The 71,589-nt window shown below is 37.1% G+C and overlaps 8 protein-coding genes and 1 long non-coding RNA gene across 9 annotated transcripts; 2 read left to right on the top strand and 7 right to left on the bottom strand.

The window, feature by feature from the left end:
• Window positions 1-4,511: 4,511 nt before the first annotated feature.
• Window positions 4,512-5,741, bottom strand: LOC122418360 (sentrin-specific protease 1-like). Its single transcript, XM_043432520.1, has one exon. The coding sequence runs from the start codon at window positions 5,739-5,741 to the stop codon at window positions 4,512-4,514; it is 1,230 nt and encodes a 409-aa protein (XP_043288455.1).
• Window positions 5,742-9,712: 3,971 nt separating this feature from the next.
• On the bottom strand, window positions 9,713-10,927 carry LOC122418359 (uncharacterized). Its single transcript, XM_043432519.1, has one exon. The coding sequence runs from the start codon at window positions 10,925-10,927 to the stop codon at window positions 9,713-9,715; it is 1,215 nt and encodes a 404-aa protein (XP_043288454.1).
• Window positions 10,928-17,486: 6,559 nt separating this feature from the next.
• Window positions 17,487-19,053, bottom strand: LOC122418358 (uncharacterized). Its single transcript, XM_043432518.1, has 2 exons — window positions 17,607-19,053; window positions 17,487-17,494 (listed from the first exon to the last, which is right to left on the bottom strand). Exons 1-2 carry the CDS (start codon window positions 19,051-19,053, stop codon window positions 17,487-17,489), a joined length of 1,455 nt encoding a protein of 484 aa, XP_043288453.1.
• A 7,017-nt stretch (window positions 19,054-26,070) lies between these two features.
• On the bottom strand, window positions 26,071-27,798 carry LOC122418357 (probable cyclin-dependent serine/threonine-protein kinase DDB_G0292550). Its single transcript, XM_043432517.1, has one exon. The coding sequence runs from the start codon at window positions 27,796-27,798 to the stop codon at window positions 26,071-26,073; it is 1,728 nt and encodes a 575-aa protein (XP_043288452.1).
• A 7,602-nt stretch (window positions 27,799-35,400) lies between these two features.
• On the bottom strand, window positions 35,401-38,712 carry LOC122418356 (uncharacterized). Its single transcript, XM_043432516.1, has 9 exons — window positions 38,590-38,712; window positions 38,091-38,384; window positions 37,363-37,503; window positions 37,194-37,283; window positions 36,829-37,086; window positions 36,604-36,723; window positions 36,326-36,496; window positions 35,791-36,115; window positions 35,401-35,710 (listed from the first exon to the last, which is right to left on the bottom strand). Exons 1-9 carry the CDS (start codon window positions 38,710-38,712, stop codon window positions 35,496-35,498), a joined length of 1,737 nt encoding a protein of 578 aa, XP_043288451.1. The 3' UTR covers window positions 35,401-35,495.
• Window positions 38,713-38,893: 181 nt separating this feature from the next.
• LOC122418278 (uncharacterized) lies at window positions 38,894-39,316 on the bottom strand. Its single transcript, XR_006262483.1, has 3 exons — window positions 39,233-39,316; window positions 39,049-39,141; window positions 38,894-38,954 (listed from the first exon to the last, which is right to left on the bottom strand). It is a non-coding gene; the product is annotated as an uncharacterized lncRNA (long non-coding RNA).
• A 10,394-nt stretch (window positions 39,317-49,710) lies between these two features.
• On the bottom strand, window positions 49,711-53,755 carry LOC122418355 (uncharacterized). The gene is made up of 6 exons (XM_043432515.1): window positions 53,696-53,755; window positions 51,116-51,345; window positions 50,669-50,798; window positions 50,387-50,503; window positions 50,084-50,270; window positions 49,711-49,999 (listed from the first exon to the last, which is right to left on the bottom strand). Exons 1-6 carry the CDS (start codon window positions 53,753-53,755, stop codon window positions 49,830-49,832), a joined length of 894 nt encoding a protein of 297 aa, XP_043288450.1. The 3' UTR covers window positions 49,711-49,829.
• LOC122418354 (uncharacterized) lies at window positions 53,497-54,878 on the top strand. The gene is made up of 3 exons (XM_043432514.1): window positions 53,497-54,057; window positions 54,215-54,734; window positions 54,874-54,878. The coding sequence occupies exons 1-3, from the start codon at window positions 53,914-53,916 to the stop codon at window positions 54,876-54,878; spliced, it is 669 nt and encodes a 222-aa protein (XP_043288449.1). The 5' UTR covers window positions 53,497-53,913.
• LOC122417904 (uncharacterized) lies at window positions 54,702-58,055 on the top strand. Its single transcript, XM_043431800.1, has one exon. The coding sequence runs from the start codon at window positions 54,902-54,904 to the stop codon at window positions 56,930-56,932; it is 2,031 nt and encodes a 676-aa protein (XP_043287735.1). The 5' UTR covers window positions 54,702-54,901; the 3' UTR covers window positions 56,933-58,055.
• The last annotated feature ends 13,534 nt before the right edge of the window (window positions 58,056-71,589 follow it).

Here is a 71,589-nt window from a genome sequence, read left to right as displayed (position 1 = left end):
TACACTAGACAATATTCCGCGAACTCTGGTTTAATTGAAAGATTATCTCAGTTGACACTTATTTCCAGTCGAACGAAATAATGAAATCTTGAAAAGTTTCGTTGAAATATGCATCGCGCATTTTTTAATATTTTTTAGCACACACAGATCATAGTCTACATTTACGCGGCCGCTTTTACACCGGTTTAGTATACCACAAGTTTTAACAAAATAAATATTAACCACTTTTCACTAACCATTTTCATTTATTAATTAGAGTCTGCACACAACAGCACTTTGGGGATTATAACCTCACCTGTCAAAATGACGTTCAGTATGAAAACAAGTTTCAGGTGGTTTCGGATGTGCGTATCGATGTATTGATATCATATAACCTATTTACAAATGATATGAATGATAAACTTATATTCAGTCAAACGAATTAATGAAATCTTAAAAAGTTTCGTCGACATGCATTTCATTTTTATTGTATTCTTTTTCACACACAGATCACAGACTACATTTACGCGACTGCTTTTATACCGGTTTAGTTTAGCATTCCACAAGTTTTAGTACTATGCACTTCGTTAGATGACGAAAGTTTTTTTTATTTATCCCACACGCATTCCATAATGTCAAAACTCTGTTTGTTTATACGATCATCGAAAACTGACACATGGTTTATATATATATATATATATATATTGTAACGAAACGCTCTTGCCGACCTGGCCTGAACGCCGCCACGCGTCGGTTCGAGCAACCTTAATAATAAGGAGCAGGTATGAAGGAAACGCGGACACCGTTAATTTTGTGAAAATAATAAAATAATCGATTTTATTCAATTTTGATCGATATTTAACAAAAATAAAGAAGATTTAGCACTTTGGCTCGCGGAAAATAAAATTTGTATTTTGATTTTAATATTGTCTTGCTTTGTTTAATCGGATCTGGCGAGAAAAAGACCCGAGAGACCCGAAAACGTTGCAAATTCTCTGTCTGAGATAATTTTTAATTTCTCAATTTTCGGAATTTAATTGTACAAAATTAACAAAGAGAAAAAAAAAAAATTGTTTTTATTCTAATTAACGCTTTTGTCTTGTATTTTCGACACGCCTTAACCCTAAAAATTCGCTATAAATGCAAAGTTTAATTTTCCCGATGTCCTGTTACGTTAGCTCTAAGAATAAGTGAATCCAAGAATATTGCTCGCTTTTACAATTTTGAATTTCTTTTTACTCGATATAAAATTAATTTTCAACTATCGTTTCTTGGATTATTATGGGTCTAGATCTCCCTACCAGGATCACCTCGGACAATGTTTTTCAAACGTGAATTTAATTTTTGATAATAAGATGAATTTTTAATTCTCCTCAACAATACGAAAGAAATATAACGTTAAAAGGTAGGATGCAAACCACGGGCTATGGGATAGAAACGTCACCGAATCCCTCCGAGAGTCCGTGCATTTACAGGGTAGAGGTAACCCTCTGTCCACGTGTTATGGGATCGAGACGTCACCGAGTCGATCCGAGAACTCCGTGCAACGGAAAGCCGGAAATTTTTTAGAGGTTAGGTGTGGACCCTGGATTATGGGATCGAGACGTCGCCGAGTCGCTCCGAGAATCCAGGCATCCAAGGAAATAGGCAATTCACCGTCCACGGGCTGTGGGATCGAGACGTCGCCGAGTCGATCCGAGAGTCCGCGCTACGGGAACCCCAAAAATTTTGAGGATAGGTGTAGTATTGCTGAGGCTGATGTATTGAGAGAGGTCCGAGTTGGTTCTTTAGCCAGGGAGAACTATCTGCCGAATGAGTCGCGCAGCGCTTCTTATACCCGTGTCCCTACCATAAGATTCTCGAGCGCCGAGAATCTCCGTTTTCGCTCGGTTCTGCGCACCTTTCTGTAACGCCTACTCTGATTGGCCCGTTGCCATGATTCACGCTCGCCCGTTGGTCGAGCGGGCTAACATACGATGCGCGGACTACCGCTTTTTATGATTTACAGCTTATTGCGATTTTCAACAATAGAAACTTCAATCTGATCAAATATTATTTAATTTCCTTCATTTTTTAACATTATTAGTTGTTCTAATATGATTAGTAAAATTATAATCGCTAAAAGTCACGTACGCGTCCTATAGCCCATCGACGCTCTGCTCGCGCATGCGTCGGAGTCGATTTTTACATTTTTCACATGTGATTGTTTTTTATACTATTAATTTGACTTGTGATCATTTTCCTTAGACTCCTGTTATTTTTCTGTAAATTTTGATCGTATTTACATGCTCGGGCGACTTGAAATAACAAAAATGTAAAAAGAATTAATCTCGATAAAATATAGCGCGGCGAAGTTCAGAGCGGCGCCGGTAGCCCCGCTCGGGCTCATGCCTACCGGCCCAAGATGGCCGCCACCTGTCAATAACGACGAGCGTGGTCGCCGCGATGTTTTGTCCGCGATCTTACAATCGCGAAGTTTCGTTAATTTCGACGGGCTCGGGCCGTCGCGCGAGTGTTTCGTCACAAATGCCCCCCAGAACAAAAAAATCTAAGAATTAGAGATTTTTTGTTCTCCAATCTTAGTTTAATAAGATAACAATTTAAAATGCTTAAAAATTTGAATATTCGGAAATCGGAAATGGAGTTTTTGAAAGGGAAAGATGACGCGTTGATCCTGGGGATGAATGGATTTGATGATCTTGATATTCTCGATGTTCTCGATGTTCTCGACGTTTTTCGATGTTCTCGACGTTTTTCACTAATTTGGAGGATCGCCGAGGACACGTTCTCGTCGATAGGCATACCAGTTACCAGCTGCTTTTTCTTCCTCTATCAGGTCCTGCATCTCCTCTGGAGAGATCATCCCGATGTCATCGTTTAAACAACACTCGTATGTCCCTTCTCTTGCAAACTCTTCAAGAACGAGTCGATCTCCCAAGTTATCGTTGTGCGGCAGTGTGAATAACCGAACCTCATGTGCCTCCTTGGTAGGGTGTTCAGAAACAATCTTGATCTTGACTCTTTTTTCTTCCAAGGCCCGTTGGTAGTAGAGGCACACAGTTTCCTCCCATCGTTCTCCCAAAAATGGTTTAATTCCCGATAGGTAACCTCTCGATGAAAAGGGTGGAGCCACAAGGAACGCATGCGGAAGGGCACTCAAATCAAAAACTGGATGCATAAGCGTTGTTCCTCGATCGATGAATCTCAATGTGGCTTCACTGTCCTCGTATCCCATCAATTCCACGCGATGGGCTACACTGCCGATTTCCAAAGCGTAGTGATTACCAATCTGATAACCTGGCCTTTGCATATGCCCCATTCGGTTGACGTGCGCCCCAAGCTCGTATTCGAAGTCGCACAGCTCCCAATATTTCGTTTTGGTTGTAAATGTGAAGTTCGTTGGATTTTTGAAATCCAAGATGATGCACTCCATGGTCCCTTCCCACGTACCAGGCCACGGAGAAGGCGTTGGTACTCCAGGAATGTTGTGGATCCTCATTTTGAAAGATATTTCGATGTTGCTCAGGATGAACTAGCTGATTTCTCTATGTTGAAACTTTCTTGTTGCCGATGTCGTTGACGATCAGGTAGACTTGCCGATGTTGCTAGCAGCTGGACCGGAGCTGGAATGACGCTCCGGAGTCCGCTGCTCCGACTCTTATACCCAACTTCAATCCCCACTCTTTTCACACTCCCCACTCTTTACTTTTACAGTCTCTTATTCGTCCATATTACCCCCACTTCACTTTTACAGTCTCTTATTCGTCCATATTACCCCCACTTCACTGCTTAGTCCTTATTCACTCTTCTGTCCATCATTTTTCATCCCCACTTCCATTTCTCTTCCCTTATTTCCCTTTCCGATTCGTTTTTCCTTATTTTTCAGTGTTACAGGTAAGTACTTAATTTCTAACATTTCTAATTTTTACAATTATTTCTAATCTTTTTCTTTTCTTTTCAGGACATCGGATCTAGACGAGTAAGTATTCGCATTTATTGCCAAATTCAAAAATTTTTCTCTTTTTTCTTTTCAGGCCAGCGCGTTCCAGGACATTGATTTCTCATCAGGTAAGTAAGGTGATTTATTCTATTTTCTAATTAAACTTTCCTTAATTATATTTTCTATTTTTCAGGTTCAAGATTTCCAGGACATCGATCTTCTACGGTAAGTATTTGGCGTTTTCTAATTTTGTATTCAATATTATTTTAATTTTATTTTTCTTTTCAGGTGCAGAGATTCCCGGTCATCGCAGGAGTAAGGTAAGTATTTTTTATGTTTTTCAGGTGCGGAGTTTCCCAAGGACAACGATAGGATGTTTGTTTTCAGGTTTTCAAAGAAAAAACAAGACACTTGGTTAGAATGCTGCAAAAATGACGTCTTTTTATTGCATTTTGATTGATTTAAGACGTTTTTAACAAAACAAAATAATAAAACATAACAAAATGAGGATATTTGAGATCCGTCGTAAAGAAGTTTTGAGGTTATAAATAAATAAATAAAATGTACGCAGATGGCGTTCAGACCGCTAGTTTTATGACTCGATTATCCCCGTCTCCAACTCCCTCCTTATTTGTCGGCGTTTCTGGGGCATCTCCTGTTGTGAGAAGTTCATTTCTTTCCTCTCTATGACATGCTTAGCGTAGAGGCAAACAAACACTCCACAATCGTATCCGTTCGTTTGTCGAGGGATATTCATCTTCGTCACCAAACTCCACTCCTCAATTTGGATTGGACCCGCTCCCTTGTTCTTTGCCTCTTCAACCAAATAGTTCCGGAGAGTGATCAAATATTTCGGGTTTTCTCGCCCGAAACTATCGTAATAAACGATATTGCTCGCTACGAAATCGATGACCGCCAGACACCAATGATTGCCCAAATTGATCGGGACAATCATCTTTTTATATTTAAAGATGTTGACTTTTTTAGTCCATCTTTTGACGGCTTCGTAGCCATTTACGTGGAGTCTAGGGAAGAAATACGAACTCATGACATATGTTTTTTCGTCGCTGATCAATTCGAGGTAATTGTTTATTACCTCGTCGTTCAACCAATTTGTCCCATTTAGGGTTTCAAGGTCCTGTTGTTTTATCTCTCTTTTTATTTTCTTTGTTTTTGTTTGTCCGTCATCGTTGTCGTTACTTTTTCTCTTATTTTCGTTTTTAACATCGTTGTTAGTGTTGTTTTCTTTGTCTTCTTTTGTTGTTTCTCTCTTTGTCTTCTTAATTTGTTTTTCCTCATTGTCGTCAGTCTTCTTTCTTTTATTCTTGTTATTATCAATGTTATTATTGTTGTTGTTTTGTGTGTTTTCTTTGTCTTCGCTCCACACGAATTCCCCCGCTTTCCATGTTTTCCACACCTCCCCCTCTTCTTCAAACTCCCTTATTGGGGAAAGGATCTCTGGCACCTTAAATGCCTCCCTTACTTCGATCAGGTTCCATTGCCGTCTAATGAAACGAAGGAGTAAGTCACGATTTGATCTCCGTGACTCCTCGATCTCGATCACCTGGAGCATCCACTCTGTCTGCATCCCCTTCTCCTTTGTTGAAGATGCGGTTTGCGTCTTCACATCTCTCGTCCTCTTTTTATTTGACGCGATCGGGCAAAAGACTGCAATGATGGCGACGTCCTCCTCATCCTTCCTTCCCTTTATCTCCCTCACTATCTCCACCTCCTTATCCTCATTCACCCACTCTCCTTCTCCTCCGTCCGTTTGTTGTGCGAAGTTCTTTCGCCCAACTTCAGTCTGTGTGCTTGCGTCCATCTTGTTCCTATATCCGTCCAGAAAATTCTCCCGCTCATTTTTCCTATCTTTGATTCTCCTATTATCTACTTACTTTTTCGTCATTCCTCATGCTTAGTACGCCTAAATCTGTAATTTTTACCTTTTTCTCGCCTAAAAATTCCAAAGTCCCTCTGAATTCTCGTACTTTTTGATTTTCGCTCGAGAAACCACGTCCGTCTCGTTCGAGTGTCCGTTGTCGAATGACGACTTGACATGGCGGCCGGACCTCGCTAACGCTCGTGAGTTCGGCTGCTAACAGCGCCACTCGCCGATCGTGGATACTTCGGGAACTAATGCCTAAAACTTCGTTCTCATGAACTTCCGGTCGTGCCGAAAGCATGACGCAATCGCAAATTTCTCAAATTGTTTTTCGGTTGTTTAAATGAATCTTATTGTTAATTAACTTGAACAGTCGAGTAATTATGGCTCTCTAATGCAATATTTACCCTTTTTTGTAATGTCTTTGAAATTTCTAATAAAAATGAGTTTTGTCATTGTTTATTGCTCTTATTGCTAACAAAATGCCTCAGTATTGTGATTCTTTCTTTTCCTTCCATTATTATTAAATTTTCTCGAGTTTTTATGCGTTTGTCTGATTTTTAAATAGTCCCGTAGAAGAAATACGGATGGAGGGTGCGTAACGGTTTTGTACGACGCTTGACGTGAAATTTTGAAATTTTTATTGTAATTTGGCAATTTTTTGCATTGGAATCGTTTGGAAATGATATGAAAAGATTTGTTACATAGTTAATTTAAATACATCCCGGTAATTTCACTCGGAATCAGCAAATTTCATCAATTTTTGTATTTCTTGAGATTCGCGGCATGGTACATCCCTCTTTCTACTTCTGTTTCCGGATTTTCAAGAATAAATGTTGCAGTAGCTATTTGCTTTTTAATCCTATATGGTCCCTCGTAAATTGAAAAGAATTTTGCCATTTTTTTGTTAACTGGATCGCTTACATTGCACGCTTTTGCCAGAACTAGGTCGCCCTCATTGAAATTAATTAATTTATGCTTCTGATCAAATTTTCGAGCTCTTTCCCTGCCTTTTCTCACTATCCTATCTCTGGCAAGCATTAATTTAGCTTCAATCCCTTCTTCCTCATCTAATCGTTCGTCTTTTTCTATCTGTATCCAGTTTCTCCAAATTCTCTGTGGTTTTAAATTTCTCTGGATTTCAATGGGTGTCAACTCGGTTGTTTCGTGATGCGTTTCATTCATACAATCTTCTATTACTCGAACCCATTTTAGCCAATCTGTGTGCTTATCAGTCAAAAATGTTCTGAAAAATCTCCCTATCTCTCTATTAACTCTTTCTACTATATTTCCCTGAGGATGACGAATAGAAGAAAAAACTGGCTGAATCCCCTCACTGGCTAATTTCCCTAACCATAATCGTGAAGTGAATTGTGTGCCATGGTCAAATTGCAATTTCCTTGGTTTGCCGAATTCCGGAATGTAGTGGTTAAAAATTTTATTGATTGTTGCCGGCGCTGTCGCCGCTTTGAGAGGGTACAAAACTACAAATTTGGAAAAAGCATCTATTGTTACGAGAATGTGTTTCATTCCACCTTTTGTAACTGGCAAGGGACCGAAAAAATCGATCGACACAATATCTCCCGGTCCCTCCGGAATGATATTTTGCTGTGCCGCATAAGAATGCTGGTTAGGAACTTTATTTCTTTGACAAGAATCGCATGAACCAAGAATTTGTCTAATTACGCGGTATAATCTCGGGTAAGTGAAATCTTCTTTTATTATTTTCCAAACTTTTTTCGCGCCTACATGACCGTACATTTTGTGTGTTTCAGATACGAGAAGATGGAGGATCTCTCGTGGCAAAACAATTCTCCAGGAATCGGGATTTATTTTTTTCAATAAAATGTTATTTTGAATTCGATATTTATCGTCTTGTTCATTTTGTATCCTCTCCCTAATTTCCCTGATCTTATCTTCTCTTTCTTGCCAAAGTCCTACCTGCCGAATCATCTGTTCTAGTTCCTGCGACGGTTTGATTGCTAACATTGTGCTAATCACCAATTCTTTTCCTTTCCGCCCCCCAGCATCTGGTGGATTTAATCGACTCAAAACATCCGCGACAACATTTCTATTTCCCGGACAAAACTCGAATTCAATATCGTAATCTTGGATAGCGAGAATCCATCTTGTTAATCTCTCATTTAATAATTGACAATTTTTTAAGAAAGTAATGGCTCGATGATCAGTAATTACTTTAATTTTTGCTCCGAGCAAATAAGTTCTAAATTTTTTTAAAGACCAGATAATCGCGAGCAATTCCTTTTCTGTTGTTGTATAAGCTAATTCGAGACCCTTAAGCGTACGGCTCGCAAACATTATTACCCTTAAATCGTTATTTCCGTCTTTTTGAGCCAGGGTGCCCCCCAAAGCATAGCTACTTGCATCGGTTTGCAAAATAAATTCTTTTTTTGGATCTGGATGCGTTAAAAGAACGTTATCAACAAATAAATCTTTAATTCTCTGGAAAGCGATCTTTTCATCTTCCCCCCATCGCCATTTTGTTTCTTTTTTAAGTAATTTTAAGAGTGGAATTGTTTCCTCGGCGTGTTTTTTCGTGAATTTAGTATAGTAATTGATTAACCCCAAGAAACCCCTTAACTGCTTTAAATTTCTGGGTGGCGGAAAATCATGAATTGCTTGTATTTTCTCTGGTTGTGGCTTTATGCCCTTAGTCGTTAAGATGTGTCCTAAGAATTCTACTTCTTGCCTGAAAAATTTTGCTTTATTCAATTTTATTGAGTAGATATACAACACGGGTTCTGGATACTTTTTTGCTGAGTCATTGTCACGATGACGTCATCATTTCGAACGTTCTAGAACTATGACGTCATCATTTCGAACGTTCTAGAACGATGACGTCATCATTTCGAATGTTCTGGAACGATGACGTCATCATTTCGAACGTTCTAGAACGATGACGTCATCATTTCGAATGTTCTGGAACGATGACGTCATCATTTCGAAAATTCTGGATACTTTTTTGCTGAGTCATTGTCACGATGACGTCATCATTTCGAATGTTCTGGATCTTGCGGGGTAATGCGAGTCACCTAACGAAGCGAGTCAGAACCTTCGAGAACGTTCTAGAACGATGACGTCATCATTTCGAACGTTCTAGAACGATGACGTCATCCTGTGGAACGATGACTTTCGAACCTTCTAGAACGATGACGTCATTTCGAAAGTTCTAGAACGTCATTTCAAAATATTCTATGAGACACCATTTCCTGTTTTACCGACTGAAAATTTAGGAAAAAGGTTGGATCTGTAGATGGCGCAATTTGAATCCAACCGAAATGACCAATCAGATGACGTCATTTCGAATGTTCCAGAATGTTTTTGAGAGTAGGGGTAATGGTATAAAGAGGTTGCAAGTTCTAAGCGCAGTTAATAGAGTCATCATGATGAACGCTTCAACACCAGACGAGATAAAGCTTCTGTGTCGTCTTCCACCATACTTCTGTAGCTATGATGATGTTATATCAAAGCATTTCGGAAGTGATTCGCCTGACGGAATATATGATTTTATCCACGACATACTGGAGTTTCAACGAAATTTGGAAAAAGTGAAACAAGAAAAAGTACTTTGTGCACGATGTGATGACATACGTGGATCAATTGAGATTATATACAAACATGTTCGCAGCTTACGCCGTGATATGGAGAATTTGAAAGAATTTGTAGAGATAATTGCTAATGAAGTAGTAATGTAACAAGAATAAAAAAAACACATGAAAACTCATTGTTTTTTATTTATCCTTAAACATTTTCGAACGTTTCTAATTAAATTTTATAATTTGATCATGTAAATGCGGGTGTTTGGGACGGAAAATAATCAATTCCAAGAATTCCTTGATTTTTTTTCATAAAAAAATTTTACATTTTATTAGATTCGATAATACACAAAATTATACCAGTTTCTTAACATTGCCACTTATTGGATTATATTCAATAATTCGATCATGTAGAATCAAGCAATATGCTGCGGTTTGAGCTGGAAAAGCACCTGCTGATTCAAATTCCAAACGTATATCCACTGGTCCTGATTTCAGAAACTCGTTTTGTTTCGAACAATCAATCACAATGAGTGGAGCGTATTTAATAAAATCAGCTTTGTTCAACATCGGTTCAGGCTCTTTACCATAATAGGAGACCTGAAAGCTCGTATACATATCGTACAATAGAGCGAATTGATTATGAGCAATGTCAAGATTCAAATTTCCGTAAGGATAACATTGAGAATTTAGAAATAGTTTAACGTCTCGAAGGTTACAATGATCAAAATGACTCGCGTTTGCATTAGCAGTGCTTTTTCTCGCTGTTTGAAATCCCACTATGACATATCGAGGTTTTTCAAGCTGGGTCGATGTTTTAACGACCCACACGTTTTTTGACGTCATGGGTAGTAGTGGATACTCATACAATTCCCATGTTCGAAAACTCAGTGCTATTGGTGGATCCTTTGCAATGAAGTTGAGTAATGAAATTTTTCGTTGGTCTGAAATTTTTATGTACGGTACCACCCATTCGATTTTCAGCAATGAGATTTTGAATTGCTCAGCTGGAGGAGTCTGCACAACGGCATTGGTATCGTTATTTGATCTCGTGAGAATCAGTTCATGTTTAGCATTAATGATGATTTGATTATAATCCTCAGCAAATCCCAGTATCAATGACAATGGAATACATAGGTCAAAGTAACCATCATTATCGATTAATGTACTCTCATCGTTACTCAACCAGCCAGCATTTTCCATCACAGACATTTGTTCAGGACTCTGAGACACGTAATTCTTCATAAGTGTTGTGAGACCGACATTTTTGTTACGATCAATTTCAATAGCATTGAGTTCATAACGTATTTCTTCGAACATATGGCAGATGGCGTTGTTAACTAATTTTGTATTTTGAACAGCATTTCCATCAACTTTCGTTAGTCTACCATAAACATGTAGAAAGCTTCTACTTGGTAGGAGACACAAGTCCTGATGTTGAACGGCGATTCGAATTTCATCGTTGTTATTAAAAGTTGCCGATGCGAATGGTTGATGTGAGTGAAGTTCATAGTGCGCGATAGATTCATCAAAGATAATAGGTTTCTGTATTTCTAGAATTTTCTCCATGGTACAAAGCAAACTACAATAACACCGCAGATATGAATTTTTACTTTTCTCTTCTTCCAACTGCTCGAATTGTCAGACCCAATTTTTTCAGAAACTGAATGTTTGGACGTGTTAGATTTTTGAGAGATCTTGGGATTGGTTCTCTCGGATGTGTAACCGTCTTGAGAGATGTTCGATGACTGATTGGTTCTCGACATCTTGATTCACTCTTATAGTTTCGTACAACTCTTGTATCAAAAACTATTCCCATTATGCTGATTTTACATGTAATCGTATTGTTATAATTTCTCCTCGAAAATTTACCAATTGACCGTCTTGATCCACAAGTTTAAGTTGTAGATGATCTATTGACTGTACGGCTATTGGAAGATAAATGACGTGTGACGGTACTTCAACGATCTTATATCCCGGTGGAACGACTGGGAAAAATTCATGGATCGTATGTACTCGTTGTGCATTGATATATGCACCCGTGCTAATGTTGCACTCGACTCGTAGCGAATTAATTTTGAGAATCGTTACCGGTAACTCTGATTTGTGTATTTTATTGGCTTCTAGTCTGCGTGGGGTGAAGCCTAGCAGACGCCCAATCGAATCATTGGGTATAAAATTGATTTGTTGATTGCACTTGATCTCGCTGCACAGAGTATTGTTGTTCGGTCTTAGACTAATGGAGATATTCTTATCTGAAAGTGTACTTTGTAAGTAACGCTCGATGTCCTCAATTTCATAGCTCCCAGTGGGTATTGTGATGACTTCCTGCCCTACATAAAATTTGTTATTCCCCACATCGATATTGGGAATTGAGTTAAATGTGAGCAGTTCTACGAGCCCGAGAGTGTAGTTCTTGAATGGTGATAGTTCAATAGGTGGGAAATAGTGAGCCTCTAGAATAGAGCTCGTTCCCGAGAGAGTCAATGTGAAAGAATCACTCATGATAGTTGACGTTTAACTGGTACTTCACGTATTGTGAGATACTTTTTATAGTTCATTATTAAGAAATTTAAGACACAGGTGACCACACACCACTGTATCATAATCTTGATAATTTTTATAATTGTATTTGACAATGCTACCAACACCGAGATATTTCATGAGATCTTGCGGTGGTTGAAGATTTCCAAAGCTATCAAAGTAAACGACGTTATGATTGATTTTTTTGTATGCAACCCAGTGTGTGCCAGGACCATACTTATCATCCAAATTGACAACGGCAGATTCGTACTTTCGTGGTCCATTCCGTGGTAACGCGTTTCTCATATAAACTCCACGGAAATGTGGAATTTTCATAGCTTTGGCATATTTTGTGATATCTGTATCGGTGAGTGCTCGGTGTGGTAGCCTTATAGGTTTTTTGTTGGGTAGGGTTTCAGATGCAATCCCAGACCTTTTTTGTAGGGTTTCAGGTAGAGTCCTTTACCCAAAGCAATAGATTCCATAGTCTCATTGTGTCGTCTACTTTCTTCCAATTGACGTTTCGCAGCTCGCGCATCATTTATGGCTTTTGTTATACCCGCTGCACCCCCCGCAAGAGCCCCTGTTGCACTTAGCCCAGCAAACAGTGGTATGAGAAATGGTAGCAAACCCCCAATTTTCTCGGGTACTCGTAGGATCCGAGGTGATTGAAATTTGTTCTTTCCACCCGCTTTTTTCACAACATCACGAGCACTTTTTAGTGCCGTTCTGATAGGATCAACCGTTCCAGGACGTATTGACATTTTAGCTGCATCAACGATCCGTTTGAACGCTATCTTTTTCTTATTAGGTTTCACTTGCATCCTCTTTGCACCTGGACTGAATGTCCGCCCCTTCACACCCAGACCGAGTTTGGTTTTAGCCTTCATGATATTCGCAACGCCCAAAGCTGCAGCTTTTTCACCGAAATTTGCGTCTTTTGCAAAAACACGCTGCCAAGCTTTGTCGTGGAGTACTCTGTCCGCTGCGTGTCGAGCGCCGATGTTTTCTCGATTTTTCGAATACGCAATGTCGTGCTCTTTGCAAGCCGCGTCGAGCGCATTAATTCCCGGATCACCTCGTTCGAGTCTCTGTTTCAGTTTAGTACCAGGACCACAATATTGATAGCCAGGTAAATGTAGTTCAACCGGAAGTTTATTGATGAGATCGTTGATAAGTCCTTTTCCACGTTTCTTCCGACGCTCGATCATTACTGAGGAGATACCGTTTTTAGACATCCTATTTATACTTTTTTTTCTCATCACCTACTGCACCATATTTTCCAGGCTGAACGCTTCCTGAAAATGGCTCACTGCCTGTTATTGTTTTAGCTTCCCAGTCAGATTTCTTAGTTCCACGATAAAATTGATCTTTCAAGTATTCCTTCATGCTCTGAGTTATGGGATTTTTATCTCGATTATCCATTTTCGTGTGTATGTATCGAAAGTTCGATGACAACTGAGAAATGTCTTTATAAGCGACGTACTTATACCTATTTCTCTCAGTCATGATCATGATGAGGTTTAATAATCAACCAATCAAGTTATCTATAAAGAATTTTGATGAGTTCGTGCAACATGATGCTAAGAATAAACGTCATGGGGAGCTGTTACCAAGTAGTATACGTGCAGTATTTTGTGGTCCATCGAATTGTGGCAAGACCAACGCGCTTCTCACCCTCATTACACATCCCAACGGTTTGAGATTTGAGAATGTGTATGTGTATTCAAAGTCTTTGAATCAGCCAAAGTACATATTTCTCAAACGCTTACTCGAATCTGTGCAAGGAGTGAAATATTTTCCCTTCACCGATCATGAGCTAGTAATCAAACCGGAAGAAGCTCAACCAAATTCCCTCATGATTTTCGATGATATCGCTTGTGAAAAACAGGACAATGTGAGAGCATTTTTCTGCATGGGACGACACAAAGACGTAGACTGCTTTTACCTCTGCCAAACGTATGCACGTATCCCAAAACATCTCGTTCGTGATAATATCAATTTACTGGTTATTTTTAAGCAAGATGAAATGAATTTGAAACATATATACGATGATCACGTAAATACCGACATGTCTTACAAACAATTTAAAAATTTATGTTCAAAGTGCTGGAATGATAATAAATATGGGTTCGTGGTAATAGACAAGGATAGTGAATTGAACAAGGGTCGTTACAGGAGAGGATTCGATTGCTTTATATATTTATAATTTCAAACTTTATCGCACAGTTGAAATGCAACCTTAAAAGTGTGAATATGCACAGAGCCGAGCTGAATAAGGAAAAAAACATTTTACGCCGAATTGCCAGCGCGAGCGATGCGATTCGACGAAAACACAAAATGTTGAAATTGGGGAAAATGACGGCTGAGAAAGCCATGAGTGAAATTTTCAAACCCGTAATGAATCCTTTGGAGAAGTTGGTTGATCAGTCAGTAAAACAGGAATCAGCTATCAAGAAAGAACCGAATGAGGAGTCTTCCGTGAAAAAAGAAGATGAATTTATCGATAACGAAGATGATGAATTCGAACGTTCGTTTCAAACGGCTCACGGGGATATCTCGGAAGAGGATATTAGTTTTGAGGATGATGATGATAGTATTAAACGTGATGATTTGTCTCAAAATTACTTAAATATGTTTGACACGGTGGAAAAGAAAGAGCTGGATACATCGTATGGAGTACGAAAATTACAGGGAAATCGTTTAATGATCGGAAATTCACCAATTACGTTTGAGCGAAATATTATTCGTATCGGTGATAAGACTTTTGATCAAAGTGAGGGTTTATTGGAATTGCTGTTTAAAAAATCCCCCGATGAATCTCGAATAACGACAAACGATAGAGAAAATTATCGCAAAATTCTCAATTCGACAAACGCTTATAGAAAACATTATATTCATGATCACGCAATTCGCAATGATAATAGTAAAAAATTCAAAAATATAATTGCTCAAATGATTGATTCACCGATGAGAAAATCCTCACCAACGCGACACTCGGAACGATTGGGTAAAAGCTTACCGCGGTATAAAATTTTCAAAAGAAATAGTACCCTGGATTACGTTTATTGGGATGACCCTAATGAGCTAGTTGATAGACTGCGTCTTCTTTATGCTTCACAAGTTGCAGGCAATGCAAGTCACGTCAATGAAATAATTTCCATCATCGAGGAATTGCGTGAAGCTCAAATTATTTATTAGGTAGTACACACACTACTCGAGTTCAGTTAAATCATGAGTGTCGACGTGTTTGGACGACAATTGTCGAATAAGAGTGTTTCTCCGGGGAGCCGTGGTCCTCCTGGTAATGGATTTAAAATTACGCTCGATGGTCAATATGATATAGATAATAAGAGATTGTGTAATCTTGCTGAGCCTAAACTCGAGAATGATGCTGTTACTGTACGATTAATGCAAAATTTTGTTAAACAAGAAGTACGTCTCGTGTATACAATTACATCTTCCATGCGAAACCAGCTGGATGATCATGAAACCATGATTCGAGCTCTCGAAAACAATTTTAATGACAACTTAAACACCCAACGTATTAATCAGGATACACTAGCAGAATTGACGATGCGTAATTCTGAAATCATTGCACAATTGGAAGACAGACTGATAGCATTGGAAAAAATCCATAATATAAGCCAAAAACATCGAGTTGATGATAGCGAACTTTCAGACAAAAATAAACGAGAAACGAATCGTGAATCCGAGCATTTCGCAATTTTCAAGTAATTTTGGATCAACGCACTAGAATGAGTGAGAAGAAAAGAGTGGTGGTGGAAGAGCTTCACAGACCTGCCAGAAAAAACTATCCTCGTTGTCGTGTGGATATTCGAGGATTAGATGAAACTTGGCAGGCAGATCTCGTGGATATGACTGCGTATGCGCGATACAACAACGGTTACAAATATTTACTTACGATCATTGATATATTTTCAAAGTATGCTTGGGCGATGCCGATCAAGAGTAAGAATGGCAGAGATGTATCGAATGCTCTAGCAACTATACTTGCCGAGGGTCGCGTACCAAAAAAATTACATGTCGATCGTGGTAAAGAATTTTATAATAATGAATTCAAAGCCCTCCTACAACGTTATAATATTAAATTATACTCTACATTTAGCAATATGAAAGCATCAATATGCGAACGTTTCAATCGCACCGTGAAAAGTAAAATGTGGAAACAATTTAGTTTGCGAGGTACGTACAAATGGATAGACATTTTGGATGATCTGATTTCAAGTTACAATGACAGCAAACATCGAACAATAAAGATGAAACCTAAAGATGTAAACGTTCAAAATGAGAAAAAAATTCTACGCAATATTTATGGAGTTTATCGCGTGAGTGGTACGCAAAAAGTAAAGTTTAAAGTTGGTGATAGAGTCCGAATCAGCAAGTACAAGCATGTTTTCGAAAAAGGTTATACACCCAACTGGACAACCGAAATATTTACCATAAGTATGATACAAAATACCGATCCTGTTACATATAAACTTGTGGACTACCAGAATCAACCAATTGAAGGTGGTTTCTATCAAGAAGAGCTCACAAAAGTCAAATATCCGGATATTTACCTTGTGGAAAAAATAGTGCGAAAACGTGGAAATAAACTGCTCGTCAAATGGCTAGGTTTCGACAATTCACACAATACATGGATAAATGAATCAGATTTGTAAAGGTTTTTTGAATAAATACACACACACATACAAAAATGAGTTTTTTTATTTTTTCTTATAACCATATGGTACAGTATCCGTTGTGTGAGGTAACAGAATTCTTTTATCATCTTGCCAGCTCAAAGCTAATTTTTTCTGTTTTATCGTATAAACCTCATGTTTCTGACTCTGAATTAAATATTGATGTTTTATCGAATCGTGGTGATCAAATAAACATTTTTTATAATCTTCAAATGTTATTGTTTTCAATGTTGATCCTTTAATTCCTTTAGCCTTCTTTCTATCCCCATTCTCACTGAAAACCTTAAATGCGTATAATTTCGCTCGTAATCCAATAAATTCCTCGATTATTTTGCCATTCATTTCATCTTTCATCAAACCAAGAACTTTTTTATTCACTAGAGGAATTCCATAAACGTTATTGCTGGGGTAATCGGAAGTGTCAAATTTTTGCAAATCTCGTTTGATATAATCATAAATGTTAGGAACAGTGAAATGATATAGAAGACTATCTGTATCGGTATACATGAGCTTTGCTTGATTTCCGAATGTTTTCTTGATATAATTGTAGTGGAAATCGTAAATGTATGTTTTCGATAGATCGAGAACCGAAAATCCAACGTAAATGGGTTTATTGAAAAGTACTTTGGTGCGATCCATCTCAATTATAACCATATCATTGTCAAATACTGTACAACTATGGAAATTTGGTTTTGCAATGAGAGCTTTTGCTCCATACCTTCCCTCCCACTTTGTCACGATTCTTACATCTTTATGTTTTCTCACATTTTCCATTGTTTTTCCAAAAACTGCGTTGTTCATTAATTTATAAAAGTTTTTTTCAAATTCATTATTGGATTTTTTTCGCAATTCTGTATTTAAATCTATGTATTTTTTCAGCCATGGGGCTTGGTTAAATTTTAGAATTCTGTGAATTTTGGTTAGTTTCATTCCCAGGTTTAAATATTGTTTTAAATTTCGATAATGTAGTATATATCTATGTTTGGAATGAAGTGTCGTTATCAATTTTGATTGTTTACTATTGGGTGGTGTGTAATGTTCCGGACAAAGTGGGAGATCTTTATGTAGCTCGAAAAGTTCTTCAGGGTATTCCAAGTCTACTTCGAGTATGTAACCAATAGGCGAATCATCTGGAACGTTGAATATATCTATATGTGATATCCATTCGAAACCATCATAGGGTAAAAACAGACTCATAGCTCCACCGTACAGATTATTCACGTCAAAGTACATGAGATATGTTTCCTCTTTGCTTGGATCGAATTTTTCATTCATGTATCTATTGTTTGCTTGAGCATATCGGTTCGAGCACTGTGCTACTCCACCGCGAAGACCACTCTCGATAAACAAAATTTTCTCAACATCAGTGAGAAGCTCAAGCTCCACCCCGGTACACTTGAGCATCGCATCAAAAGCAAGTCCCGGAGCCGTGAAATAATGCAGAGGGTCCAATTTGTAAGTAGAAAAGCAGTTGCGTCGAAAATTTTCAAATATGTCAGCCAAAAGCAGTACATCAGTTTTCAAATATAAATCCGAATATTCAGCTAATGAGGTGATTTTGAACGCATTCCAAACTTTCATTGCATGATCGTAGTCTTGGTCGGAGATTTCCTCGTTGTTGAGTTTTGAATAAAAATGCTCTTTTGATGGCAACTGCTTTTCATCGAGTTTTTCCCAAGAATCAATGTATTCATAAGGAAATACTCCCTTTCTTGAGAGCATTTTGAACTCCTCCACACTATTACAGTGTTTTCGGGTAATCGATTTATCATGGTCATTCAGGTAAGATGACAATTTGTCAAGACTGCTTGGCATGAACCTGAATGAATCGATGAAGCGTAAATTTACATTTGTGCCTGAGACGTATTTTGTGAAAGAAATATATCTATCTTTATTAATTGGAAGAAGTTTAACCGTACCATCGAATCGTGTAGCCAGAGATTTAATGAGAAAATGTGAGTCGTAGCCGGAGAGATTGTGAAAAACTATTGGAATGGTGTGGGACTTGGTATAGTTCAAATTACACCCTTGATGCGCAGCACCGCGATACTTACCAGTAAAATGACAATGATCACGGTGCTTCACATCAGTGTGAGTGAATGGCTGCTCACAGATATGACACATTTCAGCATTTTTATACGCTATTTTTTCGTCGGTTGTGAGCGGTTTCATAGGCAAGATATTATTCACACGAGAATCAACCATTTGCGCTATTAACAATAATTGATCGATGAACCACTCGATACAATCAGATCCACGTTTTATTGCAAAATTTGAGAGCGTCTCGTCAAAGGCACATTGTAAATAATACGCTACACTGTGTGGGACATGCTTTTGACACTGTATATCATTTCCAGTTGGTTCGAGAATACTCTCGAGATCGGCATACACAACGAATGGTACTGATTCTTTGTACCGATAATTTTTGAATTTCAATATTTTGTTTTCTTCGTCCGGTAACACCATTTTCGCCTTATTTAGACTCAAGCAATCGCGTTTATGATTTTCAAAAGACTGTTGAAGATAAAAATGGTTTAAACAGTTATCACAGAACCATGTGTGTTGATTATAATTTGTTACCTGTGAACTCAGTAGACGCGACAAATTACGAATCCAAGCAAAGTGATAAATTGGTTGGAAATTGTTCTCATCATCCACTTCCATACCAATATTACTCGCCACCATGAGAAGGTGAATCGTTGGTTTTTCCGATTTATTTTTGCTCAAGTATAACGGTACAATTTCACTTTTTTGTTTGCATTTTTCAATACCATATACGTTGATTGTCAAATTATTCATTTTTTCAAATTTAGGAATACTGTTTAAAGTAATTGGAAAGTTTATACCGTCATGCTTGAGCTCTGATAAATATTGGGAGTATGAACTAAGTTTATCTACATTCTTATGCATTGGATGAAGGGCTGCTGTCACAGCCCACAGAAAACAAAATTCATCATCGTTTTTTATATTTACGACAGCCTTCTTCTTCTGTATGTCGTGAGGCAACGTAACAAATGTTGACAAAGCTCCACGCAACGGTGAGTACTGATTGATATTGACTACGAGGTTTATGATTTCACGCAACGACCAACCGGAATCACGTTCTTGAAAATCCTCGATTTTCGTCAACAGCTGATCCGTTACATTTTCATCGAACCATCTTTTAATGTCTGTAGCGGCGAGGATTGCTTCATTTCTCGTATTGAAAAATTTCTTCTCTTCGATTATTTCACCATTTTTCATTGTAGAAAATTCACACGCCAATACAACGTTCACTTTCAGATTTCCCACTTTTTGTATTAAATTTGCTAATCTTTTAACTGTGGATACTTTTGCATCATACAGGAATGATCTCAGATCCTTGTGAAGGAGATTCACCACTGCACCGGTTCGGATACGACTGTTAAAAGCTGTTTCGAGATCTACCCAGCGAATACGATCAGTCGTTTTTTCACGCGCGCCAATATTTCCACCACGTCTCTGATCATTCTTGAATTTTTCACGCAATGATATGAGCAATGATATAGTTGTTTGAATTTTCGTTTTTTCACCACTCGATAGATCACAATTTTTCAATATTTTATTTAATAATTTGATATTACGAGTTCCATATTTCATCCATTTATCTACTTGATCACCGGATGCATTTTTTAATAATTTATAGGCTTTTTTCATCAAGCTTATTAGTTGCAAACACTTTTTTGATTCCATTGTGTATAGATCGTAATTGTGCACAGGTTAGGAAATCAATGAAAAATCACACGAGTACCGCTCTATTTATACTCGAGCATGAGCAGAGATTTCAATGGAAAAATGATTCACCGAAAAAAAATTCAAGCAATAATCCTTATCTGATTAGTATATTCCAGAATGTGCGAGTAGATGGCAGCATTCACGATGGAAAATATAACTCATGATAAATAATATCAATAGAGTATTCTGGATCATTCGGGATAGATGATGTCATTCAGGGAGAAGGGGTAGATGAGTATAAAAGGCTGAATTTTTCGTGATGTCCATCAGTCAAATGCGAGATCGAAATAAGGATCGTCGAGAATTAAAAACGAGAATCGAATTATTTTTGAAAAATATTCAAGAACTTCGAAAGCTCATTCAATTGAAAAGTGATACAAATAATCTCACAAGAAAGTTGTCACAATTATATTTATATCAAGAACAGTGATCTCAGCATAATGGATTTGTCGGTAATCAACAAAGTCAGTCGCATGGATAATTTCCTACCAACGAAGAAGTTCGTAGATTTGGAGCCTGGAAAAATTTACAAAATCACCGGGTTAAAGCAAATCAATACAACATTCGGAGGACAAATCACAATGGAACTTGAGAGCGAATTTCAAGTATTTCTACCAACCAGAATCACCAAAGCATTCCAAGAACATCCTGAGGAATTTCAAAAAATGACTCAAGCATCTGTGGAAAATCATCTTCACGTGCGCCCTTTGGGTGGAAAATATAACCAGTGTGAATTTATTTATATGTAAAAACATTTATTTTCATGTGAACATTTTTATTTCCATGCAAAAATTGTTAAAAAATGTATAACAGCGATCAACGAATAAAAATGTAAAAAACATATTTTCGTATTAACTTTTTTTTAAACTTTATGTGTAAAAATATTTACGATTTGAGTTAATTGGTTGGCATACTGTGAGAAAAATATATTTATTGAATTGTTTTGAACTCTCGATCGACGTGCCGAATATCCCATGCTGGTGTGCGTGGCGAGCACACGAGTACAACTTGATTTCTTCTTCTCACACGGACACGAAATTAGATATATTTTAGTTATGATTATTTTCTGAGTCAGAATGTGAAACGTATCGTCAATCGAACATGCAGAAAGAGAGTGAGGCAGGTCAGTGCGAAATAAAGTACACATAAGAAATTATAGATCGTCCGTTTATTCGAGAAATAAAGCGTTGTTACAGAGAATGCAGAAGAGAAGCTTCTGTCCGCTGAAACGCGCAATTCCCTACAATAAACGAGAGAAAATACTTCGTAAAATTCATAGACGAATTTATCCAAAGATCGGGTTACAGGGCTCCACTACGGAAACATATGTGTTATAAACGTTCGCAGGTAATAATTTCAAATTTTTTCTTGGATCATAGAGCAAACTTATTTCGCGTCACTCGGTGACCCAGAAAAAAAATAAATAATTATTACGTGGCTGGCTCCGCAGAGCATCATGTTACAAGCATGCTCGAACTATCACGGATTTGTTGTTCTGTAGTGCGGCTCATAACTGATGTCATATTTGAAATATGAGTTATTTTCTTTCTTAATCAGTAATTGATATTTCTCTCTTTTTATCAGCACTATTGTTAGATTTCAAAAACTTGAAAACATTTATGTATATTCATCATACAGATTTTCAGAAAAAAATTGACATTTGAGACAATTTATGATTAACGGTATAGGTCCATCGAATTCGTCGGTATCCGTTTTTTGATAGTGTTTTCGACATCGGCGATAACTCATGAAATGCTCATCGATGCGCCATTCTTTAGGAAGTCTGTCCCATACGTCGTCAATGTCCTTCCATGCATAAGTTAGAATAAATTCTTGAGGAAGACAAGCGATATCCTCCGTCTTCATTGCTCTCAGACTTCCCAATGTAGCGAAGATTCTTAAGGATCGTGGAAATGATGAATTTTCAACACCATGCTTCAAATACCATTCCTTCAAACGTTGAACATTTTCAAAGGCACAATTGTATTCGCGTACCCCATTGTGATACTTGTAATGCTGATATATTGGCGTGGGTAATTTTCGCAATGCGGGGCAACCCAAATCCTCCATATTAATGATCAACTTTGAATCTCCTATAATATCTGTGATCCATTGCTGTTTTTCCAACCCTTTCACATAAACTAAATTCACATTTTTTAAAATAATGTCAAATACGTTCTTTAATTCATCATAAGGAATATCACCAGCATTCCATGGGATACCGTGATGGTTACGTTCACACCACTTATTCTGACTCTTATATTTGGCTGGCAAACTATCCCATTCACATGGAGGCTTAACTAGAAAGCATCCAAACTCCTCGTAAGCTTCCGCACTGGGATAAATTTTAATGACGGCTAGCTCTTTTAATACGAAATTATTGATAGGCATCTTGAAACCTTGCAAATCTAAAATGGCTTCCATTGCTCAGCTTATTTTTTACAGTAATGCTCAAGGGTTCAGCATAAAGTGACGATGAGGGGTAAAATCTCCTTTTATAGGATACACCCCCACTATGACACACATTTTTCCAGAATTTTAAAATCGGGATGACGTCATCAATCAGATTTAAAAATTCTTGGAATGTATCAGGAGCGACTATTAGCTGTGACATCTATGATTCCAACATTTTTCCGAAATTTTCAGTCGGTAAAACAGGAAATGGTGTCTCATAGAATATTTTGAAATGACGTTCTATAACTTTCGAAATGACGTCATCGTTCTAGAAGGTTCGAAAGTCATCGTTCCACAGGATGACGTCATCGTTCTAGAACGTTCTCGAAGGTTCTGACTCGCTTCGTTAGGTGACTCGCATTACCCCGCAAGCTCCAGAACATTCGAAATGATGACGTCATCGTGACAATGACTCAGCAAAAAAGTATCCAGAATTTTCGAAATGATGACGTCATCGTTCCAGAACATTCGAAATGATGACGTCATCGTTCTAGAACGTAATGATCAACTTTGAATCTCCTATAATATCTGTGATCCATTGCTGTTTTTCCAACCCTTTCACATAAACTAAATTCACATTTTTTAAAATAATGTCAAATACGTTCTTTAATTCATCATAAGGAATATCACCAGCATTCCATGGGATACCGTGATGGTTACGTTCACACCACTTATTCTGACTCTTATATTTGGCTGGCAAACTATCCCATTCACATGGAGGCTTAACTAGAAAGCATCCAAACTCCTCGTAAGCTTCCGCACTGGGATAAATTTTAATGACGGCTAGCTCTTTTAATACGAAATTATTGATAGGCATCTTGAAACCTTGCAAATCTAAAATGGCTTCCATTGCTCAGCTTATTTTTTACAGTAATGCTCAAGGGTTCAGCATAAAGTGACGATGAGGGGTAAAATCTCCTTTTATAGGATACACCCCCACTATGACACACATTTTTCCAGAATTTTAAAATCGGGATGACGTCATCAATCAGATTTAAAAATTCTTGGAATGTATCAGGAGCGACTATTAGCTGTGACATCTATGATTCCAACATTTTTCCGAAATTTTCAGTCGGTAAAACAGGAAATGGTGTCTCATAGAATATTTTGAAATGACGTTCTATAACTTTCGAAATGACGTCATCGTTCTAGAAGGTTCGAAAGTCATCGTTCCACAGGATGACGTCATCGTTCTAGAACGTTCTCGAAGGTTCTGACTCGCTTCGTTAGGTGACTCGCATTACCCCGCAAGATCCAGAACATTCGAAATGATGACGTCATCGTGACAATGACTCAGCAAAAAAGTATCCAGAATTTTCGAAATGATGACGTCATCGTTCCAGAACATTCGAAATGATGACGTCATCGTTCTAGAACGTTCGAAATGATGACGTCATCGTTCCAGAACATTCGAAATGATGACGTCATCGTGACAATGACTCAGCAAAAAAAGTATCCAGAATTTTCGAAATGATGACGTCATCGTTCCAGAACATTCGAAATGATGACGTCATCGTTCTAGAACGTTCGAAATGATGACGTCATCGTTCTAGAACGTTCGAAATGATGACGTCATAGTTCTAGAACGTTCGAAATGATGACGTCATCGTGACAATGACTCAGCAAAAAAGTATCCAGAACCCGTGTTGTATATCTACTTTATTGTCATCCCGTGTTGCTGTAATCTCTCTAAAAGCTCATCTAAATGTGCCATGTGTTCATCGAAATTTGATGAAATACACAACAAATCGTCGACAAAATTTATGACGTGATCCCCCAGACCGTAAAGAATTATATCAAGAGCTCGCAATAACGCGGCCGTACTTGTTTTGAGCCCAAATGGCGTTACTTTGAATTCGTAGACTTTTCCCCTGTATCTGAATGCTGTGTACTTCATCGAATCTGGATGGAGTGGGATCTGCCAAAAACTATTTGTTAAATCGAGGGTTGTCATTACTTTTGCCGAATGGCATTTCTGAAAAATTTCTTCCATGTTTGGAACTGATTCGTGATCATTAGCCATCACCTGATTTAATTTTCGCGCGTCTAAACAAAGTCTAACTGTACCGTCTTTCTTTATAACAGGAATTATCGGATTTATCCACGGACTATTTGATCTCTGAATTATCCCGTAATCTAACAATTTCTCTATCTCCCTGTCTACTTTTTCCCTATGCATTAAAGGTACCTCATAAGCGTGTGCAACGATTGGCGTATCCGTCGTAATGTCTAATCGATGTTCGTAAACCGAAATTCTTCCTGTGGTCTTACGAAAAACTTCCTTCCTATTCCATATTACTCGTTTGTGAATTTCTTTTTCCTTTTCAGAGAGTTTAGTCTGTCCTACTATTTCATCTATTTCTTCATAAGTTATTTCCTCACTGTTTTTATCGTCAAAAATCAAATTTTGTATTGGCTCAAAAATTTCTTCAATATTTTCTTTTTCATCACCTCTTCCTTGCTCTGGCTCAAAAATGTTTTCTTCACTCTGGTAAAATGCCTCCATGAATTCATTATCCTCTACATCTTCAATTTCATTCAAATTCTTCAAAAATTCCCCATTAACTTTATCTTCAATGTCCTCAAATTCCTCTTTTTCAAAATTTATTTCAACTTCTTCTTCAAAAACTCCAACAATTTTTCCTTTTTCAATTGACCCCTTTGTGGGCACTACATCCATAACTTCGTTATACTTAACTCGTAAAGACATCTCCTCCAAATTAATCAAACTTTTGAGCGGTTGCAAGGAATCAATACCGAGCAAAACGTCTCTAATCAAACCAGGAATTATTAAAAATTTAACGTACGTTTTTACCTTCCCAATCTCTGTTCTCGCCATTATTTGATTTTTGACTTTTGTCATTTTTCCCTTTATCGCTCCTTTTACCGTCACTCCCGTGACAGGTAAAAGTGGACAATTTTTCAAAATCTCTTTGTTCTCTAAATAAAATTCCTCTGAAATTGTAGTAATTCTCGACCCTGAATCAACTAACGCAGTCACTGTAATACCCTCAATCTTAGCATAGATTTCTGGACATTCTATTATAGGCACCGCTTCTCCATTTATTTCCTCTTCCATTAAAAATTCTCTTGTATCCGTAAAAATCGTGTTGATGGCCACTTTAATTTCCTCTGTTTTGTTTGTTTCGCTTCTTTGTTGGAGGTCCTCCGATAAACCATCCTGCGAATTGTCTTTCTTTTCTTCTTCCACCGTTGTACCTCGTTCGTTTCCTTTTCCTTTTATTTGATCATTTTTTTCGAGCACGGGTACAACGTTTATTCGTTTCCCGCTTGAGAAGTCGATGGCTGTGGTTCTTGATGAACCTCTATTGCTTGAATTTGTTGTTCTGGAGGATTATTCTGCTGGTGATTATTCGAGTTATTTGGCGGTCTGTATCCTCCATTGTTTTGTTGAGGTCTCGAATTTTGATTTTGATTTGGGCGATTATAACCATTTTGTTGATTGTAGTTTCCGTTATAGCGATTTTGTTGAGGATATCCGTTGTTTTGCCGCTGGTTGTAATTCTGTTGATAATGACCGTTATTGGGCCGATTATAATTCTGCTGGTAATTTCGATTCTGTTGATTGTTCCAGCTGTTGTTGTTGTATCCCCCATTCGGTCGATTATTTTGATTCCAATTCGGGTTGCCACGGTTGGAATTATTTTGATAACCTCCTTGGTTATTCCAATTATTTTGCTGCGGCATACGGAACGGTCTCTGCTCGTTTTTATTTTGATTTTGATTTGGGGAAGATTGAGCGGCTTCCTTCTCCTTTTTCGAATTAATCGGTCCGTGCCGATCCATTTTCCCCAGGAATTCAATTAATTGTTCTAGAGTTTTGAATCCTCGGCTGATTATTGTTGCTTGGATTTCGTCCGTATAGTGTTGCGAGAGTGACGCAATTATATCCTCATCACTGGGAGGAGGAATGAGATCCTTAGCGGCTCCGAAGATGTGGATCGTGTACTCCACCTTGGATATTTTATTGTCCTTATCCGAGTAGTGTCCAAACTCGAGGTCCTTTCTCACTTTTCTCTGCACATCCATACTCCAGAATCGCTCCACGAATTTCTTCTCCACTTCATCAAAATCTTCAACGCGGTCCTCGATGAGTACCCACCATTCCTTGGCTGCCTTCTCGAGGCATTGCCCCAGCAAATATTTCATCTCCGTGACGGTCGGATTGGTGACCTCACAATACCTCCGAAATTCCTTGATGAATTTCATCGGTCTCTTTTTCTCTGATCCATCATATGTGGGAGGTTTGATTTTGATTTTATTCGGATGCATGTCCATCGGCAGCATCGTCCGAATCCGTTCTCTTCTTTCCTCTTCTTGTTCATCATCGGATTCGTCGTCAGAAACTTCTTTGCTCGGTTTTGGGACGATCCGTGTGCTCTCCGTATTGGGACTTTGAATTTTGTCTTTCTGTTCGAGATTTTCAACCCTTTCTCTGATTGCGCTCACATCCAGTTGCATTTGCGCCACATTGACCTCGGTTACAGCACTTTTTGACTCGTTGTCCTGTACTATTTTTGTCAAGCCCGTTACATGTCGTTTAATTGGTTCATATATTTGGTGCACCTCACTAGCGATCGTGGCTTGCATTGTCTTGAATTTCTCTGTGAATTCAGACCTCAAATCAATGTTTGCCTGATTGTTTCGGGCGATCTCGTTTGCCATGCTCTGCACTTGAGTCTTCATCTCTTTCATTGCATCTATTAAACTCATTAACAATTCGTGATTTAATTCGCCAAATTCTATTTTTCCCCTATTTGATCCGGGAGTGCCAAACTCCTCTAATTTAATATCCCCGGGATTTTCGTCAATTTTCTCCAACTGTAACCCAAAATTACCCCGAGATTCGTTAAAAATATCCCCCGCTCCTGGAGGAGGAATCGAGGTAGTTAAATCGACATTTCGAACACCTGCACCATCGTCCTCGGGATTCTGAAACCCGGAATCTCTCGCTGTTTCGTTTCTCTCGGTCTTTTCCGCCATTTTTGTACAACCAATGATTTTCAGTTAAGCAAAACTTCCACGTCCCCCTGCGATACCTGCCCCACGTTGGGCGCCAGTTGTAACGAAACGCTCTTGCCGACCTGGCCTGAACGCCGCCACGCGTCGGTTCGAGCAACCTTAATAATAAGGAGCAGGTATGAAGGAAACGCGGACACCGTTAATTTTGTGAAAATAATAAAATAATCGATTTTATTCAATTTTGATCGATATTTAACAAAAATAAAGAAGATTTAGCACTTTGGCTCGCGGAAAATAAAATTTGTATTTTGATTTTAATATTGTCTTGCTTTGTTTAATCGGATCTGGCGAGAAAAAGACCCGAGAGACCCGAAAACGTTGCAAATTCTCTGTCTGAGATAATTTTTAATTTCTCAATTTTCGGAATTTAATTGTACAAAATTAACAAAGAGAAAAAAAAAAAATTGTTTTTATTCTAATTAACGCTTTTGTCTTGTATTTTCGACACGCCTTAACCCTAAAAATTCGCTATAAATGCAAAGTTTAATTTTCCCGATGTCCTGTTACGTTAGCTCTAAGAATAAGTGAATCCAAGAATATTGCTCGCTTTTACAATTTTGAATTTCTTTTTACTCGATATAAAATTAATTTTCAACTATCGTTTCTTGGATTATTATGGGTCTAGATCTCCCTACCAGGATCACCTCGGACAATGTTTTTCAAACGTGAATTTAATTTTTGATAATAAGATGAATTTTTAATTCTCCTCAACAATACGAAAGAAATATAACGTTAAAAGGTAGGATGCAAACCACGGGCTATGGGATAGAAACGTCACCGAATCCCTCCGAGAGTCCGTGCATTTACAGGGTAGAGGTAACCCTCTGTCCACGTGTTATGGGATCGAGACGTCACCGAGTCGATCCGAGAACTCCGTGCAACGGAAAGCCGGAAATTTTTTAGAGGTTAGGTGTGGACTCTGGATTATGGGATCGAGACGTCGCCGAGTCGCTCCGAGAATCCAGGCATCCAAGGAAATAGGCAATTCACCGTCCACGGGCTGTGGGATCGAGACGTCGCCGAGTCGATCCGAGAGTCCGCGCTACGGGAACCCCAAAAATTTTGAGGATAGGTGTAGTATTGCTGAGGCTGATGTATTGAGAGAGGTCCGAGTTGGTTCTTTAGCCAGGGAGAACTATCTGCCGAATGAGTCGCGCAGCGCTTCTTATACCCGTGTCCCTACCATAAGATTCTCGAGCGCCGAGAATCTCCGTTTTCGCTCGGTTCTGCGCACCTTTCTGTAACGCCTACTCTGATTGGCCCGTTGCCATGATTCACGCTCGCCCGTTGGTCGAGCGGGCTAACATACGATGCGCGGACTACCGCTTTTTATGATTTACAGCTTATTGCGATTTTCAACAATAGAAACTTCAATCTGATCAAATATTATTTAATTTCCTTCATTTTTTAACATTATTAGTTGTTCTAATATGATTAGTAAAATTATAATCGCTAAAAGTCACGTACGCGTCCTATAGCCCATCGACGCTCTGCTCGCGCATGCGTCGGAGTCGATTTTTACATTTTTCACATGTGATTGTTTTTTATACTATTAATTTGACTTGTGATCATTTTCCTTAGACTCCTGTTATTTTTCTGTAAATTTTGATCGTATTTACATGCTCGGGCGACTTGAAATAACAAAAATGTAAAAAGAATTAATCTCGATAAAATATAGCGCGGCGAAGTTCAGAGCGGCGCCGGTAGCCCCGCTCGGGCTCATGCCTACCGGCCCAAGATGGCCGCCACCTGTCAATAACGACGAGCGTGGTCGCCGCGATGTTTTATCCGCGATCTTACAATCGCGAAGTTTCGTTAATTTCGACGGGCTCGGGCCGTCGCGCGAGTGTTTCGTCACAATATATATATAAAAAATACAGAACAATTCGAAAAAAATTTCACAAATCTTGAAAAAGCATTATCTTTAAAAAAAACTAAACTGTATCTATTTTTTAAAGTGTTAAAAGAATCAAATAACAAGTAAAAAATAAAAACCGAAAAATCGCGCTTGAAATCATTTTGGAAACCGATGCCTCATTCTTCTTATTTGATTCGAAGGGCTAAATCAATTAAAAAAAATTCCATCTAATTTACGTACAGCATTAAAATATATTGTATCAATTCGAGGCCAAGTATTTTCTAATAAATTGAAAAAAGTTACCATTTGAGTTACGTGCAGCATTAAAATTTATGATATCAATCGGAAGAAAAGTAATTTATGAGTATAACTCCAAATTTCAACATTATGGAATTGTTCTTAGAAGCTTTTAAATCCAAAAAAATCACATGCAAGCTAGCCATTTCTTATTGTATGGTGGCAGAGACTTATAAGAAAATCGATTCTCTTCAGGCTTTCAGGAGCTTCTGATATTATTCACAACATTCGACGTCGATTGGATCGATACAAATTATGTTTAAATATGAGTTAAAAGTACTTTTCCGGCCCATCACTATTCATACAAATAAAAATCAATCATAAAAAAAATGAAATTGAACGGCAGAATCAGGTAAAAAATTTATTGAAATGCGATTTATTATTAGTTTAATGTTCTTAATAATAGTATAGGTTAGTTATGCCGAATGAAATTCGTTCGCTGGAAAAAATTGCCGTCATTGAATACAAACTGGAGAATTATTTTTTAAACTTGAACATATATATTATGTACAATTATTTTCATTTATCAATGGACAATAATATCCCTTGTATATTGCGGAACAATTTCTTTGCCTTTTTTATTAAATTAGTGCAATTACGTAAAAATTACTTGAAGATAATTCTCTCAATTCCCTCTGCATGGATACTTGTGATCCATCAGTTCTAGACAAGCCCTGACTTTTATTTGGATAAACAATTTAAACGGAAAGTGATGGGCCGGACAAGTACTTTTAACACATATTTAAACATAATTTGTATCGATCCAATCGACGTCGAATTTTGTGAATAATATCAGAAGCTCCTGAAAGCCTGAAGAGAATCGATTTTCTTATAAGTCTCTGCCACCATAGAATAAGAAATAGCTAGCTTGCATGTGATTTTTTTGGATTTAAAAGCTTCTAAGAACAATTCCATAATGTTGAAATTTAGAGTTATACTCATAAATTACTTTTCCTCCGATTGATATCATAAATTTTAATGCTGCACGTAACTCAAATGGTAACTTTTTTCAATTTATTAGAAAATACTTGGCCCCGAATTGATATAATAAATTTTAATGCTGTACGTAAATTAGATGGAATTTTTTTAAATTGATTTAGCCCTTCGAATCAAATAAGAAGAATGAGGCATCGGTTTCCAAAATGATTTCAAGCGCGATTTTTCGGTTTTTATTTTTTACTTGTTATTTGATTCTTTTAACACTTTAAAAAATAGATACAGTTTAGTTTTTTTTAAAGATAATGCTTTTTCAAGATTTGTGAAATTTTTTTCGAATTGTTCTGTATTTTTTTTATAAAATAATTTTTTTGCCCATTTTTTATAAAAATTTTGTTTTAAAGTTTTTTTCATGGATGAAATTATCAGCAAACGAGGGACCATCAATGTACTTGTCCCAACCTTTTTTTTCCTAGGGGAAGTTTATGGTTTGATATCACGTCTTTTTTCTCAAAAGTTCCTTATTTATGTTCAGTTGACTATGGGATTTTAGTTTAAATTTCTATGAATTATTTATGATTTTCGTCTTATAACGTTGGTTTTCACGAAAAAAGACCTATTTTTCGTCAAAATTGTACTGGACATATTTCGTCACAGGTCTGTCCTCGGACTTCGGCGATTTTTTCCCTTGTACTCTAATATGTTTTGTCAATTAGGAACCCAAGAGCACGGCCGCAAGCGGGTTGGAGGCCGGGATATGAATTTCGGCTTATAGCGTAGGTTTCCACGAAAAAAGACCTATTTTTCGTAAAAATTGAACTGGAAATATTTCGTCACAGGTCTGTTCTTGGACTTTGGCGATTTTTTTCCTTGTACTCTAATATGTTTTGTCAATCAGGAACACAAGAGCACGGTCGAAAGCGGGTTGGAGGCCGGGATATGATTTTCGGCTTATAACGTTTGGGTTCCACTAAAAAAGACTTTTTTTTCGTAAAAATTGAACTGGAAATATTTCGTCACAGGTTTGTTCTTGGACTTTGGTGATTATTCTCCTTGTCTTCTAATATGTTTTGTCCATTGGAACCTCAAGGGCATGCAGCGATGCTTGTTGCGGGCCGGGATACGATTTTCGGCTTATAACGTTCGGTTCCATTAAAAAAGACTTATTTTTCGTAAAAATTGAACTGGAAATATTTCGTCACAGGTCTGTTCTTGGACTTTGGCGATTTTTTTCCTTGTATCTTAATATGTTTTGTCAATTAGGAACCAAAGAGCACGATGGAAAGCGGGTTGGAGGCCGAGATATGATTTTCGGCTTATATCGTTGGTTTCTACGAAAAACGACCTAATTTTCATCCAAATTTTACTGAAAATATTCCGTCACAGGTCTCTCCTTGGACTTTGGCGATTTTTTTCCTTGTACTCTAATATGTTTTGTCAATTAGGAACCAATGAGCACGGTAAAAAGCAGGTTGTAGGTCGTGATATGATTTTCGGCTTATAACGTTGGTTTCCACGAAAAAAGACCTAAATTTCGTCAAAATTGTACTGGAAATATTTCGATAGAGGTTTGTTCTTGGACTTTGGTGATTTTTCTCCTTGTCTTCTAATATATTTTGTCCATTGGAAACTCAAGAGCATGTAGTAATGCGTGTTGCGGGCTGAGATATGATTTCCGGCTTATAACGTTAGTGAAAAGAAAGGAAAAGAGAAAAGATAGATCAAATTCAAGACACAACGAATACAACAGAATTGGCCATTTTTAAATGTCGTTTTTGCATTCTGAATCTAGACATTTTCGTGTCATCCAAAATATGCCCCCGATGAAATATATTTCCAAAGTTTGCAAGTGGCCGCGGAGATCCAATTATATCTACAGTTTGATAGTTGCAGAAAAAAGGCACCCGGAAACATTTATTATGTCAGAACTCAAACAAGTAAAAAAAACTGAGCGTACTGGATTCAACACAGCAACGGAATTCAAAGACGTTTAAGGTACCTGCATTGCTTGTGGAGGAAAACAATTTCATTTCAGGATAATTTAGAAATAAATTAGGAAATTCAGAAATTTAGCATAGAATTTAGAAAAAGGAAAATTAAGATTTTTGAAATTACATGTTACGGTTGGAGTAAAAAATTCAAATAATTGGCACACATGCTGCGACACAAAAATATCAAAGTTTGAAGGTATTCGCTCCATACCGCAGTAATACAAACTTTAATACTATTTGAAAAGAAATACTTTGAAACTTGCTGAACAAAGTTCAATTACATATTACCATAAAAATAGGGGGTGATACTTAGCACATATACTTATCCACAGAAATTTCCAAATTCGCAGGTATCTGCTGCAATTCAATGTATCTGTTTAATGAGTTTGGAAGACAGTAATTTCAAATCCATCCATAAAAGAGCAACTGAAGACTTTTGTAATGAATTTTTCACTTCATATTTATGTTACGGTGCGAGTCAAAAAATGAAATGAATGGCACAGTATATAAATTTTATAGTTTGCAGATTTTTGCTGTATTTCAATGATCCAAATCTATAGTATTAGAGTGGAAAGTTGTTAGAAGTCATGATGTTACATTGAAATGACATAGCGCACATAACATTCAGAAATTCTGTAGGTTTCCATGATGTTGGCAGGTATTATACTTAATCGCATCGAAAACTGAGCAACTGTACACTTATCGTAATGAATGTTTTCACCAATAATTCCACATTTGCAGTTTGCAGAATAGGAATACTCAACATACACGTCATTTCATAAGTATTGTTGTCAATATTTGTGTTTGCCTACCGCATTGCCAAGATTCAACTTTTCATATTATCAGCAAAAAAAGCATCCAAAGACTTTTTGGAACAAGTTTCAAAATTTATTACTCGACAGGCCAGGTGGAAAAAGTATAACTACACTTATATCAACACCAGAAACTGTTTTGAGAATCTGTTGTACAAAATGTGCGATTGATGATCATAATTGGAAACCTCTTGAATCACGTTACCACAATCAGCATGAAGAAATATTAGAAAATCCTAGGACACACATATTAGGCAACCAATTAATAATATGCATCGATCCGCTGCAAACCGATGGAGTCAAAACAAGGATCGGAAAGAGCAGAGCCATAGTTAAAAAGAAAAAAGACAGCACAATTGAAAGAGAACAGAAATCAAAATTGTTTCATGTATCTGTGCATTATTTTCTGAAGACAGTAATTTCAGATCTATTCAGAAATAAGTAGGTGAAGACTTTAGTAATGAATATCTTCGTTAATATATTCCAGTCGGAACCAAAAAGTTAAAAGATTGGCATACCTGCTATTTCACAGAAATATCAAAGTTCATAGGTACTTGCTACGTACCAGTTATACAGACTTTGATGCTATAGGGAAAAACACTTCAAAATTACATGAACCACATTTTTGAAACTTATTATGACACATTCAAAAAAAAAGTGACAGATACGATGCATGTTGAAGCAAGCAAAATGCTGTAATTTTGTATGTCTCCATAGTTATCCGCAAACAAAATATTTGATCACATCCAAAAATGATCAGGTGTAGACTTACAGACATGAATTTTTCAACCCACAATGCCAATCGCAAACATGGTCTGGAAATATTCAATATACATGTCGCTTCATCACTTTGTCGAACTTTAGAGGTGTTCATTGCATTTCGAAGATACAAATTTTGATATCATGAAAATTAAGCACCCAATGACTTATTGAAATAAATTTCCAAATTTATCACCCTGACTACTCAGACGACCTTGGTGGAAGGTCGTTATGACTCCGAAGGTATACTTTTCTAATTTCGTGACCTCGTTGATGAGGGTCAATACGACCATGACGTCACTTCCGTTCGAGGTCGTAACGATTTTTAATGAGGTCATTACGACTTTATAGCATTCAGCTGCAAGCTCATCTGCAAGCTCTTAGATAGTCGTAATGACCTTTGAGATAACAGTTACGACCCTTCTACCGGGTTTCGTCTCCAGGTCGCAATGATTTCCGAGACAGCAGTTACGACCCTCCTACCGGGTTTTATCCCCAGGTCGCAATGACCTCAGAGTAAGCCGTTACGGCCCTTCTGCCGGATTTCGTCCCAGGTCACAATGACCTCTAAACAAGCAGTTACAACCCTCCTACTGGGTTTCGTCCCCAGGTCGCAATGACCTCCGAACGAGTAGTTACGACCCTCCTTCAGGGTTTCGTCTCAGGTCGCAATGACCTCCGAACAAGCAGTTACGACTCTCCTGCAGGGCTGCTTCCACAGGTCGCAATGACCTCCGAGAGGTCGTTATTACTCATGTCGAGCTCCGTGAATGAGCAGATCTCTCCTTTAAGTGGATTCATGAATCTTTGTGAGCTCCTTACATGCGAGTTTCACATAAATCAACTCTGCATTAGATACCGGTTAGTACTGGTATTTACTATCCGTTTCGTCCACTCTCATAGAGATGGATTGGAGGGCACATGTGTATTTTTTTTTTATCACATTACAACAAAATGCAATCGCGGTTTACAATCACAATATGTTCGGTCAACAATAAACTAAGATTATTCATGTAGCGGATCATCTTCGGACTGAGAATCCTGTGACTCGGTCCTTTGGCGTTCTCTGGCTAGTCTGAGTACTTCTGCTGTTGCGAGTATCCTTTTACTGTTGTACCGGTTCGATTTTAATTTTACTGCCATTATTTTCCTCCCTTCGGCGTGCGTCGTGAAGCCGTCGGTTGGAATCCGCTTCTTTTTTTGCAGAGCAAAACATAAATCTGTGTGGTAATGAAAATGCGTGATAATATATTTCACATACTATTAAATTTTACTTACATTATTAAGTAGTTATTTTTACCTATAAGACCATTGACCGTTTTTTGCGGGATTTGTTTTCGTCCTGTGCCCGCATTTTTCTTATTGTCCATTAGTACAAGGTTTTTCTGCTCCTCCTTGCTCCAATAGCCGTCAATGAGAATGTTCAACCTTCGGCGCATATTGAGTGCTCCACAAGCCTTTATAATTACCAATTGAGGTATAACGATGCCAGGAATGAGTTCAACATTTCCATCCCGTGATGGTTCCATAGAAGCCTGCAGCGAATTTCCTCGGGATTGTTCTTCTTCCAGTTGTTTCTGGAGCCTTGCAATATCGCGCGTAAACTTTTCCGTTGTTTCAACAATCTGTGTACAAAGTTTCAAAATATTACAAAATAATATTGAATGGTGGACAACGACCCAGTGTAATGCGATCTAAAAAAAGGGGTGAACAATTATTCACTTCAAGCAGTAACCTAGATAACTGTCATTAACATCGTTAGATAAACCTAGATAAATGCGATTAACATTGTTATTTTTCCCATGACTATAACGGTAGAGAATGCCGATTTTAACCTTTTGAGCAGTGCGCCTCATTTTTCCCTCCCTTTTACGATCGGCTGAGTACTCCTGATTTTTTTCTTTATCCTCGTTTGCAGAAAGATTTTCATCATCCTCCTCACCAGTCTCGAACGATGTACGTGTAGATCCAGTTTTACCAGTTTTATTTTTTATTGCTTTTTCATTCTATAAACAGCAGTTATTAAATATTTAATATTGTACACACGACTGTTCACGCTACGATCGTTTTAATACAACCATTATATATGTTACTTCGTATCTGAATCCATTACCTTAGTGGCAATAAGTTCATGTGTTTTCTGACGTTTTTTTTTGGAGCTACATCGAGAATCAAATTCTAGACTTTTCGATGAGCCTTCGCAAGGATCGATATCATTGCGAAAATCGTAAATCTGCAAAGAAAAAGTTTTTCAGTACGTTGTTGAATTTCGTTGATCAATGTACGATTTAACGACAATAATTTTTTTTCATAAAGATTTTTGGATAATGATTTGAACCTTCGATGCGATATCATTTGTCGAGCGTGTCTTTGTTATTGTTGAAGTAACAACCGATTTTTCGGTAACATTTCTTGGTGTTTTCGCCGGTCGTTTCAAACATCTCAGATCGCTAACATAATAGTCAACTTTCTTGAGAATTTCATCCGCAGTCATCTTCTTTGGGGCAATACGTTCCGTTTTTTCTTCACAATACATTGTCGGGTTCTGCTCATTATTATTCGCAGTAGGTGTTACTGGAGAAAGGTTTTGATTCGTCTGGAATGAGTTTAATTTCATCGTATCGTGCAACCATTACATATTCAGCTGTTCCTTCCCTTAGTATATGAAATATTTTTATTATCGGGAAACATGTTTTTTCTCACCACAGGGCTGGGCGATGAGGAGTCATATTTAAACTCTAACTTCATTCTTCGTCGATCTGATTTTTTTACCGGAGTGTGATTATCCTCAACCTAATTGTAAGAATTCATAACATTATTTGAGTTTTCGTCGTAACACTTCCCCATCGTAATTAAAAAATGTATATTGTACCTTTCGATTACTAGCTTCTCTTTTATATTTAATTTGTTCTTTTTCCTCTTTCACGAGTACATAGCTGCCTTTCGGTAATATTTTCGTTTCAACGATCGTCGGCTTGTTTCTTGAAGTAATCATTTCATCATCACCATGGATCTGTTAAATTGTTTCCTCCAAATTCATATAGTGATTCATTATTCATTGCTAAATTAGATTTATAAATAAGATTAGAATTTTAAATTTAGCATTAATTCGGAATGATGATGATGATGATGATGATGATGATGATGATGATGATGATGATGATGATGATGATGATGATGATGATGATGATGATGATGATGATGATGATGATGATGATGATGATGATGATGATGATGATAATGTCATCGGAATGCTATGAAGCTTGAACCTTTTAGCAATCTAATTTTGTTCAATATACATGAAGTTTCTCGATAACGTTCTATTTACACGAACGAACGCTGATCTTGAGTCTTTTTCATTGTCAATTTATCCCAACGAATCAATACCTTTCGATTATCATAAAACTTTGTATGAATCCGTTTGCTTCCAACGCAACCGTTGACGTTCGTATTATTAGCATTCTTGGATTTATTTTCAAGTCAGCTCGCATCTTGTCGCAATATATTACCAGTTCGCTATTTGACGATTGATGTAATGATCGATAATATTATTTGTCATACTTATACATTTATATTTATATTTACTTATGTATTTCTTACCTTCAGGTGACTGTTTTCTAACGTATTATTTATACTTGCAGGATTCACTTTATTTGATACGTTTTCATCGTCGGTATCAGGCATATCTGTTTCATTTTCGTATGTCGTAATGTCATCCTCCGGAATCTTTGGCGACCCTTCTACAAGCGTCGACTCGGCATCAAATAGCTCTATAACATTTATGTCAGGTTCGACATCTGAGGATTTATCCTCATGATTCGTTCTCCGTTCTTCATTCGCGCTATTGCCTGCAAAGACACTGGGACTTTCGTCATCATTTATCGCAGATTGTTCCTATGACACATTCAATTGACTTCATTATTCAGCAGTATTAGCATGGCTTTTCATTTCTGTTTGCTAGAAACAATACTCGAGTGAAATCGGTGTAACTCTGCGAACACAGGTTAATACACAATTTCGTACTTACGATCCAAAACGGCTGCGACGAATATGGATGGTCAATTAATAGGAAATTGGTATTTTGAAACCCCTCCTGTACCTCGTTCTCCGTGGTTTTATTCTTCGACGACAAGGTATTCTGCAAATTTCTCTTATCAATTGCGCTATCTGCATGCTTCTCGAGGTTGATATGTATATATGACAGTGTTAAATTTGTTAACATGTTTTAGTAATATATCCGTTTTTCATGACGGCTGTAGTCTCATTGGTAATAATTTTTTGTATCCGCTCATACGTGTCCTACAGATATCCATTATAATTTTTTCAATATTTATTTCATACTTGAGTGACTGTTGTGTTCGTATCTTCTTTCTTGTTACTATCTCCAACCACGTCGTCATTATCGGAGAGATACGGACTTATTTGAATTCTGCGCCACTTATTACGTCTGCTTCGTACCGGAATCTTACAATTTGAAAATACGATAAATATTAGCAGCTATTTCGGTTTTAAATATTTGCAATGTTATGTCTCAGAAATGTGGTAATCATCTACTAACCTCGTCTTCATTATCTGTCATGTCATCACTCGGTACTATTTTAACCGATCGACGTTCACATGGCTCATGTTCCTTATCATCCGAGTTGGTAACCTGCCGTAATATGTAATCAATTTTTATTCTTACAGCCATTCTTTTTTGATCCTCTGTTTAATCAAAGTTACAATAACGATCGTCTATTTACCGGTAAAATTTCTTGAAAGATACTTGAAAGCTGGTTTTCCACAATGTGGCTCCTTTCTTTTTTATATTTGTCTATCTGCTTCTGAAATTTTAGTATAAACATTGAATGATATTTTTGGAATCAGTTTTATATTCGGTTGAGTCGGTACAGCTGTTCGTTATTTTGTCATTCCGGTTGTGCCACAATGCTTCATTTCACGCATCGGATTAACTAACTGCCGGCCAGTTGGATTTCCTCCATATCATACCAGATAATTCACGCACTATGATCTCTCAGTTAGCAAGCATATTCGACGCCCAACGCTTTCCAATTTCATAATATTTTATACTACATGTAAATACATCTATTTAACCTCTCTGTGACCAGTTATATATATCTAAGCACCTACTAGCCTTACTTGAGTACCCACAGATATTTGCAAAAATTTGGTTGCATGCTTATATTTCAAACGTTTATTAGCAAATCGATCGTCATCTATAATCCCATACGTCAGTTTATTTTGATTGATGCTTTGCATGCATTATCAACGTTAGGGTTCACGCATGGATACGAGATCCATTTATTACTTGGCTCGCATTGCATATCAAGCATTCCTATTGCATACTTATCACAGGATCCGTAATTGCTTTTGCCAGCGCATTCGTTCTTTCACTCGGCCACGTTCGTGGATGGTCTGCCCAATTTGGTTACGCATCGCAACAGTTCACCATCATCACGTGTACCATTCTACTATAGTGTACGGTTTCCAGGTAATGTTTCTCGGTACACGCAGTATGTGATTTTTCGAAGATGCTCCAATTATGCACGTAATATTTTTTCGAATCCCTAAAAATGATTTGATCGAAATTGTTATCTTCCTCTCGGCAGTGTTAATGGCCTTATCATTTATGACCTTCGGATATATTTTCTTATTGTTTTATGCGTATTCGAACTCTCCATCCATTGCCGTTGCCTGATCGATCAAGTTCACAGCGTTCTTCCGACGACTTTATCATTGTTGGTAGTGGTTACTGGGATTTTACGTTGGTATTAGTGCCGCTTGGGTTTTTTGGGCCGCCATTTCTACGCGATGGTTAGTTTCCCACCCGTGACTAAACGGCTTGCATCGCTGGCATACAGCGGCTTCAGTTTCTCTAACTCGATTGCTTTGGAAGGTCGCCCGCCTACCCATAATTCCAGTTTTATTATACTACATTCGTTTGTTATAAAAATTTCGGTATGGTACTTATCTTCTGTACTTCTTTCAATACGCCTCATTGTTTTTTCGCTGTAGTTACAAAATAGTGTCCCAATATAGCAAACAGGTACTTCATATCTTTTACTAAACGATTATTCAGGGCGTGGAGTAATGGCCGCTTTGCCACGTTTTCGTCGTGCTTGCAATTGCAAATAACGTTGATTCCTTCGTCGACACTTAACTCATTTTGGAACATGGATATTTATTCATTTACGTCGCTATTAATTACGCCAAATAATGAATTTTCATTAAAGTGCACAGTATAGGTGCTATTTCGTTAATATAATTTTTGACCATTGATTCGGCTGCCCTTACGTTATTATTGTTGTACTCTCAGTGTTCCCTGTACGTATTGCACAGTTTTTATTTCAAGTTTGTTTTTTTTCCAAAATCTTTCTATTTGGGAATTACCGACAATAATAACATCCAAGTCGACAGAGCACTATCTACTTTTACGCAATCTACTTATGTGTAAATTTGCAAGAAAGTTTTATATTCAGAATTGTTATGCGCCTAGATAATTGGAAATATGTGTTACAAGACTACGCCAATATATTGCCATCGTTAATTCTTGCAAGTCATCAACTACATTTACGTTTTTACATATTTCATCTACACACTACAACTTCAACTATCAGTACTTAATTACCCTCTTATTTTAACTAACCGATAATGTAGTTTTTGCTTTATTTCATTGATTCTTTTTCGTTACTTGAAACGCTTGTCTATATTGTTTTGGAAATTTCCTTAATCAATGATTTTGGATTTCAATTTTGTAATATATATTTTTCCAATTACCGGCTCAGCACAGTATTCCGATCAAGGATCAAGAGACTCGGTAGAGTCTCGGGACAAGTACATTGACAGCCCTGTCGTCTGCTGGCCCGAGACTCTCGCCGAGACTATACTTTCTCTGAATAAAACGATTCGCCGTGGTGGGGGTAAAATTGGCATGTGATTTTATTGAATTACGAAGCTCAGGAGCCATTTAGCAACTTGAAAATTGAAGTTTAAGCCAATTGAGTAATTCTCTTTCGATTCCGCCCTAAATCAGCATGATCGGTGGCGTATTTGCTGAGAAAAAACTTTGCACGGGCTCAAGATTATGCAAAACTTACCAACACATTCAAGAACTTATGCGTCTGTATTTATAAACACCATCAAAGGCACTTTGATGCTCTCGAGTTTCTGATTCGTTTGATCTGACGACATCCATTTTTAGACGTTGTGATTGGTTGTAGAAATTAGTTGTTGATGATTGGAAATCTGACGTCAACTTCAGAACGTAGCAAACGGCGCAGCACAGCTGGTAACAGCAGTCATAAATTCGACCGATATACATATATATATGTACAAACCATGTGTCAGTTTTTGATCGTATGAACAGAGTTTCGAGAATACGAAGTGCGTGCGGGATCAATAAAAAAATAATTTTCGTCATCTAAAGAAGTGCATATTACTATTTATTTTGTTATTTGTGATATATTAAACCGGTATCAAAGCGGCCGCGTAAATGTAGTCTGTGATGTGTGTGTGAAAAAGAATATAAAAAATGCGCGATGCATGTATGTCAACGAAACTTTTCAAGATTTCATTATTTCGTTCGATTGGAAATAAGTGATAACTGAAATAATCCTTCAATTAAACCAGAGTACGAGAAATATTGTCCAGTGCGAATATATTGTCAGTGGCGTGGTTATATATCATGTGTACATAGGTTATATATACGAATAAATAGAACAAAAATACACGTAACTGTTAGAATGATATTAGAAACTTTAATTGAATAAATGTTTTCTAATTTATTTCTTGTGTCATCATTATTTTTAAACATCCCCATATTTTGCTTGATATTCAGTTTGGCTCTGCCCTCTCCGATCCTTGTTTTCACCCCATCAGTTTTGCAGCGGATCGATACATATTATTAATTCGTTCCCTAATATGTGTCCTATGATTTTCTACTCCTTCTTCATGATGATTGTGGTAACATGATTCGAGAGGTTTGTAACCATAATCTTGAATTGCACATTTTGTAAATCAGATTTTCAAAAAAATTTCTGGTCTTGGTATACTGGGTAGTTATTCTTTTCCCATTAGGTCTGTCGCGTGATAAATTTGGAAACTTGTTCCAGAAAGCCTTTGGATGCTTTTCTTGCTGATGATATGAAAAGTCGTATTTTCGGAATGCGGTGTGCAAACACAAATTTTGATAAAAAAACTTATGGAATGACATGTATGTTGAGTATTTCCACTTTGCAAACTACAGATATGGAATTATTATAAAAAAAATTCATTCCGATAAGTCTACAGTTGCTCAGTTTTGGATGTGATCAAATATAATGCCTACCAACATCCCCAGAAACTTACAGAATTTCTGAATGCAATGTGCGCTATGTCATTTTAATGCAACATCATGACTTTTGACAACTTTTCATTATAATGCTGTAGATTCGGATCATTGAAATACAACGAAAATCTGCAAACTATACAATTTATATACTGTGCCATTCATTTTACATTTTGACTCTAACCGTAACATATACATGAAGTAAAAAATTGATTATAAAAGTCTTCAGTTGCTCATTTATGGATAGATTTGAAATTGCTGTCTTCGAAGCTCATTGCGCAGATACATTGAACCGCAGCAGATACCTGCGAACTCTGAAATTTCTGTGGATAAATTTATATGCTATGGATCACCCCTTACCTTTGATTATGGTAATATGTAATGGAACTTGGTTCAGCAAGTTTTGAAGTGTTTCTTTTCAAATAGTATTGAAGTTTGTATGACTGATATACAGCGAATACTTCTAAACTTTGATATTTCTGTGTTGCAGCATGTGTGCCAATCATTCAAATCATTTACTCCAACCGTATCATGTAATCTAGAAAATTCAATACAAAAGTCTTCAGCTTTTCTAAATACTTCAATGTTCCTTTTTCTATTCCTTTCTGAGTTTTCGAATTTCTAAATTCATTTCTAAATTGTCCTGAAATGGTTTTCCTTTAAAACCAATGCAGGTACGTTAAACGTCTTTGAATTCTGTTGCTCTGTTGAATAAAGTTCGCTTAGTTTTTTTTTCTGCTTTGAGTTCTGGCATTATAAATGTTAGAAGTTTACGGGTACTTTTTTCAGAAACTATCAAACTGTGGATAATTGAACCTTAGCGGCCGCTTGCAAACTTTGGAAATATATTTCATTGGGGGCACGTTTTGCATGAAACGAAATCTCTAGATTCAGAATGCAAAAGCGACATTTAAAGTGGGCAAATCTGTTGGATTTTTCGTGTCTTGAATTTGATCTATCTTTCATTTGAATTTTGAAGAAAAGGGATAAATAAAATCGTGTCTTGAATTTGATCTATCTTTCATTTGAATTTTGAAGAAAAGGGATAAATAAAATCTGTTCTATTAAGGAAATCTTTACGTTAGTTCTTTCTTGGTATGAAGACTTGGAAAAAATCGCCAAAGGCCACGGACAGACCGGTGACGAAATATTTCCAGTACAATTTTGACGAAAAATAGATCTTTTTTCATGGAAACCAACGTTATAAGCCGAAAATCATATTACAGCCCACGAAACGCATTTCTTCACACTCTTGGGTTCCTAATACACAAAACAGATTAGAAAATAAGGGGGAATATCACCGACGTGCAAGAACAAACCAGTGCCGAAATATTTCCAGTATAATTTTGACGAAAAATCGGTCTTTTTTCGGGGAAACCAACGTTATAAGCCGAAAATCATATCTCGGCCTCCAACCCACTTTCCACCGTGCTCTTGGATTCCTAATAGACAAAACATATTAGGAGACAAGGGAAAAAATCACCGAAGTCCAAGAACAAACCTGTGCCGAAATATTTTCAGTAAAATTTTGACGAAAAATAGGTCCTTTTTCGTGGAAACCAACGTTATAAGCCGAAAATCATACCCAGGGAAAATAAGGTTGTGAAAAGTACATTGATGGTCCCTTATTTGCTGATATTTTCATGAAAAAGATTATCCCATAAAAAAATGTTCGTATTAGAATGGAATCTATAAAAATGTACTAAGCAAATAATTCATAGAAATTTAAACTAAAATCCTATAACCGTCATAACATAAATGAGGAACTTTTGAGAAAAAAGGCGTGATATCAAACCATAAACTTCCCCTGGGGAAAAAAAGGTTGGGACAAGTACATTGATGGTCCCTTGTTTCTGGATGACATAGAAAAAAGATTCAGAACCAGGAAAAAAATTCTATAGAAATAATAAACGAAAAATTGAAAAGTTCAAAAAAATTCAACAATAAAAAACAATCGAAAAAAATTCTGTAAAGAAAAATAAAAATTTTCAAAAAAATTCATAAATATTGAACAAATTGAAAAATGTACTATCCAAGTTACATGCAGTATAAAAATGTATGATATCAATTAGAGGCCAAGTTTTTATTGATAATTTGGAATATTTATTGAATAAATCGGAAACTTTAATTGAAACTCATGATAATTATTTTCAAGAAAAAAGTTAATGAAAAAAAAGTCATAACGGAAGTTACGTGCAGTACTAAAATGTATTATATCAATTCGTGGTCAAGTATTTATCGGTTATTCGAAATATAATCTCCGGCGACAAATGAGCGTTGAGAATCCTTGTCGGGCTCACAACGTTTTATCAAAATTACTAAAAAATTAATGGAAATGAAATCATTAAAAATTCACATGAAAGTCATTCGTTACTTCAACAAGGTACACACTTTAAAGAATCGATTCCCCTCCGATTTTCAGGATCCCCTGGTATTATTCACAACATTCAACTTCGATTGGATCGGTACAAATTATGTTCAAATACGTCTTAAACGTACTTGTCCGGCCCATCACTTTTTATTCAAATTGCTCATTCGAAAACAAATCAAAAACAAAGTTAATGCATGTGTTAATATTGAGGAACAGTAATTCCCGAGAAAATATTTTTCCTTCGAATCGCTCTTGTCAAAATGAAACGAAAATGAAAGATAAAGTTGATTAATCTATTTATATCATATGAAGTCAGAATTCACAACAAAATAATTTTTCTCCAAATTCCAGGAATCCACGTATCGTACTCGACTAGTGGTATTTATCAAAATGTGTACGTGACTATAGAAAAAAAAACATTGCATGGCTGAGTAGGTTCGAAAATTTTTTGTAATGTGCCTGATTATTTCTCATTTTCATTGGTTCTTACCGAATGGTATGTGTTCACTGAAGAAAATGAGAAGTGGATATTGCTATACGAACTTGCGAACAATCAAGTTCAAATTACTTGGAGATATTATTTTTATTTCTATCGATTTTATTATATTTGTCATTTTAGAGCAGCCCTGATTTGTTTTCGAATGAGCAATTTGAATAAAAAGTGATGGGCCGGACAAGTACGTTTAAGACGTATTTGAACATAATTTGTACCGATCCAATCGAAGTTGAATGTTGTGAATAATACCAGGGGATCCTGAAAATCGGAGGGGAATCGATTGTTTAAAGTGTGTACCTTGTTGAAGTAACGAATGACTTTCATGTGAATTTTTAATGATTTCATTTCCATTAATTTTTTAGTAATTTTGATAAAACGTTGTGAGCCCGACAAGGATTCTCAACGCTCATTTGTCGCCGGAGATTATATTTCGAATAACCGATAAATACTTGACCACGAATTGATATAATACATTTTAGTACTGCACGTAACTTCCGTTATGACTTTTTTTTCATTAACTTTTTTCTTGAAAATAATTATCATGAGTTTCAATTAAAGTTTCCGATTTATTCAATAAATATTCCAAATTATCAATAAAAACTTGGCCTCTAATTGATATCATACATTTTTATACTGCATGTAACTTGGATAGTACATTTTTCAATTTGTTCAATATTTATGAATTTTTTTGAAAATTTTTATTTTTCTTTACAGAATTTTTTTCGATTGTTTTTTATTGTTGAATTTTTTTGAACTTTTCAATTTTTCGTTTATTATTTCTATAGAATTTTTTTCCTGGTTCTGAATCTTTTTTCTATGTTTACATTCTATGAAAAGACTACGTTATTACGCTTTTTACCGGATCTTTATTTTATTTGCTCAACTGAAAAATTAAACACATGCGAATTTTCTGAACAAAATTCTTTTACAAGATCACCGAGATTGCCAACGTTTCGCTTATCTGGAGATGATGTCGAACTACACTTAGATACGCAAGTATTTAACGACGATTATGAATTTATATATGATATAACTTAATTTTTGTACAATCGGTAAAAAAAATATTTAAATTAATAATAAGAGTTCGATGAGTTGCCTTTCATTCCCTTTCCAATTATGTCAATTTTCCGAAATCAGATCGTTGTTAAAATTTCGCATATTGAATAACCGTTCTACAGTTTCTTTTGAAATAAGCACAATGTCTATCATCATTATTACCGAATGAAACGTTGCTCCAAAAATATTAAATATTTCATCGTGTACGTAAAGAATGACCATTTCATTCGGGATTCATTAGTTAATAAATTTGTTTACACAATGTATAAATATTTTATGTTCATAAGGATATCATCTGAACGTTGTTCCTTCAAAAACTATTACCAAAAATACTCATAAAATGCTTCCTTGACATGCGTTTTTTCTCAACTTACCGATTTAGCAAGGACTTCCTTTGAGCTCTTACACTGTGCCGGCTCTTCTACGCTTTCATCAATTTTTGTTATCAGGGTTTTGTGGGGTGCCGGACTGTACTTAATCGCAGGAGAGTCCTCTATCGGTTTTTTCTTTGGAATTCGCTTCCGATTTTCCATTGTAGAAATATTTTCTTCGACAACTTCTCCAAAATATTACATATTTTTCATTTATACTATTCTAATCGGATTATTTGTTTACTCACGGTCTATTAGATTTCATCTGTCCATTTTGTTACAATCAAAGTTTTCGACTCACCCACAGTTTTTATGACACGAATCTTTTCATAAATCCCTTTTGTTTGGCCTTTTTCCTCAGATCGACGTAGTCGCAGGGAATGTTGGTTTAGTGGATTGCGAAAATATTTTTCAATCAATTCGTCAGTGCATCTCGTAAGCTTTTCACTTTTCGGGTCGGCTTGCATGAAGATTTCATTCGCCTCTACCGTTTGGGTGTCTCCACGTCTTTCAATGTACTCTATTATATATTTCTTCTTATTTTCATCTGGCTGTTCATTCTGCAAAATAATTTTTCATTGTTTTACTCACTAACTAAAATAGGCCCTGCGATTACTTACATTTGTGTCCATGTCTTCCATTGGAATTTCTAACGTGACCACTTCATTCTCATCATTGAATATTATTATCTCAGCCTTACTGTAACCGGTCGTTCCCTCCATGTTTTTATTTCGGGTTTCTGTAATCCGTACAACAGTGCTTATTTCTTATCTTTGCTTCCTCACATGTATCGCATAATGATTCTCCGTTTGATCTGGACTTGTCGCTGTGTTTAATCTTTACAATATTTTATTTTCCCTTATTCAACGCTTCTTTGAAACACACATCTGCATTCTACGCCCTATGCATCTCACTGTACTATTTTGTTCCAATTATATGAAATATATATTAGTTATATGAAATATTTATTAGTTATTACAATAAGCTGTGAAATGATTCTCAACTTTGTGAACCATATTTTCTCATCACTCTTACAAAGTGATAATTTTGGTTATTTTCATAATTATAATTTTTCTCATTATTGATAACATTATATATCATTCCATTTGTGATCATTTTAAACCATAACAAATAGAACATACCAAACATAATAATTACCTCGTGCGTTTATTCACAAGGAAATACGGACTTTGCGTTGTAGGCCCACAGCTTCGAGGTTATGTCGGAAAAATATGCGTAGCTACCGATCTGTATATAAATTCGCACTCGATATGTCACAATTACGCGCTAAAATTTTTTTAGTCCTGTAACGTTTCACTTAATGACAACATGTGTTTCAATTTGTACATCGGGTGCTTATTAAAAGTTATTAACACTTCAGAATGAAACTTGTACCGCGGCGGAACACACGTGCTGCAAATAACCAATATCAATACGGATATGCCGCTGTCGAGATCCCGCCCTTATTAGATTCCCATTACATTCTTGAGTCTTTGTCTCGGATTCTGCTCTTATTCTGATATACCTGTATATATACTTTTAACCGCGAACCCAGGTTCCGGAATTTGTACAAAAACGTTCACTCCGTTGCACATGTATATTGTCGACCGCGTCGTTTCCGGCCTATATACATTCTCGCTGTATAACTTTTATGACATTAATTCATTCAATCTTATTTTCATTTGCATTGTCCTCGTGAAATATTTCAAGGTTCGTCAAAAAAGACCATTAAATGCACATCACAAATAAAGAGAATGCAATATTAAACGGGTTTGAGATTGCTATTGTTACGCGCAGGTCGTATACATATATATACTGAAACGACCAGGCGATATCGTGGACCTAGTTTACGATACGACGGGAATTTTTCAGTCGTAACGACCATCCAACCGATAGTTACGATCAAAAAATGTTCAATCGCCACTACCAATGGGCCCTTGGTAGTATCGAAGGTAGTAATTCCGTAGCAAAATGTTCAAATACGACCGAAAAGTTAACGACCGTAAAATTTCGGTTCTAAAATCCGCTAAGGGTGTATAATAACGTCCTGTAACGTATCGCAGTCGTGTGAAAAATATATTTCTCTTATTGTGCATTTCCTCAAATATATTGTTAATGAATTTTCTTTTCAATTCGGGTCAGGATTCCGCTGAAATGAATGTTCTTACACGCCATCGATTAATACGTTTTAATTATTCACGAATTTGAAAAATATTTATTTACCATAACGAAACGACGATAAATGCGTTAATTTTTTGTTCCACAATATTAAAAACATCGTTATAATCATTTTTATACTGTGCCAGGATTATATGCAGACGGAACTTCTATGAAGACCTCATTAATATTTTATTATTATATTATATTAAATAAAAAGGTGATCAAGAAAAAATTTTCTTGAAATATTTATCCAACCGTAAAAGTAGAAAGTATAACAGAAGACTTTTTAGGCATTCTTTCAGATCGCGCTTTCTGTCTTTTCCTCCAGTATTCCTCGTATCATCCCTTTTCGTCAGCGAGCAGTTCTTTTGTACTGTCTGTTTCGACGCTAATACTCTATAAATAAAACGTTAGGATTTAATATAAATGCTTTATGTTTGTACGTAACTTTAGCTAGTTACAATTCAGATATGTTTGTTTTACTTATTACGTGTACCTTTTCCTTAGAACTCATTGAGAATTCAATTTGACGTGTAGCCAACGAAAATGATTTTTTTTCTCATTTATCCATTCGAATACCGCAGCTTAATGTGATGCTTTCGCGGGTCCGTTCATCGCTTTCTGCTCTTGATGCTTCCAGATATTTCACGTCAATCGATTTATCTAATCTATGGCATTTTTTTTTTGGATTTTTACTTAGTCGTTGCACAGTCCTGCTCCGTTTGAGCCCTTTGGAATGATAATATTAGCATCATATAAATATTGGAGTCGTTCAATTTTTTGAATTGTGAGAATGTTTTAATAACTTTATACCTTGCAATTGGTTGGCCGGGTGAAACTTTTGATCGAAAACAAACGCTACCATTCTCTCCAATTTGTAGTCATCAGAGTCGATCAATGTTTTTTTCCGTTCGATGATTGCAGTAGACTCGATTATTCCATTTGATCCATTATCCGGAATGACTGTTAGCGTTGAGGCGTTGCTGTCCATTCGCTCAATCTGTTCACATTTCTATATATTTAATACTTGTAAATATTTGTTCATTCAACGATATAATGTAGCTTTTATAACCTTTAATATAAACTTCGCAATGCTATTTCCATAAAAGTGTATACCTTGAAACTATCTTTGTTATCACCATTCGTCGCCCCCGTCACCTCCCATGCCATCATGGTCGCGTCACGGATGATGGTCCTCACATCGTTGTTTTGTGCTTCAGAAAATTTATTCAACTGCAAGTAATCATAAAAACCACACAGATATAATCTGAAATATTGCATTTCATAAATCCAGTTACGTACGTTGACGCGATACTTGGGTAATTGCTGCAAATGACCCAGCGCAGTACGCGTGTATATATATATATATATATATATATATATATATATTATACTCACATCACTTTTGTCCCGCAGCAACTTGTATCGAAGGCATTGATTTCGAACTTTCATTTTTTTTGCCTGCTTCATCAATCTGCTCTTTCGTGCAACGAACATCATATGACTGAATAATGTCATCGAAGCGGACCTGTTCGATACGAAATAATTAACCTCAAATTAGGTGATTATTAACATTGACAAATGATAACGCCGTGAGCTATATATTTCATATGTATCTATATATATATGTATATGTATTGCAGATTTTTGTACATTAAATAATACAAAAATAAAAAAATTCGGTACCGGTTCAATGAGTCTATAAAAGAACGATTTTTTTTCACCACCAAATATATATAGTCTGCCGTCCGTCACCTTTGTGGCCGGCGCATACAATGATTTGCGCATGCGCAGCAGTACGGTATATTCGATAAATATATTTTGGCGAGAATGCTATATACGTACGTATTGTATTTCGTCCGAACTGCGGTAATATACGTCGTAGGTACACTTCCTGCTTCTTCTTCTCTTCCTGAATGGCTATCTCCCACTGAGGGTATGTGCCACAACACTTCCTGCTGCAGGACTTTTATTAGTACTCCACTTGATTTCAGTTGTAGATTATATCTTATATCATTGGTGCGCACAAGCCAGGCACAAACTTTCACGCAGCCGGCCATATTAATAGTTTTTATCTGAAAAGAATACATACGTACGGCGAAGTGTTTTTCAACGTTAACGACGTTTTTCAGTGTAATAAATTTTGGAAGTGTTACTTTTATCGCATTGTAGCGTTAATTTATCGATTAGCTGGTGTTCATTTGATTCATCTATTAAATTGGTGTGGATTAGTATAAATGAACATTTCTTATAAATCAACTTTTTTCCTAATATATCTCGTCCAGCAGTGATGTGTTTGGCACGTGTATACATCCAAACAAGTGGACGACGCGGACCGGAATTCTTCAGTGCATTTTTTTCATCAAGGTAAGAAGTCGTTATTTCAACATTTTCATTAAAATGATTGTGATTAATCTTTTACGTTTAATTATACGAACGCACCACTCATAATATTAAAGTTGTGTCTGGATGTAACTGTGTTTAACCTAAAACTTGCTCCGCATATACGTACACGTCAATTCTTTATTTGTATTAATGAATATATATTATATGCACAAAATTATATGCAATTTATTTATATACAACTAGTTATCGCTTTGATGCCCTCAAATATGCGGTTACATTGATAATTCTCTGTTAGGCGTGTTCTCATTTTGAATAGTCAAATCGTCCTAGCGGATTGTACGACCAGGAATCGGTCGAAAAGATTATAAAAACGACCGAAATCCACTAGGGCGTTCTGCACTGTCTTTTCAAATCCCTTTGTATAAATAGATAACATTCCTGGAAATAAAAAACCTTGTTCCAGGTTCACCGAACCGGTTCCAACTGTTGCAACACAAAGCCCGCTTGACACCTATATTCCTTGACATTCATCATGCCTGCTCACATCTTTCCTTCCGTTCTTTCAATCATCCTTCGCTTTCGCTACATTAAAGTTTGTAATGTTATTACACATTCTGACTATTCTGACGACTCTGGTAAAAGGTCGTTATGACTCCGAAGCTATACTTTTGTAAATTCGCGACTTCGTTGACGAAAATCACTATGACGACGTCTCTTCCGGCTGAGATCGTAACGATCTATCACAACGTCATAAGGTCCCTCTACTGTTCGGCCACAAGCTCTCAAATAGTCGTTATGACTCCGAGAGGATTGTTGTTATGACCTTCGCTAGAAAGTGACGTTGTGGTCGCAATGACCCTCCTCGGGGAAGTCGCGAAATTGCAAAAGTATGCCCTCGGCAAGGGTCGTGTGAGAGTAGTAATATTAAGTATTTCACCCTGCTATATATGAAATGCACTGATCCGAGTACTTTATTTTAATTTAACCTCACAACGTACGAGTATTTACACCGGCAGCCATGTTGAAAAACTGTCATTTCACGAAGTCACGCTCGGGAGGCGAGGCGCTCCCAGTGCGGCCAACTCAAATGACTTTCTCCAAAGTTCCCTAGACTCACGAAATTCTTTATATTATTAATAAATATCAACTAAACAATCATTTTCTTGTTCAAAATAATAATAATGAATCGGAATAACAGAATAACGAAATTTTTCAAAAATTTAAGAAAATTTTTCTTTATGATATCAAGCGTGCACGTTGCGCATGCGCGATGATCTAATTCAGCAAACACGTGCGAGAAATGTGAGTTTGGTTTAAGGTTCAATAATTAATTTAAATGAAATAAAAATGTTCTCGTTGAGAAAATCAATTAATCAGAGAAAAAATTGAACTGACGGAGTTTGAGCCGCGTTGAAGAAAACGGCCATAAGATTTTTTTCAGCAATTATCACGTGCCTCATTATTGGGCGCCTATTGTAATATTATAAAAGAACCGAATTTATATTCTTTAGAGATTTGAACTTTTATTATAATCTCTCAGTCGAGATTTCGAACAACTAATATAAATAAGTAAAAATTCCTCTATTGCAAATTGAAACCGGTAAAATTAGTAAAAGTTTAATAACAATAATAATTGTTTCATTAGCTAACACAGGATCTCCTTATTTGTTCACTTATAATTGACATCGATCGAAAAGTTTACGTGGAATACTGTTGTTGCTGATTATACATAATAAATAGTAATGGACGAAGACGAAAATACGGGAGTGAAAATGTAGCAATGTATACAAACATAAAAATGTGAAACCGTTCAAGATAGGAATTTTGTTGATAGAACCCGTTCATTACGTAAGTCTATTTTGTCTTCAAATTTATGACTGTTCATCAATAACTTACCAGTCCATTTCAATCAATTAAACTGGAAGCTATATTGGTGTCAGAATATAAAAAAAAAGCAATATCTTTTAATTGAAGAAATAAATGGCCTTTGAATTTGCAGAGGAACAAACGTCATGATCATATAGATAGTCGAGTAGGGTCACCAACGTTCATTTGCCATTTTCAGAGACCAACACAAACCCCAACTTGTTGTTGCTCAGTAACGTCCGGTGACATGATGGTAGATTGTGGCACCAGCATTCTTGATTCGAATTACAAATGTGAAACTCGTATCTTAGAAACTGTAGTCGAAAATTCATACAAAGTACAAATCGTTAAATATATAATTGTTTTATGAAAATTATGTGAAAATAACCAGATTGCCGGTGTAGGTAAACAATACAAGGCGACGGATCCCAATGGATCGAAAGACGATAAGAGAAGTGAGATACAAACATAAAGGACATATGCAGAAGAAGATGAGGACCTATATGAAGCTATTCTTAGAGGTGACTGGAAGATTGCCAACCTCGCGTGAATGTCCCCAATACGAATTAATACCGGTACAATTAAAACTACGAAAGAGAACTTTTATTATGTGGATTATTGTTATTGAAAGTAATAATGTAACGCAAATGGAAGAAAAGGAATTGAGCTATTGAGAAATATCAAAAAATGAAATATTTATATATTTGTAAATATTATAACTTGTGTTTCAAGGGAAAAATTCGAAGTCCGGAACCAATGGAGACCTCGACAACGGGTACCGAACAACATGAAGCCAATGGCAGAGCAACAGTAGAAGAGCAACGTAACGTTATCGACGAAAATTCGCCCAATAACACGGAGAATAGAGATAAAACTAGCGATGAAATGTGCGTAGATGAGAAGAAAGTACATGAAATGCGTGATTGCGATACGGCGAATTGTACAAGTATTATTAGCAATGATAGTATTTGCAATGAAAACAATGACGATCGCATGTTGGGTGATAGTACCGATATTATCAATGAAGAGTGTTTGGGTAATTTTAATAGTAATATTGTCGGAAATGAATGCACCGTGGTAACCGACGATAACGAAGATGAAACGTTTTTCATAGAGGATAGTGATGAAAGCTCGGATGACGGTCAAGACCAGTACCTAGATATAGATGGAAGCTCCTACATCAATCATGAAAACAATGGCATTAATGGTAATGGAAATGGCGGTGATAACGCCGTGGCATTGCCATCAGAACGTTTGCAAAACGATAGAATAAGACAAAATGATCCCTGCTATTCTAAATTCATTACCATTATCGCGATAGGGGTCCGGTTCTGCCTGAATGTGTTGGCGATATTGGTAATTCTTAAAGTAATTAAAAAGTGGACGAATAGTGTGACTATTCCCACTACGAGGAGAACGATGTGGAAAAGATTAGGTTGGAACGAAGAAAACTTCCAAACGCGGCACTTGTATTGTCAACGGTGCCAATATGTTATCGGGACGGGAAAGTTACCAGTAGAAGACTGTCTATGCAAAGTATCGGGACCAGGGAAACCATTAAGTACAGTAGGATTCTTCGTCACGCTTGATTTGATTAATCAAATGGAAAGATTTTTCTCTATACCTAATTTCGTTGAACTTCTAAGATACGCGAAAAATCGAAAAAAGCTAAATGACAACGGTATAGAAGACATATTTGATGGAAAGATGTATAAGGAGATGCAAAAATCTGGAGGTTTTTTATCGAATAAGTGGAACTTTTCTTTTACGATAAATACAGACGGGTGCCAAGTCGCGAATTCATCGTCAGTTAGCGCCTGGCCAATATTACTAACCATTAACGAGCTTCCACCACACGCACGCAAACGATTTATAATTATGGCCGGAGTATGGGTAGATAAAAATCATCCCGATATTAACACGATCATGAAACCCGTTGTAGAACAACTTCGTTTTTTATATAATACTGGTATAATGTGGAAGCCAAACGGAGTTGACATGATCTGCAGTAAATTTATAACGATTATTTGCTGTGTCGATTCTGTGGCACGAAGCAATATTCTAAACATGACGAGATTCAATGGCAAATACGGATGTCCTGTGTGTTACGCTTCAGGAAGACGATGGGGGGATAATCTTCTTTGGGTATACCCTGACATGGAATCTCAACTCCGTACCGATAGAGAAATTCGTTCCGATATGGAAAGTGCGATGAACAGTAATAGTAGAATAAAGGGATTTATCGGTAACAGCATACTTAGATACCTTCCGGAATTCCATTTAGACAAAGGGGTTGTAATTGATTCCATGCATAACATGTGGCTCGGGGTGGGAAAAAAATTGACCCTACTATTACTTCATGCCAAAGCAACCGATCGATGGTACATTCGTAGCAAAAGTAGTTTTGAGAAGCTTATAAACGAGCGGCTACTAAAAATACGCACGCCCAGTAAAATCGCGAGGAAGCCGAGAGGTATTGAAAACTGTAAAGTGTGGAAGGCGAGTGAATGGCGCAATTGGATTTTATACTATTGTGTACCGTGCTTGAAAAATCTGATTCCTGATGAATATTTCCAACTGTTTTGTTACTTGTCCGAAGCTGCGCATATTTTAAATAATGAATCCGTTGACAACCGAGGAATTCGCAAGGCTCGGCTTCTTATTCAATTTCTAACGGAAGAGTACCAAAACTTGATGGGACTAGGAAACATGACATACAACTTACACATACTGAAACATGTTCCCGATTGCGTAGCTAACTGGGGCCCTACGTGGACTCACAGCGCTTTCATATACGAGGGTTATAATCGTCAAATAATGTTATCATTAAAAAGTCCTAACGGTCGTCCGTTGCAAATAATGCACAGTTATGCACTGAAAGATTTTTTACGCGAAGTCAAGAGCGATCCATATTTGGACGACGAAGTTCTGGAACAAATAACGGATATACTCAATGTCGGTTTAAAGAACAAACAATTACATAACCACGAATATGTGCAGTACTCAGAATTCCGAGGACTCGGATGTCCTATTGTTCGCGAACCCTCCGCTATGGAGAAGAGCCTCTTATCGAATGAAGGCCTCACTTGCGAAGGGCTATTTAAAGATTATAACAAAGCAACGATAAGAGATGTCATTTATGCTTCCGAGAAAGGTGATAATAATGTAACGCAAAGTTGCGACAAATACGTTTACACAAGAGGCGGATTGTTTGCAAGAATAGACGCAATCGTGAGTTTCGTTGATAACGATAACAGATCTATAAATGGCTTATTTGTTACATTCTTTGAAATTATTGGTCAAAATTGCGGAGCTGCACATTTACACGAGTTAATTGAAGCGTTGAAAGGGTTTGTCACAACGGAAGATGCACTTACACCAGCGATTATAATGAAAACGGACAATGTTATGTATGGTGTCAAAATTACGAACGTATGGGAAACTGATTGAAATAGAATTAAGAATTTAAAGCGAAGCACTGGCGTTGATCCTAAAGTACTATTTGCTTTACACACCACTGCGATACATTTTGCAAAACCCATTTATTAAAAATGATCGTACCGAGCGAACAGAAACAATAATGTATGTCGAAATAATGGAAAATTGTCATAAGTTGAGTATCCCAAATGACTACAAAAAATGCAGCTGTCTCTCGCAATTGCCCTTTAACTATGTTGAATTATGAAATTAATTCATAAAATATTGTCATATATGTACAAGAAAGTATATCATTCCCAAATCCTTGTTCAATATGATATTCGAGATTTCACAGTGAACGATTTTGATAATAATTCGCGCTGCGATCCATTCTAAATTGTATTGAAGCAACTTTTTATTAATATTTGGCCGCATGGATTATTAGACAAATCCGTAACTTATCAGATCTTGGTAAAAACATTTCACAGCGCAACTTTCACAATAAATAAATTCTAATGGCTCACGGAAGAGAACTCTGCAAAGAGTACTAATGACCTGCTCAAACAGGTCAGTACGCCAGGCCAAGGAACTCGGCATGAGAGCCATAACGGCTTTCCTGGAGGTCAGTACGACTTGGAGATGAAGCCCGCTAAAATGGTCATAACGGCTGTTCATGAGGTCGGCACGACTATAGGTCAAGAAACCCGGCATGAGAGTCAAAACAGCCGTTCAGGAGGTCGGTACGACCTGGAGACGAATATCTAGAACGGTCATAACGGCTGTACATGAGGTCAGTACGACCTGAGGACGAATCTCGGTAGAATGGTCATAACGGCAATTCAGAAGGTTGGTACAACCTGGCGACGAATCTCCACGGAACGGTCATAACGGCCGTTTAGGAGGTCGGTACGACTTGGGGAACGAAAAAACCAGTAGAAGGGTCATAACGTCCTTTCCGGAGATAAGTACGACTGTCTGACGAGCTTGCGGGTAAGCTTGCAAAGGGTCGGGACGATCCTTTAGAAGGGTCGTTACGACCTTGAGTAAGCTTGCAACCACAATGACAAAGAGTCGTAACGACCTCGCAGAGTGTTGTTACGACCTTCGACCGGAAGTGACGTCGTGGTCATGATGACCCTCTTCAGCGAGGTCCCGAAATTGCAAAAGTATACCTTCGGCGAAAGTCGTATGAGCAGTCAGGGAATTTTGGTGTTACCATGGGCACAACAATCCTCCCCCCTTAAAGAGACGAAACTGCGTATTCGGCTATTATAAAAATTGGCTATAGTTTGATATCATAATGGTCTCTTGGCTTACAATTTTGTTTACATGTGTATTTTTATTCCGAGTCCGTGTTCGTTTTCCTGGGTGTTGGTTGGTATTGGATACTCAGTTCAGGTGTCTTTTCTCTCCGTGAAGGCTTTGGTGCCTCCGAAGGTCGTTCCACGTCATTGACCTGGGTGGTTCGTTGTAGGAGTTGGTTCAGCTTTTTTTTATATATAAAGTATGAGATTGTGCATAGCATTATCAGTATAATCAGAGTTATTGAACTTAGAGAGTAGTTTCCGATTATGAGATGCCGGTGAGCCCAGTTCACCTCGTTATTTTTTCCTTCATTCAATTTCTTTTTCAACACGTTTACTCTTTCGCCCAATTTATTTATCTCTAATGGGTCTAGTATCATTTTGTGTGGTATACTGTAATCGAAAGCTGGATGATTTGGTTCTATTTTTCCTAACGCGTTCGTTAGATTATACGACGGGTAGAATTTTGTAAACTTATTTTGAGTTATTTCATTTAATGTTATTAGTTGGTAATCGGCGGTGGTGACGGAACATTTTCCGTCCAAAGCCAGTATTCCGTTATCGTATATAGTTGTATATATGATGTTTTCATTTTCGCATTCTACTCTGATTTTTTCTAGTTTTGGTGCCGTGAATAACCATCTTCCTTCTTGTTCTAAGGCAATGATTAGTGTTTTTTCTAATTTTACTATCCTTTGGGTACATCCTTTTTGTGGTTCGTTTAAATATAGTTTTATTTCGCATGGTGTTGCTTCTGTGACTATCTGAATGGCTTGTTTTGGTTTGTAGTAATAAACAGAATCTACTATTTTGCTTTTGTTCAATTCTTCTTCCGTTAGTGTTAGATAGTTTCTTGTTTTTCCATTCACTATTATAAGTCTGTATTCCGTTTCTATAAATTGAAACTTGCTTGAATCGGTTCTCACAGGAAATGGGTATACTCTGTTTACTTTTAGTAAAATATTCTCGACCAACGGAAATTTGATTACTAACACCACTCGTGCCATGCTTGTATACGTGGTGATTTCCGCTGTCTTCAATAAGTTGGAGATTTCGCCGCTTTTTATGCCTGTGACGAAATTCAATCCCTTTGGTATATAGGGTGTCGCTTTTGTAAGATATTCTGATATTTGCTGTGGTGCTATTACTGTTGGGTTTATTAGTCCCTTTCTAGCCTGTATTAGAAAATTAGCTAGTTGATCTATATCTGTTATGAAATCTTCTATTATTGTGCTTATTGTGTTTATGTTCCCGTCCAAAATTTGTCTCTGTGCAACTTCCGAAAGCTCGTTCTTAAATTCATTTTGGATTTTGTTTATTGCAAATTCTAATTCGTTTATGCTAGATTCTACCTTGTTTGTTGTTTTATTATAGATGCCTATTGAGGACTCTAGAATCTGTAGGTTTTCTTTTAGTACATCTTCATTCGTTTTCTGCTTTTCTATTATTTCGTTAATTCTTTCATCTATTCTTTTTGCATCTTCTTGGTCTAAGTTTCCGGTAATCGATTTTATTATCGTTCCTAATCCGTTTATTAATCCTCGTTTCCCCCTTTTATTGTCTTTTCCTACGAAATCGTAGATTGATTGAATTTTTCCCTGTAATTTTTTCATCATGGGTTCCACAGTGTTTGCTATAGTAGAACATAGAATGTCACTAGATGTATTGTTGCATATTTCCTCTAAAGTGTTCAGGACTTTCCTGAGTGGTTTTTCCTTTTCCCTTATATCGTTGAGGTCCATGTGAATCGCTGTTTTCCAAATTCCTTTTACCAATCTCAATGATCCTATTTCTTCATAGTAGATTCCTGGTGTGTTTTTTAGTGTCTCCACGTGGAATTTTTTGTTTTCTTTTTGGCCATTTCCGTGTGCTGCTCCACCGAGGATAATGCACCTGTAATTTTTCGTCTTCTGGTAAATTTGTTTATTTGTTTGATTTATCGTTTATTCTGTGGGCTTTACTGTATTTTATTCTCGTTTTCATTTTTTTTTTTTTTTTTTCTCACGCGTCGTGGGCGCGTTTCGCTGATGCGTTATTTACCCGGGTGCACGATTTTTATTTTCTTTCTTTATTTTGCTTGCTTCTATTCTATATGCTATATGCTTTTTCGCTTTTGGCTTTTGATTGTTATATGTGGTTCGAGCTGTGTCTGCGCGTCTTTTCCTTTTCTTATCCCCTCTTTTGTCGCTCTATATATTCGCGTGTTCTGTGGCGTTTTTTATCATTCGACGAAAGTTTTCTGTGAAACGACGTTATTATGGCTGGACGAAAACGATCACCAGCGTTTGCTGGGTTATCCGAGGGTCTTCATTATTGGGGCGCCGGCCCTTTTATTTATATGGTAAGTTGGCTAATATACTCATATATATATATGAATAATATTTATTTATATTTTTATTTTATTTTATTTTATTTTATTTTATTTTAATTTTTTTTTTTTTTTTTTCTAATTCTTTAGGTCTTTGCTTTAAATGTTGTGTCGTTTCTTTTCAGAAATTGCGGAAAGTTTATCACCGTGGACCATTCAACGAGGTCTGGAGGGTGCCTTTCGTAGCTCATGCACAGGCTGTCCGGCAGTCCCGGCAAATTTGTCGGATGGCGAGGGACCGAATGTGGCGGGAAGATCCGCTTTCCATGGAATTTGATGATTGGAGTCCCGAGGACTCTCCTGGCGATATACTAAATCTCCGACGTCTTTTTTGCATGGAGCCGTATCCAGGTCCGGTTCGGGATAAAGTTTGGGACGATATTTGGAAAATGTTCGGTCCTAAGTGGTGGCGAAGTGTCGTTTAGTGGGGATAGACATTTCCCCCTTTTTTTGTAACAATATATGTGAATTTTTGATTTAGACTTTGTTGTTAAAATTTTTTTTTTTTTTGTGTAATCTCCTTTCCTTCTTCCTTCGCCTCAGCTGTTCATCGTTTTCCCTTCTGTGGTCGTGGTCGAAGTCGTCGATTCCATTTCGTTTGCCAACGTTGTTTCTTTTCCACTTGTACACTTTTGTTGTGGGTATTTCGTAGATTCTTTCGGTGGATTTCTTCTGCGTTCATCTAGTGGTGGGTATACTTTATTTATTTACTTCGACGAAACGTCCCTTTTTTTTTCTTTTTTTTTGACGTTTAAAATTTCTTTTTTGATTCTGTTCGATTCTTTTTAAATCTGATTTTATTTTCTTTTATGCCCTTTTTCACTATTAGTTGAAATACTTTTGTTTCGTTTCATATACGATATTCTTATTATTATTATATCATTATAACGATATCATTATTCGATATTCTTGGTTAGTGAGTGACGTAGAGCTTCAGGCGGTCTACGTGTACGCGTATTATGCGTCGTCCACGGCCGATGCTATAGTTCACTATCGAGTCTTGGCTCCGCACCGTGTAGGGCCCTGTCCAACTAGGGGTTAGCTTGGCCGATCTTCCTCGGCGCACGGTGGGGTCGAGCAACAAGACTTGATCACCGATGTCGTATTTAATATGGCTGGCGGCCGTGTCCCTTTCCTCTTTTATTTTTTCTTTTCCTTGGACGAGTTTTTCTCGTGCCACTTGTCGGGTGGCTCTCAATCGCTCCCTTAACTCGGCGACGTAATCGTCATAATTGTATGTTGTACGTGGGGGCTGTTTGAGCGCTGTCGGTAAGTCGGGTTTCTTTCCGTATACCAGTTGGAAAGGGGTATACCCCGTAGCTGAATGTGGGGTGGTGTTGTATGCGAACATTGCATATGGCAACCATTCGTCCCAGTCCTTTTGATCGTCCTGTACATAACTCTTGAGGTATTCGGCTAATGTACGATGTGACCTTTCAAGGGCACCATTTGATTGAGGGTGGTAGGCTGTAGTTTGAATCTTCTTTATTTGCAGTAATTTGCACATTTCTTTGAAAATATTGCTCAAGAAATTAGTTCCTTGGTCTGAAAGAATTATTTGTGGTGTTCCGTATTTGCAGATAATTTCCGTGACCAATCCTTTTGCTACTTCCTTTGCTTCTTGGTTTTTTAATGGTACGGCTGCACTGTATTTTGTTAGAGTGTCCTGGAATGTGAGAATATATTTGTTTCCTTGTTCTGTTTCTGGCAATGGTCCTACTATATCTACTGCGCACTTCTCGAATGCGTTTTCCGGTGTGTCGGTAATTACCATCGGCGCATTTTTTGTTCTCTTGACTTTATTTTTCTGGCATTTGTCGCATGATGCTACGTATTCTTTGATTTCTTTTACCATTCCGGGCCATTCGTATTTTTCTTTTATTCTTTTTGTCATTCTTTTTATGCCTGGGTGTCCGCCGAGAGGTGTGTCATGGTATTCTTTCATTATTATGTTTTTTTCTTTCTCGCTCGGACACGTTAGCTCGGAGGTAGTGTCAAGTGTCTCGTCGTCGCGCTCGCTGGCCTCTACGCTATCTCTCTCGTTTTTGTTTTCATTCTTTCTCTTTCCGACCTCTGTTTCTTTAGTGTTTTTCTTTATTGCTTTATCTTCAGTTGTTCTACTCTGATTTCCTGGTCGGCCATCATGAATGGGGCTGGACCGTTGATCCTGTGAGGCGGGGTCTGTAACGGGCAATGGAGTTTGTCTTGGTGTTGCCTTACGTGGTCTTCCCCGTCCTCCCTTTTTTTTTGAGTCGTTGCTCCTTTTCTGAGTCAGCATGACTGAGTAGATTCTGCTTAATGCGTCCGCATTTGTGTTTTTCTTACCTGCTTTGTACTCTATTTTGTAGGTGTATTCTTCTAACTTTATTCTCCACCTCATTAGTCTTGAGCCTGGGTCTTTGACATTAAAAAGCCAGGTCAGGGGTTTGTGGTCGGTTACGATTATGAATTCCGTACCGTAAATGTATGGTCGAAATTGTGTTACTGCCCACACGATCGCCAACATTTCTCTTTCTGTAGTGGAGTAGTTTGTTTCCGCTTTGTTTAGAGTTCGGCTGGCATAGCAAATAGGCAAGTCTTCGCCTATTTTTCCTTGTGATAGAATAGCTCCAATAGCTTTATCCGATGCGTCAGTCGTTATTATGAATGGCTTCGTGAAATCGGGGTATTGCAAAATTGGTGCCGTACTCAGTGTTTCTTTTAATTTTTCAAAAGCTTGTTGCGTTTGTTTTGTCCACTCGAACTTTTTCTCTTTCTTAATTAGTTCGGACAGGGGTTTAGCGAGTTTCGAAAAATTGTGAATGAACTTCCGATAATATCCGGCTAGTCCTAGAAATGATTGGATTTCTTTAACGTTTTTTGGAACAGGGAAATTTTGGACTGCTTTTATTTTTTCGGGGTCGGGTTTCACACCGATCTCCGTGATGATGTGGCCCAAATATTGGGTTTCCTTCCTAAGGAAATGACATTTTCTTGGTTGTACCTTTAGGTTTGCTTCTCTGAGTCTGTCGAAGACTTCTTTTAATCTTTCATTATGTTCTTTGAAGGATGATCCGTGCACGACGATATCATCTAGATAAACATAGCATTTCAAACCTTGCAACCCTGTTAGCACTGCGTCCATCAATCTTTGGAAGGTTGGTAGTGCGTTTTTCAGTCCGAAGGGCATTCGGTTAAATTCGTAGTGTCCCATTGGAGTTGAGAAGGCTGTTTTTTCCTTATCTTCTTCCGCCATCGGAATTTGGTGGAAACCAGAAGCAAGGTCGAGGGTGGTAAAGTATTTGGCTCGTCCCAACTGGTCCAATATCTCGGTAATATTGGGCAGTGGATATGAGTCCCCTTCTGTGACTTCGTTTAATTTACGAAAGTCCACTACTACTCGTTTTCGAACGTTGCCCTCGGCATCCGCCTTTTTTGGAACGACCAGTAGCGGTGCGTTCCATGGACTTCTGCTTGGACGTATGATTCCGTCCCGCAGCATTTCCTTTGCTTGAGTCATCACCTCTGACTTGTGAGTTTCGGGCAATCTGTACGGTCTAATGTTTACCGGTGCTGCTCCTTCTTTCACGTAAATTCGATGCCTTACAAGGTCTGTTGTACCGAGTATTTCTCCCTCGAGATGAAATACGTCCGAGTATTGCTCACTGAATTCCTTAAGGAATTTTTTTTCTTCTTCGTTTAGATGAGATTGGTCTCCCATTTCTTTCCATAATTTTTTCTGTCTTTCTCCCCTTTCGAGAGTGTGTAATTCTTTTGGTATTCCATTTGGATTTTTTTTTCCTGATTCGGATTCTGGAATTATTTCTTCTATTTCCACGGTCGGTCTGTTTATTTCGATTTCACTTTCTGATGTGTTTCTCATGATTACAGGACAAGCAAGTCCTTTTGATGCGACCATTCCGCAAATCGTTATTTCTGGCGATATTTTTTCTGTCACTACGCATCCTGTTTTCATTTCCTTGGCTTTCGCGTAGTAGATGCATTCGGAGCGAGGAGGTAGTTTGATTTTCCTCGACCCGTCTATCAATGGTTCAGCGTGTCCATAGATTTTGATGAATTGGCCGCCTAATATGTCGACCTTGTGCTTTTTTATGAAATCCATTCCCAGGATTCCGTCGGTATTTATTGAGATGGAATCATCCACCACGAAAAATCCGTGACGTACATTTACTGCTGGAGTCTCTAGTTCTAATTCAACTTTGCACAGTGCGTGAAAAGTTGTTCCTCCTACTCCTTTCAATTCAATAGTTTCTTCTATTGCTTCGGTATCTGGGAAAATAGCACTTTTCTTTATCAGGCAGCACTGAGCTCCCGTATCGCCTTTCAAGGTCAGGACCTTGTTCTTGGCCTGCCTCACTGTAATATAAAAATCGCATGCCGTGTCTTCGGGGTTGATGGTGTCTATTTTGGCAACATTTTTTGCCTTTTCTGCATTGTGTCTTCCGAGTGGGCCTCTTGTTTTCTTTTCTGCGATCCTACTGACTGTAGTTTTCTCTTCGACGACGATCGTGTTTAGGGTGAATGACCCCACGGTTTTCTTGTTGTCGCCTGCGTTTTTGTTTTCGCCTGTTTGTTCCTGGCTCCCGTTGTTATTATTATTTTGTCCGGTCTTCCCTTTAAAATTTCCTCGGTATCTGCCTCGATTATTATTATTATTATTTTGACGTTGTCCCGTATTGTTTTGACCGTTATTTTGTCGATTCAACCGGTTTCGGCAATCTTTCCATAGGTGCCCAGGTTTTTTGCAATAATTGCAGGTGAATGAACTGATGTTTTTTGATGGCGTCGGCAAGTTATTATGCCCTGGCGATGAGTTCGAGCTTCTACAATCTTTTGTTAAATGTCCCGATTTTTTACACTTGTAGCAATATTCACTACGCTTATCTCCCTGCGTTTGTTTAGCCACTGATTCATAGTCCTGTAAAATCGTTTCTTCGTTTTGAGCACCTTTTATTGCTGCTTTGAGCGAGGTGTACCCTCTGGCTTTCACGAGGACTTGGTACTCCCTTTTCAGTCCTCTTTGGAAATTTGCTAGAGCCATCTTCTTCACGTATCGTTCTACTGTCAATTTTTGTTCGATAGTACTCTCATCCTCCACGCTAACTTCAATTAATTCCATGGTAAGGGCTTGTATCCTTTTTCCAAAGTCCGTTATATTTTCATTATTTCGTTGCTTACACGTGTGCATTTCTACTTGGATTGCTTCTATTGTTCTCCGGATGCCATATTGTTCCATTAGGTGTTCTTTAAATTCTTCGAATGTTTCAATACATTGATATCGGACGCTTTCTCTGGCGTCGTCAGTTAGTTTGGTTGTTAATACTATTTTTAAAAGTTTGGCTTTGTCCGATGGTGGTATCATGCTATTTGCCATTTCGTAGGCATCAAGTAAACTCTTTGCTCTTCTATGATTTTCTCCATCAAAAACAGGTATTAATGTCCGTGCTTCTTTAAGGGACATAGTGTCAACTGGAGTTTGCCTTCCTGCATTTGGGGCTCCCCCATTTTCGCCATTTTCGACATTTCCGGTAGTATTGCCCGTAGTATCTAAATTTACTGTTTCTACCATGGTTGAGACTAGGGGATCAAGGGTGGACTCCGCGGTTGAAAAATCTCTATTTTCGGACGTGGATAAAGCGTCCGCAAAAACGTCGTCTGAACTGACGGTTCGATCTAGTGCATCGGAACCACTTTTCCTCCTAATTCGTGTTGGAATCGATAGTGAGCTTGTACGATTTTTTGAACTAACGTATTTTAGGTTTCTATTAAAGAAAGAATCAAGGGATCGCGAGATCGTGCGAACTCCCGGTAATTTCAAACGGTTCACGAGTTCTTCGTTGGACATAAAATCGTTTCTGGCTTTGGCGGATAAAATAATTTGTTCCGTCACTTACAGTACGATGATCCGTCGATGCATGCTGCTCGTTGCTGCGTTGATTTTCCGTCGGTTGCTTATCCCTGCTTCGTCCTTGAGAGTTGGGAATCTGCGATGCGGTTTTCTGCCCTTCAAGATGTTCTGCTTCGCTTCTCTCCTTTCGGCCTTGTAGACGTGTTTCGGTTCTTGAGATGTGGCAATCCCACCGCTGCCACCAATGTTGTGCCCGCGAAAACCGTCTCGGAGGGACGAGTGATCGTGGACGAGGTATTTAAGGTTTATTGCCAATAAATGAGTTGAACTCCAGCTCAATACTTTAAAACAAGTTAATAATAGGTTTATTAGGTAGAGTTTTACAAAGTCGAGGTTTATTTGCCTCGAGACCAAATGATTGACGTGTTATTGGAATTAGGGCTGACTCTCGCAGACTGCCTGGTTCGGGCAGTGTCAAGTGTTTTTGTACAATCGTAGATTTCCCCTAAAATGGTATCAATTTACCCCTACTATTGATTATTCGTTCTCGATCGTTCTCGAGCGATCGGTGGCGTGATGCTCTGTCAGCATTCTTCGGGTGTGCACTTCTTGGGGTCGATAGACTCCAAGCGTGAGTTTTGAGACTCGCGGATTTGCGGTTCTGCTGAATTAGCTTAGTTGCTGAATCTTTATGTACTGCCAATTTTGGTGTTACCATGGGCACAACATCATTAATAATATCGATTCCTTCCACTTTTCAATAACCACTTTTATTTTTCTACACTCTGCACGCAACAGCACTCCGGCGGTCATAACCTCAAACGTCAACATGACGCGAAATCTCGCAAATTTGCTATCTATGTATATATTACGATATCGAAGTAGAACAGATAATTCTTAATTTTCACGACACACATTATTCACGTTTTCACTTCTCAACATTTTACTCACTCTCAGTACACTGTATGAGATCAATTAATCCACTTTTGAGATTTTATTTATTATAGATATTATTGTCGTGAATTGGGCTCGAAACTTATTGAAACTTCTTTTATGAAAAAAATAAAATTGATTATATCCACTGCTATTTCCAATAATGTTTTATTTATTTAAACGAAATTTGCAAATCTTGCACCGTTGATCCACGGGGCTACGATCGCAATCACTTTATAATAACATAACAGACGATAACAGACGGTATACAAGAAAACATTGAAGACTATCAGAAACTTTCTCATCGGTGATTGGTCGAGACGGATAGATTCTCACCGGTGATTGGTTATGATGGGCATCAAGAAGCCCTTGTATGTATCGGTCTGAACCCATATACGGATACGTCAGCTGCGTAAATGTGTTGGTACTTTTTGCATAATCTTGAGCCCGTGCAAAGTTTTTTCTCAGCAATTACGCCACCGATCGTGCTGATTTTGGGCGCAATTGAAAGAGAATTTCTTAATTAGCTGAAAGTTCAATTTTCAAATTGCGACATAACTCCTGAGCTTCGCAATTCAAGAAAATGACATGTCGATTTTACCCCCACCACCGCGAATCGTTTTATTCAGAGATAATATAGTCTCGGCGAGAGCCTCGGGCCAGCAGACGACAGGGCTGTCAATGTACTTGTCCCGAGACTCTGCCGAGTCTCTTGATTAGAAAACGTTTATTCAAGTAAAGTTTCTAATATCATTCTAACAGTTCCGTGTGTTTTTTTTCTATTTATTCGTACCTAGGAAAAAAAAGGTTGGGACAAGTACATTGATGGTCCCTCGTTTGCTGATAATTCCATCCATAAAAAAAACTTAAAAAAATGTTTGTTTTTAAATTGTAAAAAAAATTATTTTATAAAAAAAATACAAAACAATTCGAAAAAAATTGCATAAATCTTGAAAAAACATTATATTAAAGCAAAAACTAATCTGTATCTATTTTTCAAAGTGTCAAAAGAATCAAATAACAAGTAAAAAATAAAAAACCGAAAAATCGGTCTGAAATCGTTTTGGAAACCGATGCCTCATTCTTCTTATTAGATTCGGACAGCTAAATCAATTGAAAAAAATTTCATCTAATTTACGGGCATTAAAATTTATTATATTAATTCGAGGCCAAGTATTTTCTAATGAATTGAAAAAAGTTACCACTTGAATTACGTGCAGCATTAAAATTTATGATATCAATCGGTGGACAAGTATTTTATTAGTAACTCCAAATTTTGACATTATTAAATTCTTCTAAGAAGCTTTTAAATCCAAAAAAATCACATGAAAGCTAGTCATATGTTACTCTATGGTGGCAGAGACTTATAAGAAAATCAATTCTTCTCAGACATTCAGGATCCTCTGGTATTATTCACAAAATTCGCCGTCGATTGGATCGATACAAATTATGTTTACATATGTGTTAAAAGTACTTATCCGGCCCATCACTATTCATTTAAAAAAAAATCAGTCATGAAAAAATGGAATTGTATGGCAGAATCCGGTTAAACATTTATTGAAACGCGATTCATTATTAGTTTAATGTTCTTAATAATAGTATAGGTTAGTTCTTATTCCGAATGGAATTCGTTCGCTGGAAGAATAAGTGAGAAGCAAAAATTGCCGTCATTGAATACAAACTGGAGAATTATTTTTTAAACTTGAACATATATATTATGTACAGTTATTTTCATTTATCAATGCACAATAATATCCCTTGTATATTGCGGAACAATTTCTTTGCTTTTTTTTTATTAAATTAGGGCAATTACGTAAAAATTACTTGAAGATAATTCTCTCAATTCCCTCTGCATGGATACTTGTGATCCATCAGTTCTAGACAAGCACTGATTATTATTGGGATGAACAATTTAAACGGAAAGTGATGGGCCGGACAAGTACTTTTAACACATATTTAACCATAATTTGTATCGATCCAATCGACGTCGAATTTTGTAAAGAATACCAGAGGATCCTGAAAGTCTGAGAAGAATCGATTTTCTTATAAGTCTCTGCCACCATAGAGTAAGAAATGACTAGCTTGCATGTGATTCTTTTGGATTTGAAAGCTTCTTGGAACAATTCAATAATGTCAAAATTTGGAGTTACTAATAAAATACTTATCCACTGATTGATATCATAAATTTTAGTGCTGCACGTAATTCAAGTGGTAACTTTTTTCAATTCATTAGAAAATACTTGGCCTCGAATTGATATAATAAATTTTAATGTTGCAGGTAAATTAGATGGAATTATTTTCAATTGATTTAGCTGTTCGAATCAAATAAGAAGAATGAGGCATCGGTTTCCAAAATGATTTCAAGGGCGATTTTTCGGTTTATTATTTTTTACTTGTTATTTGATTCTTTTGACACTTTAAAAAATAGATGCAGATTAGTTTTTTTTTAATATAACGTTTTTTCAAGATTTGTAAATTTTTTTTCGAATTGTTCTGTATTTTTTTTTATGAAATAATTTTTTTTACAATTAAAAAAAAATTTTGTTTAAAGTTTTTTTCATGGGTGGAATTATCAGCAAACGAGGGACCATCAATGTACTTGTCCCAATCTTTTTTTCCCTTTTTTTTCCCTAGGGGAAGTTTATGGTTTTATATCACGTCTTTTTTCTCAAAAAATCCTTATTTATGTTCAGATGACTATAAGATTTTAGTTTGAATTTCTATGAATTGTTTATAATTTTCGGCGTATAACGTTGGTTTTCACGAAAAAGACCTATTTTTCGTCGAAATTGTACTGAAAATATTTCGATAGAGGTTTATTCTTGAACCTTGGTGATTTTTCTCCTTGTCTTCTAATATGTTTCGTCCATTGGGAACTCAAGAGCATGGAGCAATGCGTGTTGCGGGCCGAGATATGATTTTCGGCTGATAACGTTAGGAAAAAGAAAGGAAAAGAGGAAAGATAGATCAAATTCAAGACACAACAAATCCAACAGAATTGGCCCTTTTTAAATGTTGCTTTTGCATTCTGAATCTAGACATTTTCGTGTCATTCAAAACGTGTCCCCGATGAAATATATTTCCAAAGTTTGCAAGTGGCCGCTGAGATCCAATTATCTACAGTTTGATAGTTGCTGCAAAAAGGCACCCGGAAACATTTATTATGTCAGAACTCAAAGAAGCAAAAAAAACTGAGCGTACTTAATTCAACAGAGCAACGGAATTCAAAGACGTTTAAGGTATCTGCATTGGTTTTGGAGAAAAACAATTTCAAGAGAATTCAGGAATGAATTTAAAAGTTTAAAAACTCAGAATAAAATAGAAAACGGAAAATTTAGATATTTAGGAAAGCTGAAGACGTTTGTGATGAATTTTTGAGATTACATGTTACGGTTGGAGTAAAAAATTTAAATGATTGGTACACATGCTGCGACACAAAAATATGAAAGTTTGGAGGTATTCGTTTCATACCGCAGTAATACAAACTTCAATAGTATTTAAAAAGAAATACTTTAAAACTTACTAAATCAAGTTCTATTACTCATTCTCATAATAAAAGATCGGGGGTGATACTTAACACACATATTTATGCACCGAAATTTCAGAGTTCGCAGGTATCTGCTGCGATTCAATGTATCTGCGCAATAAATTTTGAAGACAGCAATTTAAAATCTATCCATAAATGAGCAACTGAAGACTTTTGTGATGAGTGTTTACTTCATATATATGTTACAGTTAGTTTTAAAAAGTAAAATGAGTGGCACAGTATATCAATTTTATAATTCGCAGATTTTTGCTGTATTTCAATAATCCAAATTTATAGTATTATAGAGAAAAGTTGGCAAAAGTCATGATGTTACATTGAAATGACATAGCGAACATTATATTCAGAAATTCTATATGTTCCCATGGATGTTAGCAGGCATTCAATTTGATCACATCCAAAACTGAGCATCTGTAGACTTAGCGTAATGAATCTTTTCACTGATTCCACATTTGTAGTTTGCAAAGTGGGAATACTCAACATACATGTCATTTCATAAGTATTGTTGTCAAAATTTGTGTTTGCCTACTGCATTCCAAAGATTCGAATTTTCATATGATCAGCAAACAAAGCATCCAAAGACTTTTTGGAATAAGTTTCAAAATTTGTTACTCGACAGAACAGGTGGAAAAAGAATAACTACACTTATATCAAGACCAGAAACTGTTTTGAGAATCTGATGTACAAAATGTG

Source organism: Venturia canescens, chromosome 11 (assembly GCF_019457755.1).
Source record: "Venturia canescens isolate UGA chromosome 11, ASM1945775v1, whole genome shotgun sequence".
Lineage (NCBI taxonomy): Eukaryota > Metazoa > Arthropoda > Insecta > Hymenoptera > Ichneumonidae > Venturia > Venturia canescens.
The sequence above is the reverse complement of the archived record's forward strand: the minus strand, read 5'-3'. Positions and strand labels throughout refer to the sequence as shown.

What these genes read in the sequence shown, in the direction of transcription:
- LOC122418360 (XM_043432520.1), bottom strand. Translation starts at nt 5,741, where the DNA reads ATGGACGCAAGCACACAGACTGAAGTTGGGCGAAAGAACTTCGCACAA.
- LOC122418359 (XM_043432519.1), bottom strand. Translation starts at nt 10,927, where the DNA reads ATGGAGAAAATTCTAGAAATACAGAAACCTATTATCTTTGATGAATCT.
- LOC122418358 (XM_043432518.1), bottom strand. Translation starts at nt 19,053, where the DNA reads ATGGTGTTACCGGACGAAGAAAACAAAATATTGAAATTCAAAAATTAT.
- LOC122418357 (XM_043432517.1), bottom strand. Translation starts at nt 27,798, where the DNA reads ATGGCGGAAAAGACCGAGAGAAACGAAACAGCGAGAGATTCCGGGTTT.
- LOC122418356 (XM_043432516.1), bottom strand. Translation starts at nt 38,712, where the DNA reads ATGTTAACAAATTTAACACTGTCATATATACATATCAACCTCGAGAAG. An exon ending in ATAAAACCACGGAGAACGAG is followed by an intron (nt 38,385 to 38,589) that starts GTACAGGAGGGG and finishes AATGTGTCATAG; the next exon opens with GAACAATCTGCGATAAATGA. An exon ending in CAAATGATATCGCATCGAAG is followed by an intron (nt 36,724 to 36,828) that starts GTTCAAATCATT and finishes TTTTCTTTGCAG; the next exon opens with ATTTACGATTTTCGCAATGA.
- LOC122418355 (XM_043432515.1), bottom strand. Translation starts at nt 53,755, where the DNA reads ATGCTGGTGCCACAATCTACCATCATGTCACCGGACGTTACTGAGCAA. An exon ending in TGCTGCGGGACAAAAGTGAT is followed by an intron (nt 50,504 to 50,668) that starts GTGAGTATAATA and finishes GATTACTTGCAG; the next exon opens with TTGAATAAATTTTCTGAAGC. An exon ending in CCCGGCCAACCAATTGCAAG is followed by an intron (nt 50,000 to 50,083) that starts GTATAAAGTTAT and finishes ATCATTCCAAAG; the next exon opens with GGCTCAAACGGAGCAGGACT.
- LOC122418354 (XM_043432514.1), top strand. Translation starts at nt 53,914, where the DNA reads ATGGATCGAAAGACGATAAGAGAAGTGAGATACAAACATAAAGGACAT. An exon ending in CCCAATACGAATTAATACCG is followed by an intron (nt 54,058 to 54,214) that starts GTACAATTAAAA and finishes TTGTGTTTCAAG; the next exon opens with GGAAAAATTCGAAGTCCGGA.
- LOC122417904 (XM_043431800.1), top strand. Translation starts at nt 54,902, where the DNA reads ATGTGGAAAAGATTAGGTTGGAACGAAGAAAACTTCCAAACGCGGCAC.